A 58,138-nucleotide genomic window follows, 5' to 3' on the forward strand; every position below is an offset into this window, starting at 1 on the left:
GGTGAAGTAACTGTGAAATGATCATCTATCATTAACAGAGGAGACTTCAAATAATTCCTCATTCAAATAGCTTTTTTCTGAACAAAATATTTATTATATTGCTTCTTTCAACTTTTAAACATAAGTATCTTAGTGCACAGTACAAAAAAAGCAAATGATAGTAAAAGGGGAGGTGGAGGAATCACAAAGCCTCAGCAAGTCTGAAAACACTTTCTGCAGTTTGGCACTTGATAAAAAGTCTGCCCAATTCAATAACTTTATTAACACCTACAAAACTGGTGATAAATGCCATAGTCCTTTCTAAGTATATCATTTTTCTCCTTGCACACTTCTGCCCAATGCCTTAAAAAAGGGAATACAAAGCCTTGTGTTTCACCAAAAATGCAATGTCTACAGGAACAAATGTTCATACATTGGCAAAAATGATAAAGAGTTTGATTGTCACCCTACTTTCCTTTCCTGTTGTTATCTTTTCACATTTTGAACTTTGGAGCTTACAGCAGGCAGGAGCCATCTGACAGTAACAAACGCTGACACATGGTTTTGGGGCCATGAGACGAACCACCTTGGATGTCACATGGCAGCTTGCCACAAACCGTACAGACAGGCCATATCCTGTAAATGATGGGTTTTCATAAAAAGGGGGTTTGTTCCTACTACAGCAGGAACACATTCAACACAAGAGCTGCAGCAGAAGACAGAGGAAGAGGGCCGAAAATGGCATTCCTGAACTTACGCTAGGATTCAGACTACATATAAGCAGCCACTTTTAGTTCAAACATAATTCTGCTCCTGATAATCATGCTGCCATTCACAGGCTAAGACAGTAAAGGAAAAAGAAAGTCAGTGGCATAATATACATGGATTAACGTATTCACTAGGCATATAACCACTTATATAGTGAAGGGAGCAGTAAATCAGTATCATATAGTGCTCAGCTTCAACTCTAACTTAATAACAATACCATGTTCAATAATACCCTTTAGTTGGATCATCAGATCCGCGCATCTACCTCTGTAATGGCTGAAATGAGCCAAGCATAACTTGGAGGTAGTGTCGTAATCCTCATAGATCCTCTTATTCTATTCTTTTTTTCATTAATTATCAGTAAGCTTAATAGCTAAATACTTAGCTTTTTTTGAGTATTACTCTTTTATTCTTCAATATGCATGATGGAGACTCCATCATGCATATTGAAGAATAAAAGAGTAATACTCAAAAAAAGCTAAGTATTTAGCTATTAAGCTTACTGATAATTAATGAAAAAAAGAATAGAATAAGAGGATCTATGAGGATTACGACACTACCTCCAAGTTATGCTTGGCTCATTTCAGCCATTACAGAGGTAGATGCGCGGATCTGATGATCCAACTAAAGGGTATTATTGAACATGGTATTGTTATTAAGTTAGAGTTGAAACTGAGCACTATATGATAATAATATATATGATGGCATCCAAAGAAATAATAGCAGCTAACTGACAATGCAACAAATCAGTAAGCCAAGAAGTGGATGAAATCAGATGCATACTGGATACTCCATTAAATACATTATCTCAAGCTTCAACCTCATGCATTCAAATGTGTATCAGAAACATGTGACCCCATATTGTGTACAACAGCTTTATTCCTGGTTTATTTTTATTCTGTAACTATATCCTTTTAGTTTACATTTTGATTACTAAACTTATAATCAGAAGATTGCATGAGCAGTTTCAGAAATCTTTTAAGGAGATACAAAAGTGTGTAGATCCACACCAGCAGCTGCAGAGGGAACAAACCCCCTTTTTCTACAGTATGTCACGTGGCTGACGATAGCTAGTCTTCATTCTCCAGGTCATCATTATTAACGTCTATTCCTTGGAACAACCTAAGAGACAACAAATAAAGCACAGCTCCTGATCTGTGGCTTCATCATAAATATCTGAGTTACGTAAAAAAAACAAACCAAACACACGGTGGGAAAATCCTCCACACAGATTACCAGCACTTGAAAAGTCTCATGGTGTTTTACGCACAGCTTTTTGTAAAATAAGTGCAACACGCACCCTGAAGGCTTTCACCTCCAGAGGGCGCAGTAATTTTAAAAAGCTGAATGTTAGCCCACATGCTGCAGGGAGCAATGTTTTAAAACTCCTGTTCTTCAATGTAAATGCACACCTCAAAGCACCATTCCCCACCCCTGATCACCCCTCCCTAAGGGCATCCGATCCCCTACCAGACTCATCCTCGCCCCCAGGATGAAGAACCCCAACCTGAACAACCACTGCCCAATAAACCTATCCTTGGCCTTACCGGGGGTCCCTGGTGTCTAGTGAAACTGGTACCATTTTGAATCTGAGAACGGGACAAGCAAGAGTAACTGGGGATCACTCCTGCTCACACTACACACCAGAGATCCTTGATAAGGCTAGGGATGGGAGGAGTCAAGATGGGGGGGGGGGGGGTCCTTCATCCAAGGACTGGGGATGGTCAGGTTGGGGGGGGGGGGGCTCAGATCTGAAGTCGTGGGCAGGTGGAAGTAGGGGAAAACAGTGTTGGGAGAGGGGGGAGAGTTATCTGTGGGGGACCAGACCTTACCTCAACATTTACATCTGCCCCTTCAAGCAGGCACCTATGCATGCCTTGGGGGGTGGGGAGGAAGAGCAGATGTTATGTTATGATGTTAGGCTTTTATAACCTGCTTTTTCCCCAAAACACAGTTCAGTGCGGGACAACAGAATTATCAAACCCATTTACTACAAATAAAATAACAGACATAATTTAGTGAATCAGTTTTACAAATATTAAGAAAACAAATACATCCTAAACAGCTAAGACTTGAACTGTCTCCGAAACTGTAGATAAGGACAATCATATTTCATGAGGTAGAGTTCCAAATTTTAACAGAATGAAAAATAAAAGAATTCCCATGCTAAGTTTTGCATCTCAAACCTTTCACAGGAGGAAAACTAAACAATAAACCATCCACATTGTGGCAATAACAGTTAAAACTTAACAGTCGCAGAAAAGAAGGTAAGCGCTCAGAAGTTTGGCCAGCCAAGGTCTGAAACCCTAAACAACTCATTTTAAACAAAATATGAGCTTTCACGGGTAACCAATGAAGACGTGTCAATAGATGTAAATGCCAATGTGTAATTTCTACTTTTTCCCTATCCACATGGATTCCCCTTGCAAGATGGGGACATCAACATAAGTACGTAAGTATTGCCATACTGGGACAGACTGAAGGTCCATCAAGCCCAGAATCCTGTTTCCAACAGTGGCCAATCCAGGTCACAAGAACCTGGCAAGATCCTAAAACAGTACATTTCATGCTACTTATCCTAGAAATAAGCAGTGGATTTTCCCCAAGTCAATTTAATAATGGCCTATGGACTTTTCTTTTAGGAAGTTATCCAAACCTTTTTTTAAACCCCGCTAAGTTAACTGCTTTTACCACATTCTCTGGCAACAAATTCCAGAGTTTAATTACAAGTTGAGTGAAGAAATATTTTCTCCGATTTGTTTTAAATGTACTACTTTGTAGCTTCACTGTGTGCCCCCTAGTCCTGCCCTTCTCCCTGCCCCTACCATGCCTTCTCTGTTAAAGAAAATGTGGCGAGTGGCTCCCCTTGTAAAGTAGCATTTCCGTACGTATGCCAATCTATGTGCCTAAATGCTGTTAGCAACATGCAGGGATGCTTCTAATACAAGAGTCCTTATGTGTTGGGTTGGGATGGTTTCCTCTTGAGAGGGGTTAAGTCGTCTTCCGGTTCTGATTCTGTGAGTTTGCTATTTGTTTTATTGTTAGTATTTAAATTTGCATCATCATATTTGTTATATTGTTTCCCACTCTGGATGAAGTCTGTATATAACATTTCACAAATACATAAATCTATGCAAAAGACTGAGTATGCTTACTGGTTAAAGCACACGGAAGAAGGGTCATTGAAGTGCCAGTATGGGTTTCCTCTTGACAAAGAGCTCAAACAAATCCAGCAGAAGTACTGCCTGCAGCCAGTGCAGGTCATCTTGTTACAGCCATCTACTTTCTGTAAAAGGCAAATACGTATCCATGAGGGAAAGTCCAGCAGGAGGAACAAAACCAGCAGAGTGATGCAGGCCCTGGAGCAGTGCTACCCCATACATAATGCTTGTGGCTTTCACAGGACACCATGATTCCAATGCTCTTCATTGCTAAAACTCACAGACCTTTGAGCTGTCTGTAGCTGCTCTAGAAAGCCCACTCTCTCTGCTCACACTTACCTGGATGGGAGTACCACAGTGAGGGCAGAGTTTGGAGTTCTTTGCAAGCCAATCTTTGCTTTCCATCTCCTCCAGTGCTTTCTGAATCACTCTTTTGCCGTAACGTTTCTCCAAAAAATGTTTGTTGATCTCATCTGCTTCTAGGTACTCATCCCGCAAAGCGACAAGCCTCTCTGAAAAGGAATTCAGGATTAGCTTAGTATGCTGTTCTGACCACTGCCAGTACACATTCGAAGTCTCCTATTATCTGCAAGGTATTCAGCTATGAGAGGGAGATCATTTCCTCAGGGCCTCTTTTACAAAGCCACAGTACCGATTCCCGGTGTGACAAATGAGAGGAACCACATTCAGTTCCTATGGGCTTCCTCTCATTTGTAGCGCGGCTTTGTAAAAGAAAGCCCTTAATGATTTTACAATCAGTGTACTTAAAAGGAAATTTTAGAGTACCCAAGAACATAAAGTATTTGATGATCAATCACTTGGATTGAAACAAAAACAAGGATATCGATCTTTACACCTACTATCAGACACAGATCCTTTGAACTGTAAGGTTTTACTCTTATAGTCACTTCTGCAATGCCTTCCTCCCCTTTTTCCTTTCCCTTTACAGATTTATAACAACATAATATGCAGGCAACCTAAGGCCTAGCTGACTCTACCACTTAAATCCAGACCTGATAAAGGAAGCACAACTCTTAAAAGCTAGTCATAAATGTACTGCATTAGTCCAATAAAAAAAAATGTATTGCCTACAGCATGAAGACCCTGTTCTAACAAGGGCCACTAAGATTTACATTTCCTCCCACACCACTTATGAAAGAATCTGAAGATTCCCAACACCAATTTCATGAATGCACAAACTGGTACAAAGGAGGATATCATCACCATATAATTAAAACTGGAATGTCAGGAGCCACAGGAGGCTTTATTTCAGTATGATACCTAGAATACAATCTTTTTATTGCTCCTTGCTTTCATTTCAATACATTTACAAGACAATGTAACTTGCCTGCAGTTATTTTGCATGGTGACAGTCCATGATAGGTCATTTTACAAATTGAGCAAAAGGCATAGTGACACTTAGAGCACATTCCCATAGTGCAGCCTGGTTCCTGCATGACTGGTGTCTCGCAGTTGGGTCGGGGACAATACACCACATCTGCCATCAAGTCTAAGCTGTACTGCAGGAGGAGGCGGTCATAGCGGGAAAACAGCTGTTCACCAACAAGCTCCTTCACCTGCAGGAAGACAAGGCAGAACACTCAGTGTCTGCTGCAACAGCACCATGATCCTAACCATGCAAAGAAATGTCATCCTACCGCAGGACCTTTTAAAGACTGCTCTGCTAATAAATGTGGTTAATGAAAACAGATCAACAAGAGTAAAAAAAAAAATACTAACAGCTTGTTTTCATCATTACTTGCAGGTAAACTTCATCTACAATGGATATTCTGGAGCTGACGGTAAAGGTGGTTAGCTTAGCAGAGCTTAAAAAAGGTTTGGACGGCTTCCTAAAGGAAAAGTCCATAGACCGTTATTGAATGGACTTCGGGAAAATCCACTATTTCTGGGATAAGCAGTATACAATGTTTTGTACTTTTTTGGGATCTTGCCAGGTATATTGTGACCTGGATTGGCCACTGTTGGAAACAGGATGCTGGGCTTGATGGACCTTTGGTCTTTCCCAGTATGGCAGTACTTATGACGAGATGCAAGGAGGCTGCAGCTGCGTTTGTGCTTTGAAAACTAAAGTGAATTTTATTGCGAAGAATTACAACTGTTCTTATGTGGCATGGAGTTGAGGAATGGCCTAGTGGTTAGAGCACCAGTCTTGACATCCCAAGGTGCCCAGTTCCAATCCCACTGCTGCTCCTTGTGATCTTGGGCAAGTCACTTAATCCTTCATTGTCTCAGGTACAAAATTACATTGTGAGCCCTCCAGGGACAGGGAAATATCCAGTGTACCTGCATGTCACTCACTTTAAGTAAGTTACATGCAGGTCACCTGTAAGTACACATAGGAAATCTAATATGTTAGTATTTAACTTTCAAAAAGGAGACTATAATAAAATGAGAATGATGAAAATGTAATTTAATTACCTCGCTAGTTCCTCCCATCTCTAGATCATTTATAAATATGTTAAAAAGCAGCGGTCCCATGTACTTATGAGAGGAATGAGCAGTTGTGCTTTATACACCTGTATTTAGTCTTACGAAATATTGCTTCTAGGGATCATTTTGGTTGCAAAGCACAAGCACTAAGATTTGACTATTTTTACCATACCTGGGCAGGTGTAGCCACAGATGTGCACTCTGGTTCTGGACAGTTAAGGCAATGAACCTGGCCATCCTTGATCTGGATTTCAAAGTAGTCTTTCAGGCAGGCACTGCAGTACACATGCTGGCACTCCTTGAAGTGCATGCATTCACTGCCCAGCTTCTCCGAGAAGCAGATATTGCACATGTACAGCTTACTGTTGAAGCATTTCTTCTGCTGAGCCTGGTCAAAATCCAGGATGTCCCTGATCAGGCTTGATAAAGAGTTCACATCCTGTATAGCTCTTTTATCCAGGGCTTCCCCCTCAGCAGTATCAGATTCCCCACATGAGTCCAGGTCTTCTTTCCTTGGAATCAGAGATTTACAGTTTTGCTTGCCTTGGCCATTTATTTTTAGCTCCAAAGGGGATATAATGTGCAGATATTCTAGTGTTTCTTCTTTAAGAAATTGTATCCAGGCAAACAAAACTACACACCCTCGATTTTCATCCCACAAGTTGTCCAGCTGCTTGCAAATGGCAGTAAGCTGAAACAGAAAAGTAACAGTTTACAGCATAACAATGGAAGAATAACTCAACAGTCTGGAGTATTCAGATCTAGGAAACTCAGTAGGCAAAAGTTTCATCTTACCTGCTAATTTTATTAACTCAGGTTCAACCAGATCAGTCCAAAATGTACGAGTTGTGCCTGTTAGCCAGAAGATGGAGATAGAGACCAAAGAGCTGCGAGTGAACCAGATCTGCATTGCAAGGACACCATGGCCAGTCTACTGCAATTAGGATTACTGACTTGGGATGAGATGCTACCTTCAGTAAGAGGCAACTCAGAAGCAGCCATGGGGTTAAAACGTACAGCAAGTTCGCTTGCAGCCATGCTTGACAAAATGCATCAAGAGCCGCCAATCTTTATCCTTTCCCTTGACTATAAAAGAGAGGAAGTTTGGCAGTGAGACTGAGAGCCTTCAAGTCCATCACTGAACTCCTCACCAGCAGCTGATCATGGCAAACGCATATGCTTATAGCTCCAGTATCCCAGGTTCCAATGTGTTTCTGTTTGAACAATCTCCACTCCAACTATGTAAGCCGTTGACCAGGTTTGAAGATGTTTCTCAGCCCAAAGAAGCAGCATGGTAGTCTCTCTGGCTAAACCTTGACTCTTTGCGACACCTTGACAATTGGTATACACTATCGGTGAGACATTGCTGGAGAAGATTCAAACTGCATTCCTCTTGATAAAGGCCGAAACCCCCCCCCCCCCCCCAGAGCTCTCCTGATGGCTCGAGTCTCCATCCAGTTGCTGATGATGATCCTTCCAACGGAGAAGACTTGCATCTGAAGTGATTATCATCCAATTTGATGGTTGCAGTAACATTAATTTTGACAAATTCCAAGAGTCCAACCACCATCAACTCTCAACAGTAATGGGAGCCAAATATCAAATACTCTAAACCTGCAGTGGCCAACGACTCAGCGGACACAACTGCAAGGGTCGCATGTGAGCCGAGCCCAGGGCAACAAAACCCAGGGTTGAGCCATAAACCCCAGAACCTGCCTACAGTCTCACACCCAGGGAACTCGCTGCTTCATAAGAGCATGCATCTGAGCCTGAATACAGCCCCTGAATACTCTATGTATTGGGATGGTTGCAGCTTGCTCTTAGAAAGTTAGGACAAAGGGGTTGAGAGATTTTTTTTTTTTTAATGAGAGAATGAATGATTCGTCCATCTGGATGAGTTAGGTCTTTTTCTTTGTTTTATATGGAGTTCTTTTCTATTAACGCTTTATTTTGTATTTTATTGTAAACTACTGTAAGCCATCAAGACCGGGCGGTATACCAAATTTTATTAAACTACTCATTCCAGGTAATCCATATATTGTACCACTCAGGTGGTTGTCTGATGACTCTCTTGCTCTGTCTTCGTTCTGATGAGCCAGTTGTCAAGATATAGGTGGACCAATAGTCCTTCTTTGTGCATTGACTGCCACTATCACCATCACCATGACCTTCGAAAATGTGCAGACAGCTAAAGCCAGACCAAAAGGTAGAGCCTGAAACTGATAGTGAGGACCTAAGATGGTAAATCTTAGAAACTTCCATAGCGGAGCCCAATGAAAGTGGAGACAGAGAATACTGGTGAGCTGTGGCTGCAAGGTGCCTTTTACAGTGCAGGGCTCACAGCTCATTGGCCTCTGTCTCCATCTGCTGGCTGACATGCATAACCCATACGTACTGGACTGGTCAAAAAGGAAGCCATGATTAATAAAAATTCTTTCCAGACTAGAGGTGTCTGCAGGGACGGGGACAATGAAAAACCTGCGGAACTCAGCGGGGATGGGGATAAAAAGTCATTACAGGGACAGGAGGGGATGGATCAAAAGTGAATGGGGACAGGAGGGGATGGAAACCAGATTATGTCCCCGTGCACACCTTAACTTGGAAACTTGACACCAATATCTGATCTTTAAAAAAGTAAAAGCTGAAAGAGGCACTCACCTTGATGAAAACTGATGTGTGTTCAGTAATTTTGGCAATGAGGGAGACGACTAATAAACTGGTTAGAATATTCATTGATTTGTTTCAAGCGTTTTGGCAGAGTATAATCTCCACCAAGCAAGTCTCATCTATGTGACTGACAACGCAGTTTATATGAAAGCTATATTATACCTTCTAGTAACAAACTGTGAGAACAAAGCCTCAGTACACAATACTGTTCCACTTTATAATAATCTCCCTCTTCTCAGGATCATCAAAATGCTTAAATACAGCATGTATTGAGGCTTTGTTCTCACAGTTTGTCACTAGAAGGCAGAATACGTACTTCGTGCTTAGAAGCACAGCCTCTGGTGGCATACCATTAACTAACATGCCGTATTTAAGCATTATGATGATCCTAAGAGGGAGATGATTATAGAGTGGAACAGTTGATATGAAAACAGCATTTCGAGATGAGATCTGGATAGGTTGTGCAAGTCATAATCTCAATCTAATACTCTCATGGACTCCAGCCCTCAAAAATTGAAATTGATCCTCAGCAATATTGCTTACAAAATTATTAAAAAGAAGGGTGGAACAGTGCCATAACCAGACTGTGAACACTGACAGCAGATCAAGCTGTAGTTGAGGTGCACCCAATTGCCAAACCACCAATAAAATGTCCAAAACGAGAAGACTCAGAGGGAGATATTTTGAGACTTATTCAAAAGCCAGGAAATGGTTTCTGTGATCGAAGTGGATACATACGTATCGAGCTTTGACAAGGAATTCTGCTGGTCTCTCACTACCTACTGGCAACAGAACTCTCATATGTGGCTGAAACTGTCACATGTTACCTGCCCCCTGCTTGGAACTCCTGTCACCAGCACATCATCAGAACATACTTTTCAGTTTCAGGACAAACAATCGAGGAACATAAAAACTCTGGGTCTGCAGATGGGTTATTATTTTTACATATTTTGAAATGATTGATTTCTCACAGTCTGTGTTAATATGTTTTCTTGCACATTTAACAAAGTTCTGCCATTTAACATAAAACAATAGGCATTACTTTGTATTCTATAACAACGCATGTAACTTAATTGGTTAACTAGCTAATCAGTGCTGTCAATTGAATATTAACAATTATTAGCACTAACTGGCATTAACATTTACGTTTCTCGGTGCACAGAAGAGCTTTTTTTTCCCCAGCACTAAAGAACAGAAAGAGAAAGAGAGACTAAGGGCTCACCTCCTTCCACCTGCTGGAGACTGAGAATACTGAATCTAGGGTCACATGGCCAGGTTTCTTATTGGCTCTCTAGAGTCAGAAGTTCTCAGTCTCCACCTGCTGGAAGGAGTGCATAACCCATCAGTCCAATCCTGGGCTGGTCCGGAGGAACGCTAAAGAACAATTATTAGCACTAATGGGCGTTAACATTTACGCACACAACTCGCTAATCTTATTCTGTAACATGGTGTGCGTAAATTCTAAGTCGCATAGTTGAAAAGGGGGCATGGCCATGGGCAGGGCGTTTCTAAAATCTATGTGCATTGTTACAAAATACACCCACTCTGCGCCTAATTTAGGTGTTGGCATTTACAATAAATAAAACGTGGTATAAATGGACGTGACTAAATTTGGTTGCGAGGAGAGGCGCTTGGCATATACCGCATGAAAATTTCTATTTCTATACAATTTAGGCATGTTCCTAGGTGTATTTATTTCCCATACGGAATTTTCAGGCGCCATATATAGAATCTAACCCATATGGTATGAATGTTTTTATAAGCACCACTTCTTTATGTGCCACATTGGCTTTTAAAGTTGCCCTATACCAGTGATGGCGAACCTTTCAGAGACCGAGCGCCCAAACAGCAACCCAAAATCGAATTATTTATTGCAAAGCGCCGGTACTCATTATGGGCGGGGTCACCACATATGACTCCACCCCTGATAGCCACACCCCTTACATCAGCCATGGCGCATATAAACAGACATCATTGAAAATATTATACTAGTATAGGAGAAAAAAATAACATGATTTTCTTCCATTATAAATCATTTCTGTAAGCTGTTACAGTGCAAAATAAGACAACAGATGTAAATTCTCAAATTCGACATATTCCAAACACTAAAATGAAAATAAAATGATTTTTCCTACCTTTGTTGTCTGGTGATTTTGTTTTTCTATCCATATTGATTCTAGTCGCTGATTCTGATGTTCTCTATCTGTTCTCTTAACTCCGTTTCCAGGGCTTCCTTTCCATTTATTTCTTTACTTTCCTCCTTTCTTCTTCATTTCTTGCCCTCCATCCATGTCCAGGAACCATGCTCTCCCCTCCAGCCACAAATGTCCAGCAACCCTCCTCTCCCCTCTAGCCACAAATGTCCAGCCACCCTCCTCTCCCCCCTGCCCTCCCTCCCAGCACCCGGCAGCACCCAGCACCAGGCCTCCCTCTCACCCAGCACCCAACATCAGGCCTCCCTCCCACCCAGCACCAGGCTTCCCTCCCACCCAGCACCCACCATCAGGCTTCCCTCCCACCCAGCACCAGGCCTCCTTCCCTCCCTCCCAGCACCCACCATCAGGCCTCCCTCCCTCCCAGCACCCACCATCAGGCTTCCCTCCCACCCAGCACCCAACACCAGGCCTCCCTCCCTCCCACTCAGCACCCACCATCAGGCTTCCCTCCCACCCAGCACCCACCATCTGGCCTCCCTCCCACCCAGCACCCAACACCAGGCCTCCCTCCCACCCAGCACCCAAGACCAAGCCTCTCTCCCACCCAGCACCCACCACCAGGCTTCCCTCCCACCCAGCACCAGGCCTCCCTCCCTCCCAGCACCCAACACCAAGCCTCCCTCCCTCCCAGCACCCACCATCAGGCTTCCCTCCCACCCAGCACCCAACACCAGGCCTCCCTCCCAGCACCCACCATCAGGCTTCCCTCCCACCCAGCACCCAACACCAGGCCTCCCTCCCCTCCCTCCCTCCCTCCCTCCAGCACCCACCATCAGGCCTCCTCCCACCTAGCACCCACCATCAGGCTTCCCTCTCACCCAGCACCCAACACAAGGCCTCCCTCCCACCCAGCACCCACCATCAGGCTTCCCTCCCACCCAGCTCCCAACATCAGGCCCCCCTCCCACCCAGCAGCACCCAGCACCAGGCCTGCCTCCCTCCCAGCACCAGGCCTGCCTCCCGCCCTCCCTCCAACCAAACAAACAAACAACCATCAACCCGCCTGCCCACCCGTCCTCCCAGCACCAGGAACCCCCCAGTCTCCTCTTAAATTTTAAAAGCGTACCTCCTCGGAGTTCATTCAGGCGGCGTGTGTCGGCAGCGAAGCGCGTGTTCTTCACTCGGCGCACCTTCCTTTCTGTATTTCAAGCTCTGAGCTTGAGATACAGAAAGGAAGATGCGCCGAGCGAAGAACACGCGCTTCGCTGCCGACGCACGCCGCCTGAATGAACTCCGAGGAGGTACACTTTTAAAATTTAAGAGGAGAAGGTGGGGTTCCTGGTGCTGGGAGGGAGGGAGGATGGGCGGGTTGATGGTTGCTTGTTTGGTTGGAGGGAGGGCGGGCGGGAGGCAGGCCTGGTGCTGGGAGGGAGGGAGAGTGGGTGGACCAGCGATGGCGCGCGTGCCAAGGGAGAGGGCTCTGTGTGCCCTCTCTGGCACGCGTGCCATAGGTTCGCCATCACTGCCCTATACATTGTGTTCTGTTGCTTTTTTCTAAGAATCTGCTAAAGGTTAATTGCATGTGGCAAATCTGATAAATATATAAATAATCAAATTAACAGATGTCATAAGTATCATTCAAGAATTACATACACTCCCAGACCACCCTAAACACCTTCTATTTCATATTAAGGAGGTAACATGACTTTCATTCACAATGGTTGCATTGTTTTATGACAACAGCAGTCAAATAAAGTCCCATTTCTCTTTATCTTAGCTGTACAAAGTGTTGAAGCCAAACCTGAATAGCAGAGAGCCACTTGCAGCTAAGAGTAAACATGGGAGGAGATGCCGATGGGTAATCTGGTGGAAGCTCAAAGTTCAGAATAATTGGAGGCAGAAAGCAAACCGAGTCTTCAAAACCATTGTTCTTAAGATTTGCAGCAGCACCGCCTGTGCCAGAAACACAAAGAAAAAAGGGAATTTAAGCAAACCAAGAACATTGAATGAAATTCTACCATTTTTTGGTTTGGCTTTCTGACTGCTGAGCATAATGAAAGAACTGAAAATGTAAAAAGTATATTGTACCATTTTATCCCTTTCCTTTCTTATAAAGTCTGTGATATAAATATTGACTTACCAGTCACAAATATTCTGAAATCTGAAGGCAGCTCCAAGCATACCCTGATCTCTCCACCTTGGGTAGTTTCTGCTCTCTTGAACTCATCTTCAGGATAAATACTAGCCAGGGCTAGCAGTTCATCCTCCTGCGCTTCTTTGTCTTCTGTGGACATTTAGGTCTCTGTTGAGAAAAATACTACCACTAAATACTTTTGAATTGGATAAAGTATTTCAAACTCAGGTATGTAAAAAGGACAACCGAGAAGGCGGGCTCAATCACTAGCCTTTACCTGTGGTGACTTTCAATTTCCCCTCTTCCAGACTACTGATCTGTATACAATCCTTCATTTCTACCTTAACTTAAGTTTCACCTCATTTTCCAGTCTAGCTCCTGCATTTCTGAATTCTTTTCTGCTTTATCTACGTCAAAAATATATATTTTTTTCCAAATTTAAAAAAGTCCTCGAAGGGGTGGGACTTTGAGCAGGGAAATTTCTCCTTTCAACTATTCTCCTTTTGGTTTTTTTACAACCTTTGCATTTTATCTTATTGGTTGATGTGCCTTGGTTCAAAGGGCATAAAAACATAAGAGTAGCCATACTGGGTCAGACCAATGGTCCATCTAGCCCAGTATCCTGTTTCCAACAGTGGCCAAGTCAGGTCACAAGTACCTGGCAGAAACCCAAATTGTGGAAACATTCCATACTACAAATCCCAAGGCAAACAGTTTCTTCCCCATGTCTGTCTCAATAGCAGACTATGGACTTTTCCCCCAGGAACTTGTCCAAACCTTTTTAAAACTCAGATACATTAACCACTGTTACTACATCCTCCGGCAAAGAGTTCCAGAGCTTAACTATTTGTTGAGTGAAAAAATATTTCCTCCTGTTTTAAAAGTATTTCCATGTAACTTCCTTGAGTGTCCCCTAGTCTTTGTACTTTTGGAATGAGTCAAAAAATCGATTTACTTCTTCTCATTCTACACCACTCAGGATTTTGTAGACCTCAATCATACCTCCCCACAGTCAACCATTTGAATGTGTAGAAAGTCAATAAGTACAAATATACTTTACTTGATTATCTTTTAGTTGCTTACCCCTTGATTCTATATAGCACACCTAAAGATCTGCACTGATTTAACAATACGCACAATTTAACAAGCTTAAGAAACTAATGAGCGCTGATAACAGCACTTAACAAGCAATAATGAGCACTAATTGGCACTGATTAGAACTTAGGTGCACAACTCGCTAAACGTTTTCTATAATGATGTGCGCCGAACTTCTAAAGCGCACAGGCAAAAAAGGGCGTGGTTATGGACATTTCATGGACATTCCAAAATTTCCATGCCTAGTTATAGAATATGGCCCAGTGCACCTAAATCTATGCGCTAGGATTTACGCTACAATTTCCTTGGTGTAAATGGATGCACGTAGATTTAGATGCTGAAATATCAACTAAGCGTATTTTATAACAGGCACCGATTATAGCATGCACTTAGTTGGCACTGATTTCCGCGCGTATTTTTTAGGCGCTATATATAGAATATCCCCCATAGGGACCCCTTTTACTAAAGCTTAGCACGCGCTAAATGCTAAGAAGCCATTTTACACCTATAGGCATAAGCTTTAGTAAAAAAGCCCCTTAATTTACTTTGACCCGATAAGAGAAATATAACTTCTGAATGCTAGTCAAGGAATATTTTAAGTTAGTGCAATAAAATATTGCTTTACATACTTATTTATGGACTTTTTTAAATGCATTTTTATGCAGTGGAGGAGTAGCCTAGTGGTTAATGCAGTGGACTCTGATCCTGGGGAACTGGGTTCAATTCCCACTGCAGTTCCTTATGACTCTGGGCAAGACACTCCACTCTCTATTGCCCCAGGTACAAATAAATACCTGTATATACCATATAAACCACTTTGAATGTAGCTGCAAAAACCACAGAAAGACGGTGTATCAAGTCTCATTTCCCTTTCCCTAAAGTGAACATGTGAAGGGGCTGTGTAGGAGCTACAGATCTACCTTAAACAAAATTGCACACCCACCGTCCCCCCCACTCCCACACTCTCACCTTTGATTTTCAATTGTGTCACCTTTCAGGTAACAATAAGAGAGCGTGGAATCAGTCACGTGACAGGTATCAACTACTCATACCTTTGGAGTAGGGCATGACGACTGGTGAAATTACAGAAGTCCTTCCTTCCTGAGATGAGCTGTATCAACAAGAAACAGAAAAGAAAGAGAATGCTGAAATTTACTGTACAAACAGCCATATGGGTGCAACAGTGTACCTTAGGCTAAATTAAAGCTATGGAAGGAATGCGTTTCTCCATTGGTTATACTGCTGTCCCAGTATAAAAGAATAATTTTATAACTGCAATAAGGCTATCTGATAAATGCCCCATAGAGGGAAAAGGATACACTTCAGATGTAGGAAGAAACTCAGCCTTCAAACTCATTTATTTCTTATCAACTGCCTTCCCAAAACATGTGGATCACCAGTCATACTGCTACCAAGCTTATTGCTCAAGTACATGTTCCTTAAGTACAAAGAACCACAGAAAGACTTTTAAAACTGCACTAATGACAGAATTCAGTCATATACTATAACACTTGCTGCAAGCCTCTCATACAAAGTAATATCAGCAGGTAGCTTTAATACCCGAGTTCATCACAGAATGAATCTATATTTTCCTTTTTTTTTTAGGCATTTACAATAATTTCCCAAGAATAACTCTTGTAACAGAAAAGAATGCATCATGAATTATTTTCAGTAAGGAAAAATAAATATTGAAAATAAAATACTCATGCACTACCTCCAGTTCACCATTAGTAGGGAGAGACAAGACACTAATCCAGGAAATCAAGTAGTATTTAAAGGTAACAAAGACAGCAACAGGGCAAATTACTTTAAAAGCTACAGAGTAGATATATCCGGAGTTACAGAACATGGGGGGAGGAGTTGCTACCATCCTACTATCCAAAAAAGTTTCTAAATGTTGAGGATGAAAAAACATGTATTTAACAGCATTCAATTTTATTACACACTTACAAGGAAATTTCAGCTGAAAAAAATGAAACATCAGGATAAACTCTTACTTTAAAATTCAAAAACAGCTCATGAGAATGTTGAAAATACTACTACTACTACTATTTAGCACTTATATAGCGCTACAAATGATCGCAATATCCAATCTCTATCCAGTTCTAATACAAATTCACTATTAATGTAGAAGATTTAAGCCCCAAGGAATCATCATCAATCATCTGTGTTAAATTCAAATCCAGTTTATCAAATGAAACATTTGCTCCTTCTGGAATTCATTCCAGAGAATGTGGTAAAGGCGGTTAGCTTAGTGGGGTTTTAAAAAGGTTTGGATGGCTTCCTAAAGGAAAAGTCCATAGACCATTATTAAATTGGACTTGGGGAAAATCCACTATTTCAGGGATAAGCAGCGTAAAATGTTTTGTAGTTTTTTGGTATCTTGCCAGGTATTTGTGACCTGGATTGGCCACTGTTGGAAACAGGATGCTGGGCTTGATGGACCTTTGGTCTGGCCCAGTATGGCAATACTTACGTACTTCTACAGGTTGCACAGATTCCTTCCTAACAAATGGTGGGATATAATATATTTTAGCAACAGGTGGATAAGATTGCTCCTGAATCTTTAATATTTCTGAAAGGTATGGCTTAAAAGTAATTAATGGATCAATTGAAGGAAGTTTGGGAAATTTAATAAAACACGTTTCATAATATTTTTCTTGATAGGTAACTGTTGTCTTTCCATAAGCGTTTTAATATTCTTGGTGTTTTCTTCTACACTCTTCCCTATAATTAACTTTATTTTCCAAAACTGCTACTTGATAAAGTCAATAATTTCTAGGTAAAGGATTTTTCTAGACCCATAAGTGCATCCCAGATAGTATCCAGGGTCACATTTGCAGGTTTAACTTGAAGAAGTTTCTTCCACCGAGGACTTATTGGATGTACAGTCTCTTTCAAATCTGCAGCTCCCTGTGAAACGCTCACCAAATTATGTGACATACCAGTGAGAGCAGTCACCTCCAACAGTTAGGAAAGTCAACATAGCCCCACTCCTGACACTGCGGAGGCCTCTGTGGGAGCAGCTAAATCAGACAAGAATTAGCCCGCAACCGAGGGCATGGCAGACGGAATGCTGAGCTCCAGACTAAGGGTGGTGTTAGCACCAAGTGGTGAGGACGGCTCACCTTCCCCTGTCCTCAAGTGCAGCACAGTGTCCAGTCCAGCATCCATCTGCAGCCCTTTAATGGCAATATGAGGGCCCAAAACAGGAACCACTGGCATTGCGGGGAAAATGTGTTGCTTCTCCCTCCTCTGAGGCAATATTATGAGGTAAATTTGCCACTAGGAAAAAAAGTAAACCCAGAACCCCTGTAAGTGTCTCACCAATGCTCCCTTAGAACAGACATCTTGTCTCGACCTTTATTTTCCATTTTTCCAAAAATTAGGATTTTCTTAAATTAAAAGGAAGGCATTTTGACTTTAGCTATCACCTTTTCAGCTGTACCTAAAAGTGAGTTGCTTTCAGGTACAATAGACATTTTCCTGTCTCTGGAGAGTGAACAAGAGCCATTGGAGAGTTAAGTGACTTGCCAAAGGTCATAAGGAGCTGCAGTCAAACTGAAACCAAGTTTCCCTGTGTCTTAGTGAAGGAGTGGAACGCCGGTACTACCTGAATACTACTGAGCAACAGGACAACCTCATGTTTTGTGCCTACTGATGGACTTTTACTTATGCACTCTACCTCTGCTTTTGGCTGTTTGGCCACACCTTATTACTGCACTGGACATTTGTGCCTTATCCAGTTTTACTGTTTACTAACAAGACAAGTTTGCTGTTTACTAATGTACAGACAGAATGCGGGGCTATTAGATATATATATATAGCTTGTAACAGTAGTTTGCAAGGCCTATACAAGACCAGCTTGCACGTAGCAACGCCATCTGAATAGGCGACCTTGGAGGGTGCTGACACCCCCCCTGCATTCCTGAGCCGCACCTTATCTCCTGTGCTAGAAAGGAGCATTGTGTGTGTACAGAACAAGCTGCTAAGTTTCGTTTTTCTTGCCAGTATCATTTCAGTGTTATGACGTGTGTACGTACTGGGACTACAATTTTGTACTGTAAGAACTACAAATGTTTACTGCGCATGACAGGTATGACGTGTAAGGGGCCAAATGCGCAGGCCCAGTAGGGAAGTATAACTGTAAGCGTCAGATGATTTATGACACACAGTGTCCCGAGGCTACTCGGTGCTGTTCACTTGCTAGCAATAAAGTTGCCTTGTTTGGAACCAAAATTTGCCTTTCGTCTCCTGATTTCCCACCTGTTTCATTGGCGACCCAGATGGGACAGAAGTAGAAAGGGGAATCGGATTATATTCTTCCCCTCCCCCACTGCAGTCGGATCGGGTCATCGATTCCCACCCGAGGAGGTGGTGAGTGGCCACCGCTGATTTCAGCGTCCATCTCCCGGAGGAGGGCCGATCCACTCCGCCTGACTGTAGAGGGGGTTGTGTGGCTCCGACAAGGCACCTTTTTCCATTTCAGGGAGAAGCGCACGACGGCGCGGCCTGCGACCCCGGCGGACAGGCGAGTATACTCTACGTAGTGACCGGCCCAGTAAGGACCGAAGAAGAGGCGTGATCACCCTCTTTTAGCCAGTGACTAATACGGACTATTGGTATCCGACTAGGTCCCGAAACTCACTAGGCTCCGGCGACGAAACCGAGCGGCGAACGAACGGGGGGGTTTCTTGTGGCGTGTGAAAGTGTGTGAGTGGGCTTGCAGTTCCAGGCCGGGCGACCGCGTCCTGGTCAGGCCGAGTGTTGACCCTTCTGTGTCTGGTGGAACGAGACCCCTTACTCCTCCACCTCCCCTTTCCCCCTTTGTCCGTCACCTGTCCTTTGGCACTCAGGTTAGGATGGGCGGGGGTGGGTCTTCACCGTTAGATTTAATGACGGAACACTTTAGCGAAGTGTTCGACCTAGATAAATGTAGCAGGGCCGGGATGATACAGAGATGTCAATTTATGTGGCCAGGGCTAGGAATTGCTGGATGGCCCCCGGAAGGGTCATTCGAGTATGAAAAGGTGGCGGCGGTCATGAATATTGTTATAATTGAGGGAAACCCAGGCTGTCCTGAGGACATTCCATACATAGAAGCGTGGTTGGATGTAGTCCGGGATCCGCCAGCTTGGGCCCAACGGAAGGTAGAAAAGGCCGCCCTTATGTTGGTAAAGCAGAGAAAAGGCCGGAAAACCAAGCTTAGAACCCTGCCGACCCATGCCTTCGCTCTTCAAAGCTCGGCAACCGCTGCCGTCCCGAAGGCCGCAGGGACCGCCCCCATACGGCCTACCGCCCCTAGCACTGAAGCCACTGAGACCACGCCCCCTGCTACCAGAGTTAAGGCAGGAACTACGCCCAGTACTACCAACACACTTTCTAGAAAAAAACCCCCAAAGAAGACCGCAGGGAAAGTTCAGGGTTTGGCCGAGAAGAAGCCTCCAAAAGCCCCGATACTTGCTACGGCGGAAGCATACGAAGACGACATCGCGCCGCCGCCCTATGCTCCTATGTACCCTGACCTTACGGGCCTAGCAGAAGGCCCCGCTGACGCCGAGACTTCCGGGTCAGAGTCGGATGCCGGGGAGACGTCCCACCCAGCCTCACCTGAGTCACCTGGCCTCGCAACCACACGGAAGAGTACACGGGTTGTGAAGAACATTACTCGGTTCCCCCAATCGAGTCCGCAACAAGCCCTTCCGTCCAGCCGGAAAGGGGGAACCTCCCACTTATTCCCAGTCCGACAGTCCACCACCTATACCCCTAACCCGGCAGAGGGGGGGGGCCAGCCCATCGAATCAACAGTCTATAGTCACGTTCCCTTCTCAAGTGCCGATTTGTATAACTGGAAATTCCATGGGCCGTCCTACGACCAGAAACCCGAGCAGCTGATAGAGCTGGTGGAAGGCATTATATACAGCTACAATCCAACTTGGGCCGACCTTAGGCAGTTGAGCGCCCACATCCTGACCTCTGAAGAACGCCGCCTTTTACAACAAAATATGGAGCAAGCCGTCCGGGATGCGAATCCGGCCCATGCCAATTTACAGAACCTACTAGAAACGGAGGCGCCCATCGCTGCCCCCACGTGGGATTACCGAACCGCCGAAGGCCAAACCTTTATCCGCCGATACCAACAGGCGTACCTGGCCGCCTTAAAGAAGGGGAAGCAGAAGGTTACCAACATGGGGAAAATCCACAATGTGGTCCAACAAAAGGACGAGAGTCCAGGGGACTTCCTTGAACGACTTATGGAAGCATTCAGAAGGCACAGCCCGATAAATCCCGAAGACCCTAAGAACCTCCCAACCGTGGTTATGAGTTTTGTTAGCCAGTCAGCACCGGATATACGAAGAAAGCTACAGAGAACGGAGGGGTTCGAAGGGATGAGCCTAAGCCAACTGAAAGCTATAGCTGATCGCGTATTCGGATATCGCGACCAGGAGGAGAAGGTGGAGGCCCGGAAGGAATCGACCAGACGGATGCGGGAGAAGGCAGATGTGTTGGCTACGGTGCTGGAAGAACGAATGAGGTCTAGACCAAAGGGGAGGGGCAGGAGAACAAGAGGAACGCGGTCCCCCATAGGGCGTAACCAGTGTGCAAATTGCCGACAAGAAGGACACTGGTGGGCTGATTGTCCAGAGGAGATACGGGACAACCCGAGAGAAGAGGAATCATGGGACCGGCAGAGAGAGGAGGAGACCGGCGACCGTACGGGGGCCCCTAGGCGAGGCCGTGGGAGGGGCCGAAGAGAGAGAGGACGGGATGACCGGAGGGAATGGCAGATGGCTGTGGACGCTACCCGAGACGGCTCAGCATGAAGAAACCGGGAGGGCAGAGTCCCCACTGACCCTCTGGTGGAAATTCGAGTGGGGACAGAATCTATGAAGGCCTTACTAGACACAGGGGCCCAGCGATCTGTTATCACCACTGCCATAGCCCCAGCCACGAAAGAAACTATACCAATTGTGGGAGCCTCCGGGAAATCCCTTGCGGCCCCCCTCCTCAAAGAGCGCCAAGTCCAGATCGGAGGGACGATGGTGTCCCATCAGTTCATACACATCCCTGGATGCCCGGTCCCCTTGATTGGTCGAGACCTACTCTGTAAGCTCCAGGCCACCTTGAAGTTCAAGACTACGGGTGAAGTGGAAGCTCGCTTTGAAGATCGGCCAGTAACACTTATCTGTCCAGTAAGAGAAGAATGGAGACTACATGTTCCCCCAACTGCGGGATCCGGCGACTGCCGTTACGACCAGAACACCCCTTTCGCCCAGCAGAGGCGGGCCATAATGGATGAAGTGCCTGATGTATGGGCAGAATTGAACCCCGGCGGACTGGCCGTAAACGCTATCCCCATCTGGATTGAGCTCAAACCGAATGCTCAAGTTGTTAACCAAGGACAATACCACATCCCCTATGCAGCCCGGCATAGTATGCACATACATCTACAGAAACTCCTTCAACAGGGAGTCCTTAAACCAATCAGATCCGCATGGAACACCCCATTGTTGCCCGTTAAGAAGCCAGGAACATCCGAGTACAGACCCGTCCAGGACCTGAGGAAAGTCAACAACCAGGTAGCCGACATCGTTGCCCTCGTACCGAACCCATACTCCATCCTGGCCCAAGTGCCATCTCAGACCAAGTGGTACAGTGTCATTGATTTGAAGGACGCCTTCTTCTCCATCCCTCTTGCTGTTGACAGCCAAAAGTTGTTTGCCTTCACGTGGGAAGACTTGCAGACGGGAACCAAGCAGCAATATACATGGACCCGGCTTCCCCAGGGGTTCAAGAACTCCCCCACCCTCTTTGGTGACCAGCTTGCCCAGGACCTGAAAACGTACCAAGACGAGTACGGGCCGGTCGTCCAATACGTGGATGACCTGTTGGTGGCCCGTGAGACGTACACGGACTGTGCAGAAGCCACCCTTTACCTCTTGAAAACCCTGGAAGCCCAGGGGTACCGGGCCAGTCGCAAGAAGGCGCAGATATGCGAGATCGAAGTCGAGTATCTGGGGTTTCGCCTCCGAGAAGGAACCCGAAGGCTCGGTATCCCCCGAACCCAAGCCATCCGCAACCAACCCACTCCTGCAAATAAGAAGGAACTACGGGCACTCCTCGGAGCCGCTGGATATTGCCGCATTTGGATTATCAATTTTGCCATCCTGACCCACAGTTTGTACGCCAAACTGAAAGGACCTGAACTCGAGGGCCAAAATCTCGAGTGGGAGAAACACGAACTGAAAGCCCTTCAGGACCTTAAGGATGCCCTTGCGGCCCCACCAGCGCTCGGACTGCCAGATGTGACTAAGCCGTTCCACTTGTTCATCGACGAAAAGAAGGGATTGGCACTTGGAGTCCTCACCCAACTGGTCGGCACCTGGCAACGCCCTGTAGCATACCTCTCCAAGAGCATGGACAACGTGGCACGAGGATGGCCGGGCTGTCTCCGAAGCATTGCAGCGGCCTGTCTCCTGATACACGAGGCCAATAAACTCACATTCGGCCAAACACTTTTTGTGACCACACCCCACACCATCCGCGGCCTACTCGAGAGCCACGGACCCAGATGGATGACCAACTCCCGATTGGTCAAATACCAAGCCCTCCTGTGCGAGAATCCGGAGGTGCGGATCCTGGACACGACCAACCTCAATCCTGCCACCCTCCTTCCGGCCCCTGAACCACCACTCCACGACTGCGAAGAGGTAATGGCCACTGTGCACTCGAGCAGACCTGACCTGAAGGATCAACCCTGGCAAGGGGGCATCACCCTTTTTACCGATGGAAGCAGCCAGGTGATAGAGGGAATTCGAAGAGCTGGCTATGCGGTGGTATCTGAGGACCATGTGATCGAGGCTATGGCTCTGACACCCGGAACATCAGCCCAGAAAGCGGAGCTAATCGCCCTCACCAGAGCCCTCCTGTGGGCTGAAGGAAAAGTTGTTAACATTTACACCGACTCCAAATACGCTTTCCTCACCCTCCAGGTGCACGGAGCCTTGTACAAGGAGAGGGGATTTTTGACAGCAGAAGGGAAAGGACTTGCAAATGCCGCTGAGATCTGCCAATTACTCGAATCGGTATGGAAGCCGAAGAAGGTGGCTGTGATGCATTGCAGGGCCCACACGGGAAGAACGGACCCTATCGCCCGGGGAAATCAGCGGGCAGACGACGCTGCAAAAAGGGCAAGTCAGCTCCCCTACTCCTCTCACCCTCCTGACCCCGTACTCGTCGTCCAGCTCCCTACGGAGACCCCTATTTACACCCCCCAAGAAACGGAATGGGCCCAACAAGAGGGTCTACAGTCACGCAATGGCTGGTGGATACTACAGGATGGGCGCATATGGATACCCGAAGCCTTGGCCTGGACGGTGGCCAAGGAGGCTCACGACCGCACCCACCTGGGAAGGGACGCCCTGGGGCGCTTACTTGAGAAGACCTACTACATCAACAAACTATCCCTGTGGACCAAAAACGCTTCCAGCCGATGCGCGACTTGTGCCCGGAACAACCCTCGAACGGGGCCCGGCCCTATGCCAGGACATGTTCTCCGAGGCACCAGCCCTTTCCACGTGTGCCAGATTGACTTCACACACATGCCCCCGGCGCGCGGCTACAAAGCTATCCTCGTCGCCGTGTGTACCTACACCGGATGGATTGAAGCCCAGCCTACTAGAACGGAAATGGCTAAAGAAGTTACCTCCCTACTGCTTCATCAAATCCTACCCAGATACGGCCTCCCCAAGCAAATAAATTCTGACAACGGCCCCGCCTTCGCCAGTGAAGTAACACAACAGCTCAGTACCAGACTGGGCCTCGATTGGAAGTTGCATTGTGCCTGGAGACCCCAAAGCAGTGGAGTAGTAGAGAGGGCTAACCGATCCCTGAAGAACCAGCTTGCCAAGCTATGCCAAGAAGCAAAAGCCAAGTGGCCCGACCTGCTCCCCCTGGCCTTGCTGCATCTTAGGTGTACCCCCAAGGCTACAGGCCTTACTCCTTACGAGATGATGTACGCTAGGCCACCACCACTGCCCTCCTTTCCCGACTCCTTGCAGATACAGGGTGAGAGTTCCTTAGTAAAACAGATGAGAGCCTTACACCAGGTAGTGCAAGACATCCAGCAGTACACTGAAAGAGTAGCTCCCTTGGTCCTCACCAATCCGACGCACAGGTTCAGGGTGGGAGACGAGGTATGGGTAAAAGAGTGGGATGAATCTGACTGCCTAAAGCCAAAATGGAAGGGGCCCTCCCTTGTTCTCCTAACGACCTCCACCGCTGTTAAAATTGCAGGAAGCCCAGTGTGGATACATTGGACCCGATTGAAGCCTGCTGCTCCCACTAGCGGCTCCCTGAAGCGTTGGACTGCGCACCAACATCCTGACGCTCCATTACGGCTGACTCTAAGAAAGACGTGAACCACCAGACTCATGCCTGCCCAGCAACAGGAACTCAGTTTCTGGACCCACTGCGTTTTTGGCTCTCTCTTTATCGCAGCCATAATCGTGGGCCTTATCATCTTCTTGCTGCAAAGGCTCGGATACCTTCCACCGCATATATGATGCTGAGCCTACTACTCCTCCTCTGCTCAGTCCCGAGCTATTACCCCTTGAGCCAGAACTGTACTGAATGTTTGCGCCTCGTGCGCCACCGTATAGAGGGAGGATATCACCTAGTCACTACCCTCATTCACCAGACGCAGCCCCCGGAAGGCGGGTGCCAGTTTCTCCCGACTTGTGCCCTCATCACTCCGAATGGCCTCCAACAGTTCCACAGATGCCTCCAAGGAAATCTCACTATCTGTCACAGCCCCACCAAACCAAGATACTACAATGTCACCCTCAGCGTAGGACTCCCTGCGTATGTGGCCGGACCTCCGGGAGTCGAGGGAGATGGCATTCTGTATTACATTAATTCCACTCGTATCCTTGTCGGTGGCATCCAAACTGTAGCAACCCTCACCTTCGACGTCTGTGCCGCCATGGACAAGCACCCTTGGTCTCGCAAGTGTGGTAGCCAGAGTTGGCGAGAGGCATACGTTAAGGACCACAAGTATGTCTGCCCCTTCAGTCCAGACATGAGATGCTGCTCCCCGTGGGTGTGGCTCCCATGCGCCGGCGATACTCGAGCCTCGGGCTGGGACCGAGTATGTGCTTATACGGGAGGAGGATATGCCGGATGCGCCGGCCTGGGCGAATTTCGTCGAGGTTCTGGTAACTATGTGTCCCTAGACTGGCCCATCCGAGGTTACGACATGCCCTGGAGAGGAACGTGGGGCCTCGGCATTGACGGCGGAGGAATGGATCCGTTGACATATATTACCATATATCAGAGTCTCGAAACGAAGCCTCCTACGCACTACCAGACTACTGTTGTCGGCTACCAAGACGTATTTGATGAAATTGCTCGTGCCGAGCAGACCGAGACTAAATTCCCCATTTCCCCAGAAGCCCGAAATATGTTCCTTAATTTGGCTGAAAACATCGCCCTCTCCCTCGGAATTGCCAACTGTTTCGTCTGTGGAGGCACCGACATGGGTGAACAATGGCCCTGGGAAGCGAGAGAGATCCGACAACACACATGGGATGCACTCAACACCACTAACATTACCTTTCCCCAACGGCCGAAGCCGTACGAATGGGCCCTGAGAACAAACATCATAGGTACCCTCTGCGCTAGTCGAGCGCCATCGAAGCGTTACTCTGTACCAGTGGGAGACTCTGCTTGTACGGGGGTTCTTCACTACAATGGCAGCCGGACGACCTGGTGGCAAACGGACAACCTGCCCGCCCCGGAGCCTATCTGGACAGAACCCACCTTGAACATGACATGGACCTACGGAGGGAACGCTTCCCTCAAGTGGGTAGCCCCGGCGGGCTACTACTATATCTGCGGACGCAGGGCCTATGAACAGCTCCCGACCCGCTGGTACGGTACCTGCCTCTTGGGCACGGTCCGACCTAGTTTTTTCCTTCTGCCCATACAAGTTGGCGAAACTTTGGGTATCCCCCTTTACGTGGAAAAGGGGCCTGATAATCCTACTCGACGACGACGGTCTTCCCCACCCGTCAAGCCCAAGGTCCAAATTGGAGACTGGAAAGACAATGAGTGGCCGCCTGAACGCATCATTCATTACTATGGACCGGCCACGTGGGCTGAAGATGGTACATGGGGATACCGCACCCCTATCTACATGCTAAATCGCATTATTCGCCTACAGGCCGTACTCGAAATCCTCACTAACGATTCTGCCCTGGCCCTCAATATCCTAGCTCGACAGAACACTAAGCTCATTACCGCCGTCTACCAAAATCGCTTGGCTCTTGACTACCTCTTAGCCCAGGAGGGCGGGGTGTGTGGCAAGTTTAACCTCAGTAATTGCTGCTTACAGATTGATGACCAGAGCCATGTCATCAGGGAGATAACTGACCGGATGGTCAAGCTAGCCCACGTCCCCGTCCAGACCTGGAACAGTGCCTGGGATTGGACTTCCTCCCTCACCAGCTGGCTCCCAACCTCCGGGAGCCTGCACGGCCTCCTCGTCATGGGTGGCCTGTTCTTGCTGTCTTGCCTAATAATACCTTTGTCTCTCCCCTTAGTTTTCAGGTGTCTCCGCTCCACCATGGAAAGCATCGCTGACCGCCGTGCTGCTGCTCAACTTATGGCTCTCCAGATGTACTCCCCCATCCCCCAGTCTGATGAAGCTGACGATGAAGCACCTTGTGGCTGATGTGCACTTTGAACCCCCTGAGTCACTCAATGGGCCATCACCCTTGTGCCAGCAAAAGACCGGCTACAAAGGGGGGGGGATTCCACTAGGGGCCCTCCGTCTCAACCCCGGCGAAGCGACCAACGGCTGCGCAAGGGCTTAGGGCTCGCTTGTTGCCTCCCTCTCTAACTATCCTTGTCCTTTCTTTCCGTTTCAGGGTTCGTGGAGGTGATACTCTCCACCAGAATGGATGTTCAAGTATCAAAAGGGGGGAATGAAGGAGTGGAACGCCGGTACTACCTGAATACTACTGAGCAACAGGACAACCTCATGTTTGTGCCTACTGATGGACTTTTACTTATGCACTCTACCTCTGCTTTTGGCTGTTTGGCCACACCTTATTACTGCACTGGACATTTGTGCCTTATCCAGTTTTACTGTTTACTAACAAGACAAGTTTGCTGTTTACTAATGTACAGACAGAATGCGGGGCTATTAGATATATATATATAGCTTGTAACAGTAGTTTGCAAGGCCTATACAAGACCAGCTTGCACGTAGCAACGCCATCTGAATAGGCGACCTTGGAGGGTGCTGACACCCCCCCTGCATTCCTGAGCCGCACCTTATCTCCTGTGCTAGAAAGGAGCATTGTGTGTGTACAGAACAAGCTGCTAAGTTTCGTTTTTCTTGCCAGTATCATTTCAGTGTTATGACGTGTGTACGTACTGGGACTACAATTTTGTACTGTAAGAACTACAAATGTTTACTGCGCATGACAGGTATGACGTGTAAGGGGCCAAATGCGCAGGCCCAGTAGGGAAGTATAACTGTAAGCGTCAGATGATTTATGACACACAGTGTCCCGAGGCTACTCGGTGCTGTTCACTTGCTAGCAATAAAGTTGCCTTGTTTGGAACCAAAATTTGCCTTTCGTCTCCTGATTTCCCACCTGTTTCATTAGCTCATTGGGGTATACTTTGCAGCAAGCTTGAATATCTTATTAGTGCGGGGGGGGGGGGTACTTTTTTTTTTTTTGTCTTTTGATCTGGCAGTTTCATTCTGCTCTTTTGTGTCTCCAGCTCAACTGGAATAAAAGCTGGTATCCTGTGCTACACTCACAACCCCCCCCCCCCCCACCCTCCCTTTATATCTCCTCTCCCTGCCTTGCAAATTACTAGTCTTACTTTGGGGTACATATTCTAAGGCATTTTCTGGAACTCCGCACTCATAAGCCTTAAATCTGTCTAATGGATGTTACCTCCCCCAATTCTCAGTGGCCGAGAATTCTGTCTCTGTAACAGCCCCAGCAACTGCCATTTGGAAGATCCCCTGTGTGATCTTCCAAATGGCAGTTGCTGGGGCTGTTACAGAGACAGAATTCTCGGCCACTGAGAATTGGGGGAGGTAACATCCAGTTACAATGTTAAATAGTAGTAGTAGTAATCCTAATGGAAAGGGCACAGCAGGCCAGTCATTAAACAGTGTCACACCCACGCAGTGATAGGCCAGGTGTTACACACATACAGTGTCACGGACAGATGACACACGTCCCATGCACAGGCCAAGCATACACACATACATGTGGCACAGACCAGACTTTACACACCACCAAACTTCAACTCCCCCTCTCCCTGCCTTCACCCTTGCCTTTACGACGGTGCGGTGTAGTCCCGGAAGAACCTTCCTTCTCGGCGCCCCGCCTCCTCTGACGCAACTTCCCGGTTAAGGAGGTTTAGCGCAAGGAGATTGGATGATCCAAGACCGGGAAGGTTGCGGCTGCGCTGAGTCTGAGGCAATTTCCGGCAAGGCGGGATGTAGAGGAAGAGAGGAGCAGGGGACGGGGCAGCGGAGAAGGAAAGTTGTGGGACTGTTAGTGGGCGACCTCGGGTATGAGCTTGACCGGGCAGAGGTGCCGTATCGCAGGGCTTGTTCATTGCAATCTCAGTGCTTATCTAGTTGCAGAAGTTGCTGCTTTCTAGTGTAGTTGTAAAGTTTTGTATAAATCTGAGGGAAGTTTTGCTGCTTCTTTATTGAACTAACTCAATATATGAGAAAACAGCGCTAGAATCCTGAAGTGAAGCATCCATTTTCTCCTTATGATAGGAGAATTTGAAGTGCTCTGTATCCTTATCCCAATTTCATGCGACCCTGTTATTTTACCTGTCACAATGCATCAATTTCTTGATATTTACGTTTATTTTTTTTAAACTAAAGTTGGACAGACTGGTGTATGTGAACTCTATTGGTCTTTAGGTATTAACTGTTGGTGTCACGTGTTTTTAAAGTGGACAGGACATAATGAAGCTAATAATTCTGGAAAATTATGACCAGGCCAGTGAATGGGCTGCCAAGTACATTAGGAATCGGATCATTCAGTTTAATCCAGGCCCAAATAAGTACTTCACTTTGGGACTTCCCACAGGTGGGTAAGAAAAGCAAATCAAACCACATTGGGCTAGATTTACTGAAGTGTGCAAATGCATTTTGAAATAGATCTTATTGCATAAAAAAGGGTACCTGCAGTAAATAATGAGGGACATTTTTGATATAATGTCTAAATCCGATTTGCGATGTTTTGTGAAGAAAGGGGCTTATCAGGGACTCAAGAAATGACTGCTACTCGGAGAGATAGAGGCTAGGTGACTGGCTAGGTATGTCCCAAGGACTGGCTTGAGAACCCCTGATTTATACCAATAAACTAGTACTGAGTCTGGGGGCTTAAAGTCTTTGTCACAGTATTTGACTGGGCCCCACCAGAGGATATAAGTGTTGCAGTGCAAGAACATATGTTTAATGGCCTTAGAGTGTGTGTGTGTGTGTGTATATATATATATATATATATATATGTCAGTCCATTGGTACCCCCTCTTCTCTGGTGCAGCCTGACAAGGTAGCTTCCTGGGACACATTCTAGACTCTTGATATACCGCCCTAACCTGTTTGTTCAAATAAGGTGGTAAAGCAAATTTTTATAAACATAAACATTGATTCAAAGGGATCATTTCCTTCAGAAATGTAGACTCAGGTTTACACTCATGTCGTTGAGCCCCTGGGAAGACACCCAGTCACTTCATTCTCCTCAAAAACACATGCAATAGCAAGCAATTTTACAGTAATATATATTTTATTTTCTCACAGTCTCTTTACAGACATGAAGGCAAGTTACCACCTAGAAGTCCCTGTGCCTGGGACACTTTTCTCAAAAATACAAGAATACAATTGCCCGTCAAAAAAACGGTATCTTGGGATAAAGGCACAAGAAATGTATTCAGAATATTCTCATTCCCTCCCTAGCTGCATGGAATGCACCAAGATTTGGTCCTGCTCAGTTTAGGCTCAAAATAAACTTCATGCAGTTTAACAGGACTCGGTCCAGTAGGATACATTTTCTTAGGTTTTCCTAACTCCTTGGGAACACTACTGGCTGAAATCCTAAAGATGCACCGTAGCTGGGTTCCCCAAGACTGCTTCTAAGCAAAGCTGTTTTAAACCCCAGGATGAATACAGTTCCAGAGCCCGTGGGGTCTGCTCATCTCTCAGATTTCCCATCTCTGGTTAGGATTAGGTAGCCCTGGTACCTCAGCCTTTTTTTCCCAAGGCTAGCTAGTCCTGGAGAGAAAGGAAGCTCCCTTCAGCTTCTCAGCTGCAAACACCAACCCCTCACTTTAAGCACCAAAACAGGGCCTTATATATTATCCAAAAGCTACAGATGGGAACCGTCTTGTACATAGCGAGGTGCAAAAGTCCAGTTCTATTATATCGCTTCCATTACTCTGAATACCTAGAAGCAGTGGCTCCAGATTTTCTCTCATCCTTTAAAAAAAAAAAAGGAAATTAGTGGCCTTGTTATACCAAGATTTGCCCAGTCTTTTGAAAGTGTTTTTGCCAGAATTTGCCACTGACCTCTTCATGGATGGTCATTACTAAGTATTAATTTATTAGTGAGTAAAGGTTTGTTTTGAAACTTTCAGGAAGTACTCCCCTAGGATGCTATCGAAAGCTGATTGAGTACCACAAGAATGGAGACCTTTCGTTCAAGTATGTAAAAACCTTCAATATGGATGAGTATGTAGGTGAGTCTTCTATGCAGTTAGACTGAGTTAAAATAGTAGTTTTTATTACAGCAAGTGATATTTCTTATCTCAGTAGTCTGTCTTTTTCAATATTAATTCTAATTGGTATCATAGCACACTCTCTGTGTGTCCAACTTGCACCTGTTAATTCCTCCTGCTCTAAGCTCTGCGATGTTGTTCCCTGTCGGCATCGCAGGATCTGAAACTCTTGATCATTTTGCCTCTCATTTTGTTTTCAAATGAAATGTCAGAAATTGATTAAGATACAGAAGTGCCTCCTGCCCTGTAACACTCATTCTATAATTTTGCACACATATGTTTTGTGCTTTACAGGCAAAAGAAGACCCATCAGTTTCATGTGTAATTTAATCACCTAATTAGGTACAAATTCACCCTATCGACCAATAATCTGTGATTAGTAGAATTAATTGGCTCTAATTTGTAGTTATGCTCGCAACCTCACCTTATATGCTATTCTGCATAACAGTGAGAGGGTTATGGGCATTGATTTAAAGAAAGTTAAAATGTTAAAATATTGACCTATGACGATTTGTGTGCAATTGGCTCAGCAGTAAAAACACTGATCCGCTCAAGCGGCACCACTTAGGTTAAAAAAAAACCCCTAAACCCCAATTTATATAAATAGTATAAGAGCTAGGTATATCACTGAAGATTTGGTATTTTAATATAGGCAAGTAGCTTTGTATATAAGTTATACACAGGTTTTGGCATCTTTATTTGAATGGCATGCACTGAAACGTCAATCAATACTCAGGGTACATTTTTGTAATGCAAGAAATGACGGTGCGATAGGGGTGGGAAATACCGCCGGGCTGTTGCAGTAGCCCGGTGGTACTTCCTGTATAGCAAGCGGTAAGCCCGTGTTGGGCTTACTGCCGCTTCGTAAAAGGAGCCCTGAATATCTACCCCCTTGTTTCTTGCATGGGAACATATGAAAAGGATTGTAAGTTTCAGGTAGACTGGCCAATTTAATTCTTCCTGCAAAACTCATGTTTGATCTATTCGTACTATACACCGCCTTGAGTGAATTCCTTCAAAAAGGTGGTAAATAAATCCTAATAATAATAATACATAATAATAAGGTGAGGTTGCACCATGGAGCAGTGCCTCTGTATCACTCCATGGTGCGACCTCATCTTGAGTATTGCATTCAGTTCTGGTCATCATATCTCAAAAAAGATATAGCAGAATTAGAAAAGGTTCAAAGAAGAGCGACCAAAATGATAAAGGGGATGGAAGTCTTCCAGTATAAAGAAAGGCTAAAGAGGTTAGGGCTCCTCAGCTTGGAAAAGAGACGGCTGGGGGGGGGGGGGGGGGGGGGATATGATTTGAGGTCTATAAAATCCTGAGTGGTGTAGAACAGGTAGAAGTGAATTGATTTTTCATTCTTTCGAAAAGTACAAAGACCAGGGTACACACGATGAAATTACATGGAAATACTTTTAAAACAAATAGAAGGAAATATTTTTTCACTCAAAGAATAGTTAAGCTCTGGAACTCATTGCTGGCGGATGTGGTTAGTGTGTCTGGGTTTAAAAAAGGTTTGGACAAGTTCCTAGAGGAAAAGTCCATAGTCTGTTATTGAGATGGACGTGGGATAAGCCACTACTTGTCCTGGGATTGGTAGCATGGCATGTTGTTACTAATTTGGTTTGTGCCAGTCACTTGTGACCTGGATTGCACACTGTTGGAAGCAGAATACTGAACTAGATGGACCATTTGTCTGACCCAGTATGGCTATTCTCTGGTGTGGTTTGGACATGCTGTCTTTCTGGCCCACAAAGCAATTTACACCTGTTCAGACATAAACATTTTTTAGAGCCCAGCACTGTATAGCACACTTGTGTTTTTAAAGATTAATTTTCATTTTGCTTATACAAAAGATAAGAGGTGTTTTGTGTGCCACAGGACTGCCCCGGGATCACCCAGAGAGCTATCATTCCTTCATGTGGAGCAATTTTTTCAAGCACATGGACATCGCTGCAGAGAATGCACACATACTGGATGGAAATGCAGAAGATCTGCAGGTGGAATGTGACAATTTTGAAGCTAAAATTAAAGCTGCTGGTGGAATAGAACTTTTTGTTGGAGGTAATCATAAATATTCATTTTATTAATTTAAAATTGTTTTTAAGGTGTCTACCTAGGAAATTGGAAAGTTGCCTAATCCAGATGCAAATGTCAAACCACACAGGATACATATGGCACTTAGTAAGACTAATAAATGGTCTTAAAAGTGTTTCTTGTTATCAGAGGATAGGAGACAACTTAAAGGATTTGGTAGTGGTTTTAAATATTCTGTAGATATGGAAAGTTGGAATTGTAGAGGTTATTTCTGGATTTCCACTGCAGAAAACAAAAGCTTGTAGGTAGGGCCTTGTGCTTAGTAGAATATAATTTTGGGGGGAGAAGGGGTTGTTGTAAATAATTTTTTCAACTTAATTTTATTGGTGCACTCAAGTGTACAACATTAACAAGCTTATTTTCGAAAGAGAAAGGCGCCCATCTTTTGACACAAATCAGGAGATGGGCGTCCTCCCAGGGTCGCCCAAATCGTCATAATCGAAAGCTGATTTTTGGCGCCCTCAACTGCTTTCCGTTGCGGGGACGACCAAAGTTCACAGGGGCGTGTCGGAAGCATAGCGACGGCGGGACTGGGGTGTGTTAACACATGGGCGTCCTCGGACAAGAATGGAAAAAAGAAGGGTGTCCCTGACGAGCACTTGGCCGACTTTACTTGGTCCATTTTTTCTTGCGACCAAGCCTCAAAAAGGTGCCCGAACTGACCAGATGACCACCAGAGGGAATCGGGGATGACCTCCCCTTACTCCCCCAGTGGTCACTAACCCCCTCCCACCCTAAAAAAAAACTTTAAAAATATTTTTTGTCAGCCTCAAATGTCATACTCAGCTCCTGGACAGCAGTATGCAGGTCCCTGGAGCAGTTTTAGTGGGTGCAGTGCACTTCAAGCAATCGGACACAGGCCCATCCCCCCTCTACCTGTTACACTTGTGGTGGTAAATGTGATCCCTTCAAAACTCACCAGAAACCCACTGTACCCACATGTAGGTGCCCCCCTTCACCCCTTAGAGCCATAGTAGTGTTGTACAGTTGTGGGTAATGGGTTTTTTTTTTTTTTGGGGGGGGGGGGGGTTGGGGGGCTCAGCACCCAAGGTAAGGGAGCTATGCACCTGGGAGCAATTTCTGAAGTCTACTGCAGTGCCCCCTAGGGTGCCCGGTTGGTGTCCTGGCATGTGAGGGGGACCAGTGCAGTACGAATGCTGGCTCCTCCCACTACCAAAGGGCTTGGATTTGGTCATTTCTGAGATGGGCGTCCTCGGTTTCCATTATCGCTGAAAACCGGGGACAAGCATCTCTAAGGATGACTATCTCTAAGGTCGACCTAAATGTTGATATTTGGGCGTCCCCGAACATATTATCAAAACAAAAGATGGCCGCCCATCTTGTTTCGATAATACAGGTTTCCCCACCCCTTCATCGGGACGTCCTGCGAGGACGTCCTCAGGAAAACTTGGGCGCCCCCTTTTGATTATGCCCCTCTACACTTCTCAATTTTATAAATTAGCATTCCCTCATCTCCCACCCCTTCAATTAATCAGCTAATTCCCAATAGCATACAGAGAACCCCTTAAAAACCCTTTGCTTGTCCACATTCTTAAAAAAAATGTCATTGGGGGTCTTTTTTAACAGTTTGATAACTTGGTGCAAGTTATTTTAACCGAATAATTTTAAAAGCAGTTGAACCAAAATTACTCTGAATGATGGAAGATTTACTTATTACAGATATGATTTTCCATTCCAGTGGGGGAAGATCCAGTATCACAGTGTGTTTTTAAGAGCTCATTTTGCCCAGCACCTTGCTCTATATTTGTCTGTTGCAGAGATCTGCAAAATGGTGTTTTCCATAGCATTATGGTTCGAGCTTCTTCCATTCTATCATTTTATGAGGGTGAAGATTGTCTGTCTGTCTTTGGAGGTTATAATAACCTCTTACTAGACCATCATAAGAAATTATTCAGGGCTATTTGTTCTCCTGGACTTCAGATCACCTGCCCCTTTTTTAGGTGGCAATAATGAACCTCACTCCTAAGCCAGGGTATGCGAAGTATGACCTCAGTCTGTCAAATTTACTGCTAATGCTTGCTGAAGAGGGCTTCCTTCTGGAGTTCGTAAGATGTAATGTGGATAGGCAGTTTTATCCAGGTGCACATGGAAGTTCTTTTTGATCAAGCCTGCGGCACCCAAAACATTGAGAAATATTTCTGTATGTTTCTGCCACATTTTCTTGGTCCCAGACTGCATCTTTTGTTACTTGAGGATCTTCTATATCTCTCCACACAATTCACTGAGTAATCGCTTGGGACCGACATCTCTATAATCAATGCTATTCTGGTGTTTTTTATTTATTTAGAGCATTTATATCCCATACTAGTAAAAAAGCCCCGTTTCTGATGCAAATGAAATGGGGGCTAGCAATGTTTTCTTCTGTGTGCATGTGGGAGTGTGTGTGTCCCTGCCCTCTGGCCTCTCTCCCCTCCCCCCTCTGAGTCCTTCACTGTTACAGAGCCAGCGATTTGATTTCGTGCTCTGCTGTTTTCCTTCACTGACTGTGTTACAGAGAGGGCGGGGCAGACACTCATAGGGAAACCGGATATCTCGCCCCCTTCACACTTCCGGCTGGAGGCTTCATAGAACGTTGGTGTTGCTTTTTATATAGAGAGATTTTCCCACCCATGGGCAGGCTCAATGTGGCTTACATCAGTTTAAAAAGGCATACAGCAGTGTAAAAAGGCTTCCATATCATCATGCTGATCAATCCATAGACTGGTGGGTTGTGTCCATCTACCAGCAGGTGGAGATAGAGAGCAATCCTTTTGCCTCCCTATATGTGGTCATGTGCTGCCGCCGGAAACTCCTCAGTATGTTCTGTATCTCAGCAGGTGGTGGTCACACACAGCAGCAGCTCTGGCTAGGCCTCCAAGCCTAATTTTTAGGTTTTGTTGAGTGCCTGGGGTTGAGGGCTCTTCTTGAGCAAGTGCAAACCTGGTGGCGCCAGGTCCCTCCTTTTCTCCCCCTTCCCGCTGGCTCCGTTAAAAAAAAAAAAAAAATTTTGGACGTCCTTAAGGGCGTTTATTTCGACGTTTATTTAAACGTTTATTGCAGCTACTCACTGGGACACCAGGTCGATACAGCTCGGAGCGAGAAGCAGGTAATTTTTACCTTTTTATAGCGGGCAGGGGGTTCCCTGATTGATCTCCTCGTGGCCTATGGCGTCGGAGGGCGAGGGCGCGAAGAATCGCTCCCCGGACCGCGTGTGCGCTTCTAGCGGGGATGCGGGGGTTTTAAAGTCTGCTTCGCCCTTGTTGGGTGTCAGTTTGGAGGCCGGTCAGTGTCCCGGGTCTTCCTCCGGCGCGGCGGTTTTTCCCGCCATAAACGCCCATCCCCCGCTGCTCGCCTCCGCCATCTTGGCCGGCCACTCTGCTTGGACGGCTTCTTCTTGGGCCGCCCTTGAGCTGGGAGACGTTCATGCCATGGCCGCCCTTGATTTGGGCGACTGCAAAAAAGCGGCTAAAGTTAAGCGCCGTTCTTCCCGCGTGGCTCCTTCGCGGAGTGTCGCACCGGACGCCATCTTGGATGTGCAGCATGTTGCTCCCCCGCTCTTGCGAGCGCCGGTTGAGGGTGCGTCTAGGGCTGTGGCCCAGGCTGCTGAAATACACAGTCTGGGGGTTTTCTCCCCCGAGTTTATTTTGCTGCTCCATCAGGCTTTCCTTATGCAAAACGCTGCCCCTTCTCCCTTGTCCGATAACGGGGTTGAGGCCCCCGGAAGTAAACGCCCTCGGGCGGATTCCCAGGCCTTAGAGGACGCTGTTTCTTCTGATGTAGATGAGGGCAGCGTATCTGAGTTCTCCCAACGGTCCTTTGGGGATTCCTTGGAGGAGACGGATTCCCGCTCGGATGGAGCGGATGACCCCTCTGCAGCGCGGATCTTTCGCTCAGAGGATTTGCCCAACCTGTTACTGCAGGCCATGAGCATTTTGAAGATTTCCTCGCCAGAGGACGTCTCTCCCTCAGCCCCTGTTGGCTCTGCCATTATGCTGGGGACGAAGCGCCCGCCTAGAACCTTCCACGTGCATGATGCCATGCACACCTTAATTTCGGCTCAATGGGATGTCCCGGAAGCGAGCCTCAAAGTGGCTAGGGCTATGTCCCGCCTCTATCCTTTGCCTGAAAGTGAACGTGAGGCCTTTCTTTGGCCTACCGTGGATTCTTTAATCACTGCGGTGACTAAGAAGACGACGTTGCCGGTGGAAGGTGGCACGGCCCTAAAGGACTCCCAAGACAGAAGATTGGAAGCGTCTTTAAGGTCGTCCTTCGAGGCGGCTGCCTTAAGTTTGCAGGCCTCAGTTTGCGGCTCCTATGTGGCCAGGGCGTGCCTGACGATGGTGCAGCGGGCTTCCCCCTCAGATCCTTCCTTGAGGGCTGACTGGCCGGCCCTGGAATCGGGCTTGGCTTATTTGGCAGACCTACTGTATGATGTCTTGAGAGCCTTGGCTAAAGGCATGGCTCAGACAGTCTCTGCGCGGCACTGGCTTTGGCTGAAACATTGATCTGCGGACCACACCTCTAAGTCCCGCCTGGCTAAGTTGCCTTTTAAAGGCAAGCTGCTCTTTGGGGTCGAGCTGGACAAAATCGTGACCGATCTCGGCACGTCTAAGGGCAAGAGGTTACCAGAGGTCAGGGCTCGGGCCAGTGCTCGCCCCGGTATCTCCAGAGGACGGTTTCAAGAAGCCCGTCGGTACCGCCCGGGCAAGTCGGGCTCCTCTGCCCCCCTCTTCCTTCAAAAGGAACTTCTCCCCCAAGCAGCATTCCTTTCGCAGAGACCGCCGTCCCGGAGGTGCTCCCTCCGGTCCTTCCCCAGGGTCTCGTACCCAATGACGGGGCCTTGGTCCACGCCCCAGTGCAGATTGGAGGACGGCTGTCCTCGTTTCTGGGCGAGTGGACCAAAGTAACTTCAGACGCTTGGGTGCTGGAAGTCATCAGAGACGGCTACAAGTTAGAGTTCTGCCGACCCTTAAGAGACGGGTTTGTACTCTCTCCCTGCAAGTCTCCGGTCAAAGCTGTGGCAGTGCAGCAGACCTTGGACAACCTGATCCGCCTGGGTGCGGTCGTTCCGGTGCCAGAAAATCAGACTGGCAAGGGACGTTACTCCATTTACTTTGTGGTACCAAAGAAAGGAGGTTCTGTCCGGCCTATCCTCGACCTCAAAGGGGTCAATCGGGCCTTGAAAGTGCGGCACTTTCGCATGGAGACTCTCCGCTCTGTTATAGCGGCAGTGAAGGCAGGAGAGTTCTTGGCTTCCTTGGACATCAAGGAAGCGTACCTGCATATTCCCATCTGGCCTCCTCATCAACGCTTTCTGCGTTTTGCAGTTCTGGGCCGACACTTCCAGTTCAGAGCCCTCCCTTTCGGGTTGGCTACTGCTCCGCGGACCTTCTCCAAAGTAATGGTGGTCATCGCGGCCTTCCTGCGAAAGGAAGGAGTACAAGTCCATCCTTATCTGGACGACTGGTTGATCCGAGCCCCCTCTTATGCAGAGTGCGGCAAAGCTGTGGACCGGGTGGTTGCTCTTTTGAGCTCCCTGGGGTGGATCATCAACTGGGAGAAGAGCCAGCTGCGCCCGAATCAGTCCCTGGAGTATCTGGGAGTTCGATTCGACACCCAAGTGGGCAGAGTGTTCCTGCCAGACAATCGGATTGTCAAGCTTCAGGCTCAGGTGGACCAGTTCCTAGTAGCCTCTCCTCTTCGGGCTTGGGACTATGTGCAGCTGTTGGGCTCTATGACGGCCACGATGGAAGTAGTGCCCTGGGCCAGGGCTCATATGAGACCACTACACACACTCTCTGCTGCAGCGCTGGACTCCGATGTCGGAGGATTATGCTGTGCGCCTTCCCTTGGACCCAGCAGTGCGCAAGGCGCTGAGCTGGTGGATGCAGACAGACAAGTTGTCTGCAGGAATGCCTCTGGTGACCCCGGAGTGGATTGTCGTCATGACGGACGCCTCTTTGTTGGGCTGGGGAGCCCACTGCTTGGGAAGGATAGCGCAGGGGCTCTGGTCTCCTGCAGAGGCAAAGTGGTCTATCAACCTCCTGGAACTCAGAGCCATTTGGTTGGCGCTTTTGGAGTTCATCCCGGTACTGGCGTTGAAGCCAGTACGGGTCCTGTCGGACAATGCCACGGCTGTGGCCTATGTCAACCGCCAGGGAGGTACCAAGAGCGCCCCTCTAGCCAAGGAGGCCATGAATCTATGCCAGTGAGCGGAAGCGAACCTGGAACAGCTGTCAGCGGCCCACATTGCCGGAGTCATGAATGTCAAGGCGGACTTTCTCAGTCGCCATACGTTGGAGCCCGGAGAGTGGCAGCTATCTGCTCAGGCGTACTTGGACATCACGAAGCGCTGGGGCCAGCCGAGCCTAGATCTGATGGCGTCATCGGCCAATTGCCAAGTGCCGCGCTTTTTCAGCAGAGGACGGGACCCTCGATCCCTGGGAGTAGATGCTCTTCTCCAACAGTGGCCGACACAAGAGCTTCTCTATGTGTTCCCGCCTTGGCCCATGTTGGGCAGGGTGCTAGACTGGGTGGCAAAGCATCCGGGCCGGATAATCCTGGTGGGTCCGGACTGGCCCAGACGTCCCTGGTATGCGGACTTGATCAGGCTCTCAGTCGACGATCCTCTGCGGCTGCCAGTGGAGCAGGGCCTGTTACATCAGGGTCCCGTGGTGATGAAGGATCCCTCCCCCTTTGGTCTTACGGCCTGGCTATTGAGCGGCAGCGTCTGAGAAAGAAGGGCTTCTCAGACAAGGTCATCGCCACTATGCTGAGAGCGAGGAAGCGCTCTACTTCTACTGCTTACGCCAGGGTTTGGCGTATCTTTGCAGCGTGGTGTGAAGCAGGCTACTACTACTACTACTACTACTATTTAGCATTTCTATAGCGCTACAAGGCATACGCAGCGCTGCACAAACATAGAAGAAAGACAGTCCCTGCTCAAAGAGCTTACAATCTAATAGACAAAAAATAAATAAAGTAAGCAAATCAAATCAGGCTCACTTTCTCCCTTCACTGCTCCAATTTCTTCAGTGTTGGCGTTCCTGCAAGAAGGTCTGGAGAAAGGCCTGTCGCTCAGTTCCCTTAAAGTCCAGGTAGCGGCTCTGGCTTGCTTCAGGGGCCGCCTGAAGGGTGTTTCCCTGGCTTCGCAGCCAGATGTGGTGCGCTTTCTCAAGGGAGTTAATCACCTGCGCCCTCCTCTGCACTCAGTGGTGCCTGCGTGGAATCTCAACCTGGTGCTAAGAGCATTGCAGAAGCCGCCTTTTGAACCCTTGTCGAGGGCATCTCTGAAAGACCTGACGTTGAAAGCAGTCTTTTTGGTGGCTATCACTTCAGCCAGAAGAGTTTCCGAGCTCCAGGCGCTCTCATGTAGAGAGCCTTTTCTGCAGTTCACTGAGGCAGGAGTGACTATTCGCACAGTGCCTTCCTTCCTGCCCAAGATTGTTTCTCGCTTCCATGTGAATCAGCAGCTCTGTCTCCCTTCCTTTCGTAGGGAGGACTACCCAGAGGAATACTCTGCTCTCAAATATCTGGATGTGAGACGTGTCATCATCAGATACTTGGAAGTGACCAATGATTTCCGGAAATCGGATCATCTGTTTGTCCTGTTTGCAGGTCCTCGTAAGGGTCTGCAGGCTGCTAAGCCTACAGTGGCAAGATGGGTCAAGGAAGCCATTGCAGCGGCTTATGTGGCCGCGGGGAAGGTGCCGCCTATCCAGCTAAAGGCTCACTCCACTAGAGCTCAGGCGGCCTCGATGGCAGAGGCTGGGTCCGTCTCCTTGGAAGAGATTTGCAAGGCGGCAACTTGGGCTTCGGCCCATACCTTCTCCAGGCATTACCGCTTGACTGTGGCTGCTCGGGCGGAGGCCCGGTTTGGAGCTTCAGTGTTGCGGTCAGGGATTTCAATGTCCCGCCCTGGGTGAGTACTGCTTCGGTACATCCCACCAGTCTATGGATTGATCAGCATGATGATATGGAAGGTAAAATTATGTATCATACCTGATAATTTTCTTTCCATTAATCATAGCTGATCAATCCATAGCCCCTCCCAGATATCTGTACTGTTTATATTCTGGTTGCATTTCAGGTTCAAGTTTAGTCTTCAGTTCCTGTTCAGGAGGACTTCGTGTTCAAGTTTTTCAATTAATTCTTCAAGAGTTGAGACGAGTTTGTGTTACAGTGAGCTGCTGCATTCCTCTCCCCTCCGTTTTACGGGGCTGGATTGAGACTTAAATTCTGCCGGCGCTCCCTAGGGCAGTTTTGTACCCCTCCCGCTTCGGCGGTGTTAGGGTCAGTCAGCTCCTCCCGCGGTTGCGGTTGCAGGATAAGCCAGATCCCCCCGCATTGGCGGGTGTGGTGTCCCTCCCCCGCTCCGCGGGGATGAGCTGGACGGATTCCCCTCCCCCACTTGTGTGGGGATGAGCTGGGTTAATTCCCCTCCCCCGTTTCGGCGGTGGTGAGCTGGGCAGAGTGTCCCTTCGTGGGTGTAATTCTCTAAGTGCTGAGTCCTGCGGATGGAGCTTGGATATCGACATACTGAGGAGTTTCCGGCAGCACATGACCACATATAGGGAGGCAAAAGGATTGCTCTCTATCTCCACCTGCTGGTAGATGGACACAACCCACCAGTCTATGGATTGATCAGCTATGATTAATGGAAAGAAAATTATCAGGTATGATACATAATTTTACCTTACATCAATCTAGTAACAAACAAGATATATTTAGGTTGAAGTAGTTGGTGAGTAATGACAGAGGGGAAGAAAAGAGAAAGGTGTAAAAGAGTACAATATATCCGTATAACAGTTCAGGAGTCACTAATGCAATGCGGGACTTTAGCGTAAGCTTTTCTAAATAAGGTGGTCTTCAGTGATATTCTGAAAGTCAGTTGATCGTAAGTAGCTTTTACTGATTTTGGTAAACCATTCCACAATCGAGCACTGATATAGGGAAAGGTAGATGCGTAACTGATTTTATACTTGAGGCCGGTACATATGGGGTAGTGGAGATTTAAATACGAACGAAAAGATTTGTAAGAATTCCTGGGTGCTAAGTTGATAAGATTATCCATATAAGCTGGAGCTTCGCCGTAGAGGATTTTATGCACCAGGGTGCAAATTTTAAATGTTTTACGATCCTTGACAGGTAGCCAGTGCAGTTTTTCAGGTAATGGTCTGAAACTGTCGAACTTCGATTTACCATAGATCAGTCTTGCAGCTGTATTCTGGACAGTTTGTAATTTTTTGAGAAGCATTTCTGTGCACCCTGGCATAGATTCCATTGCAGTAATCAAGATGACTTAAAACTAGCGAGTGCACTAAATTGCGAAATACTTCTCTAGGAAAATAAGGTTTTATACGTTTTTTTTTTCCAAAGAGAGAAGAATGCCTTTTTGATGGTAGTGTTTGTTTGTTCCACCAGTGTTAGATTTCTATCAAGTAAGACTCCTAGAATTTTCAGAGTCTCAGAGATTGGTAGGAGAAGCTCAGGAGTAAAGGTGGAGGGTTTGAACTTGTTATAGAGTGAGGTGAGTAGAAGGCAATGAGTTTTCTCTGTGTTGAGTTTGAATTTAAAGGAGTTAGCCCAAGCACGCACGGTGTGCAATCCAAGTCTGATTTTGTCAGCTATTTCAGTTAAGTCGTTTCTAAAAGGAGTATAGATTGTGATGTCATCCGCGTAGATGAATGGATTGAGACCAAGTTTGGAAAGAGCTACAGCTAGAGGAATTAGCATTAAGTTGAATAGTAATAGGGAAAGAGGCGAGCCCTGCGGCACACCACAGTCGGCTATCCAGGAAGGTGACAAACTTGCGTTGGAGTTAACTTGGTAGGCTCTGGAGGTTAAAAAGCCTTTTATCCATTTTAGTACATTTCCGCTGGTTCCAAAGTAATCAAGGAGCTGTAGCAGGATTTTATGGTTCACCATGTCAAAGGCACTTGACATGTCGAATTGTAAAAGTATAATGCTTTTTCCTACTGCTATTTCCAGTTTGACAGGAGTGTGACAAGCACAGTTTCTGTGCTATGGAGTGCGCGGAATCCTGACTGTGATTCATGCAAAATGTGAAACTTGTCCAGATACCCATTGAGTTGTTTGTTCACCATGCTCTCCATTAATTTTACAAAGAGTGGAATTGATGCAATTGGCCGATAGTTGGTAAGATCATTGCTTCTTTTCTTGGCATCTCTAGGAATAGGGGTGAGTAGTACATTTCCATAGTTTTCAGGGAAGATTCCATTACTAAGCATGAAGTTTAAATGCAGCATCAGATCAGTAATGATGCAGGTAGGTGCACATTTGAGTAAATAGTTTGGGCAAATATCCAGTTTGCAATATTTTCTGGAAAATCTGCGCAGCTCCTGCTTAACAGAATCAACTGTCAGAGGTGTAAAGAGTGAAAACGTTCGTTCTCCGAGGACAAGCAGGCTGCTCACGACTGGGTGACGTCCGCGGCAGCCCCCACCAACCGGAAAAAAGCTTCGCGGGACGGTCGGCACGCAGGGCACGCCCACCGCGCATGCGCGGCCGTCTTCCCGCCCGTGCGCGACCGCTCCCGCCAGTTCCTTTTTTTTCCGTGCCTGGAGAGAGTCGTGCTTTGCCGCTCTCTCTACTTCAGCCGCCGGATTCTTGCGATCGCGTATACGCGGATCGCGCTTCGTTAATTTAATTTAATTTCCTTTTATTATCTTTTCTTTTTACAAAAAAAAAAAAAAAAAAAGACTGCGCGTGTGGAGCACGCGCTCCCCTTTTCCCTCGCTTCCAGCGGGGACGCTACATTGCGGCCTAGTGGTCGCTCGGTCGTTTATTTTTTCGTGGTGTGATTTTAGCCACCATTGACGACTTTGACTTCGCCGACGCGATTTTTCCGTCGATGTCCTCGAAGGTCCCGAGTGGGCAGCGACCCCAGGAGAACAGGTCCCGTCGGCCCGCCGGTTCCGCCGGTGAGAGTGGGGTTGAGAGGCCGCGTGGGCAGTCGGCCCCGGTCACTCCCTCAGCTCGTGAGCCACGGGACCGAACCCTGTCTGACCCGGTGCCTCGAGACCGAGGGGGATCGACCTCCTCCTCTTCCATGCCCTCCGGCGCCGGTGACGTGCATCGAAAGAAGGACAAAAAGCGTCGTCACCGGACGCCCTCGGTGCATCCTGAAGAGGAGTCGACGCCGAAGCGTCATCGTCGAGAGGAGAGGTCCCCGTCGGTGGTGGAGGTACCGACGCGTCGGGGTTCCGGCACCTCGGTGCCGTCTCCTGGCTCCCAGCAGCTTCCGGCACCGACACCCTTACCGGCCCCACCGCCTTTCCCGGCAGCGGGCCTGGACGAGTGCCTCAGAGCCATCCTTCCGGGGATCCTGGAAGGGCTGATGCGCCAGGCTGTGCCGATGACTGTGGCGCCGGCGAGCTCTAGCCCGGCGCCGGAGCTGTCGACACCGCCGCCGCTTGCGGTGCCGGTCTCGACTGCTACGCAGGTGGAGTCCCCGTCGACGTCGATGGAGGGAGCTCCGTCCCCGCCGGCGCGGGAGTCCACCGCTCGACGACACCGAGACCTCGGTGCCTCGACGTCGAGCCGGGCCCGGTACAGGACTCAGCTACATGAGCTAATGTCCGATACCGAGGATGAGGACTCGTGGGGGGAAGAGGAGGACCCTAGATATTTCTCCTCAGAGGAGTCTACGGGCCTTCCCTCGGACCCCACGCCTTCACCGGAGAGGAAGCTCTCACCTCCTGAGAGCCTCTCCTTTGCCTCCTTTGTGCGGGATATGTCGATCACCATTCCCTTCCCCGTGGTCTCTGTGGAAGAGCCGAGGGCCGAGATGCTCGAGGTCCTCGACTATCCATCACCACCTAGAGAGTCCTCCACGGTGCCGCTGCACAATGTCCTGAAGGAGACGCTGCTCCGGAACTGGGTGAGACCGTTAACTAACCCCACCATTCCCAAGAAAGCAGAGTCCCAGTACAGGATCCACTCCGACCCAGAGCTCATGCGGCCCCAATTGCCCCATGACTCAGCGGTCGTGGATTCTGCTCTCAAGAGGGCACGGAGTTCGAGGGATACCGCCTCGGCGCCCCCGGGGCGGGAGTCTCGCACTCTGGACTCGTTTGGGAGGAAGGCCTACCAATCCTCCATGCTCGTGACCCGCATCCAGTCATACCTGCTCTATATGAGCATCCACATGCGGACCAATGTGCAACAGCTGGCGGACCTGGTCGAGAAGCTCCCGCCGGAGCAGTCCAGGCCTTATCAGGAGGTGGTCAGGCAGCTGAAGGCATGCAGAAAGTTCCTGTTCAGGGGTATTTTTGACACCTGTGACGTGGCATCTCGTGCTGCGGCCCAAGGTATAGTGATGCGCAGGCTCTCATGGCTGCGCGCCTCTGACCTGGACAACCGCACCCAGCAGAGACTGGCCGACGTCCCTTGCCGGGGGGATAACATTTTCGGTGAGAAGGTCGAGCAGATGGTGGACCAACTGCATCAGCGGGAAACCGCTCTCGACAAGCTCTCCCACCGGGCGCCTTCAGCATCCGCCCCCACTGGTGGGCGTTTTTTCCCGGGCACGGCAGGCTGCACCCTATTCTTTTGCAAAGCGTAGGTACAACCAGCCGGCCCGAAGGCCTCGTCAGGCACAGGGACAGCCCCAGCGCGCTCGTTCCCGTCAACAGCGTGCGCCTAAGCAGCCCCCTGCGCCTCCACAGCAAAAGCCGGGGACGGGCTTTTGACTGGATCCACGGGAACATAGCCGCCCTACAAGTGTCCGTACCGGACGATCTGCCGGTCGGAGGGAGGTTAAAATTTTTTCACCAAAGGTGGCCTCTCATAACCTCCGACCAGTGGGTTCTCCAAATAGTGCGGTGCGGATACGCCCTGAATTTGGCCTCCCTGCCTCCAAATTGTCCTCCGGGAGCTCAGTCTTTCAGCTCCCATCACAAGCAGGTACTTGCAGAGGAACTCTCCGCCCTTCTCAGCGCCAATGCGGTCGAGCCCGTACCACCCGGGCAGGAAGGGCAGGGATTTCTATTCCAGGTACTTCCTTGTGGAAAGAAAACAGGGGGGATGCGTCCCATCCTAGACCTGAGAGGCCTGAACAAATTCCTGGTCAAAGAAAAGTTCAGGATGCTTTCCTTGGGCACCCTTCTGCCAATGATTTCAGAAAAACGATTGGCTATGTTCCCTGGATTTAAAGGACGCATATACTCACATACCGATACTGCCAGCTCACAGACAGTATCTCAGATTCCGCCTGGGCGCACGCCACTTTCAGTATTGTGTGCTGCCATTTGGGCTCGCCTCTGCCCCACGAGTGTTTACCAAGTGCCTCGTGGTGGTAGCGGCCTACCTACGCAAGCTGGGAGTGCACGTGTTCCCATATCTCGACGATTGGCTGGTCAAGAACACCTCGGAGGCAGGAGCCCTCCGGTCCATGCAGTGCACTATTCAACTTCTGGAGCTGCTGGGGTTTGTGATAAATTACCCAAAGTCCCATCTCCAACCGTCCCAGTCTCTGGAATTCATAGGAGCGCTGCTGAATACCCAGACGGCTCGGGCCTTTCTTCCCGAAGCGAGGGCCGCCAATCTCCTGGCCCTGGCTTCGCAGACCAGAGCGTCCCAGCAGATCACAGCTCGGCAGACGTTGAGACTTCTGGGTCATATGGCCTCCACAGTTCATGTGACTCCCATGGCTCGTCTTCACATGAGATCTGCTCAATGGACCCTAGCTTCCCAGTGGTTCCAAGCCACCGGGAATCTAGAAGATGTCATCCGCCTCTCCACCAGCTGCCGCACTTCACTGCTCTGGTGGACCATTCGGACCAATTTGACACTGGGACGTCCATTTCAAATTCCACAGCCCACGAAAGTGCTGACGACGGATGCCTCTCGCCTGGGGTGGGGAGCTCATGTCGATGGGCTGCACACCCAGGGTATGTGGTCCCTCCAGGAAAAGGATCTGCAGATCAACCTCCTGGAGCTCCGAGCGATCTGGAACGCACTGAAGGCTTTCAGAGATCGGCTGTCCTACCAAATTATCCAAATTCGGACAGACAATCAGGTTGCAATGTTTTACGTCAACAAGCAGGGGGGCACCGGATCTCGCCCCCTGTGTCAGGAAGCCGTCGGGATGTGGCGCTGGGCATGCCAGCACAGCATGCTTCTCCAAGCCACATACCTGGCAGGCGTAAACAACAGTCTGGCCGACAGACTGAGCAGAGTCATGCAACCGCACGAGTGGTCGCTCCATTCCAGAGTGGTACGCAAGATCTTCCGAGAGTGGGGCACCCCCTCGGTGGATCTTTTCGCCTCTCAGACCAACCACAAGCTGCCTCTGTTCTGTTCCAGACTTCAGACGCACGGCAGGCTAGCGTCAGATGCCTTTCTCCTTCATTGGGGGACCGGCCTCCTGTATGCTTATCCTCCCATACCTTTGGTGGGGAAGACCTTACTGAAGCTCAAGCAAGACCGCGGCACCATGATTCTGATAGCGCCCTTTTGGCCCCGTCAGATCTGGTTCCCTCTTCTTCTGGAGTTGTCCTCCGAAGAACCGTGGAGATTGGAGTGTTTTCCGACTCTCATTTCGCAGAACGACGGAGCGTTGCTGCACCCCAACCTTCAATCCCTGGCTCTCACGGCCTGGATGTTGAGGGCGTAGACTTCGCTGCGTTGGGTCTGTCTGAGGGTGTCTCCCGGGTCTTGCTTGCCTCTAGGAAGGATTCCACTAAGAAGAGTTACTTTTTCAAGTGGAGGAGGTTTGTCATTTGGTGTGAGAGCAAGGCCCTAGAACCTCGTTCTTGCCCTGCACAGAACCTGCTTGAATACCTTCTACACTTATCAGAGTCTGGCCTCAAGACCAACTCAGTAAGGAATCACCTCAGTGCGATTAGTGCTTACCATTATCGTGTGGAAGGTAAAGCCATCTCTGGAGAGCCTTTGGTCGTTCGATTCATGAGAGGCTTGCTTTTGTCAAAGCCCCCTATCAAGCCTCCTACAGTGTCATGGGATCTCAACGTCGTCCTCACCCAGCTGATGAAACCTCCTTTTGAGCCACTGAATACCTGCCATCTGAAGTACTTGACCTGGAAGGTCATTTTCTTGGTGGCAGTTACTTCAGCTCGTAGGGTCAGTGAGCTTCAAGCCCTAGTAGCTCATGCTCCATATACCAAATTTCATCACAACAGAGTAGTGCTCCGCACCCACCCAAAGTTCCTGCCGAAGGTGGTGTCGGAGTTCCATCTTAACCAGTCAATTGTCTTGCCAACATTCTTCCCCAGGCCGCATACCCGCCCTGCTGAACGTCAGTTGCACACATTGGACTGCAAGAGAGCATTGGCCTTCTACTTGGAGCGGACACAGCCCCACAGACAGTCCGCCCAATTGTTTGTTTCTTTCGACCCTAACAGGCTAGGGGTCGCTGTCGGGAAACGCACCATCTCCAATTGGCTAGCAGATTGCATTTCCTTCACTTACGCCCAGGCTGGGCTGACTCTTGAGGGTCATGTCACGGCTCATAGTGTTAGAGCCATGGCAGCGTCAGTGGCCCACTTGATGTCAGCCACTATTGAAGAGATTTGCAAGGCTGCGACGTGGTCATCTGTCCACACATTCACATCACATTACTGCCTCCAGCAGGATACCCGACGCGACAGTCGGTTCGGGCAGTCGGTGCTGCAGAATCTGTTTGGGGTGTAAATCCAACTCCACCCTCCAGGACCCGAATTTATTCTGGTCAGGCTGCACTCTCAGTTAGTTGTTCTTCGTAGGTCAATTTCTGTTGTAAACTCGCCGTTGCGAGGTTCAATTGACCTGGGTTCTTGTTTTGAGTGAGCCTGAGAGCTAGGGATACCCCAGTCGTGAGAACAAGCAGCCTGCTTGTCCTCGGAGAAAGGGTATGATACATACCTGTAGCAGTTGTTCTCCGAGGACAGCAGGCTGATTGTTCTCACCTACCCTCCCTCCTCCCCTTTGGAGTTGTGTGTTTCATCTTTTGCTAGTTATTCAACTGGCGGGAGCGGTCGCGCACGGGCGGGAAGACGGCCGCGCATGCGCGGTGGGCGTGCCCTGCGTGCCGACCGTCCCGCGAAGCTTTTTTCCGGTTGGTGGGGGCTGCCGCGGACGTCACCCAGTCGTGAGAACAATCAGCCTGCTGTCCTCGGAGAACAACTGCTACAGGTATGTATCATACCCTATCAGCTGGATGCTCTCCCAGACCAGGGTCTAGCCACTAATAAAATCACTTATCCCTAAATTGTTCTGCGGTAAGGAATTCTGTAACTTTATGATTTTTTCTCTTTCACCACTATATCTGGTTTTCTTGCATCCAGCTTTTTATCAGTCGGTATGTGGATGTCCCAGGTGATCATAATCTCTTTGTTTTCCACAGTTCTCTGAGGGTCATGATCCCAATGCTTTTCCGATACACAGTTGTAATGTATACAGAGTTTCCAATGAATGAGACGTGCCACCTTAGGTACGGTGAAGGGACCTATATGATGTTGAAAGCTCAAGTACATTAATCGCCATTTGGATAATTTATGTTATCCCAGTAAGAGACACCATATGTTACAAAGAATCTGGTTTCCTTCCAGACTAGTATATTTGTTAGAACTTTGGAAGTTGCATTGATACAGTAAGAAATGTTATATTTCAGTATCGTAGCCTATATCCTCTTCCTCCTCTGTCTGTGTGTTTCCTGGTCTGTTAGTTATCTTCTCATTTCTTGTGCCACATCACTCTGTGCTGACTTGCCTTCAATTCCCTTCCCTGCAGGCATTGGTCCCGATGGTCACATTGCCTTCAATGAACCAGGATCCAGCCTGGTGTCCAGAACCAGGGTGAAAACATTGGCCATGGACACTATCCTGGCCAACGCCAGATTTTTCGATGGCATTCTCTCCAAAGTTCCTACAATGGCATTGACTGTTGGCGTGGGTACCGTCATGGATGCTAGGGAGGTAGGGGAAAGATTTAGCAGGGTCTTGCCCTACACCATGCACCCTTTGATTTGTAAAACCAATTGCATGAATTACTGTTGTTTACATACTGGTTTGATTGTTTTTCTGAAGGCAATCCTTTGGTGAAAGTGAGAAGAAAAAAAAGGAGATTTTATTTTATTATGAGTTTTGATATTTCACAGCTCCCTGTGCCAAGGCACTTTACAAGAAACTTTGAACCTTGGTCACCTGTCTGCCAGGTCATTCCTCTAACCATGGGGACACGCCCTCTGTGATGATGATTTGATCTTGACTCTCATCTCTGAATGAAGTGTGGGTGTGGTCTGTGGATCAGCTGGGTGGAATTATCCTGTTAATAAGCCATGTCACAGTTCTTAGACGGAAAGTAATCATTTACTTTCACATGAGGCTGGAACTGTATTGTGCAGAAAATGAAATGTCTGTCCTGTGAAAAGCAGATTAGGGTCAGATTTCAACCAACACATTACCAAGAAAGTTCAAGTACAGGCTATCATTTTTTTTCCTTTAGAAAAATCTGTCCCTAACATCACAATGTCAAATGCTGTTTTAAGTTCAAATGTTGGCCAACATTTCAAATTTGATGATATTTACAGTTTTTACATTATTTTCTGTCATGTGTGAGGGACTGTGAGGACATGTAGGGTCCCTTTTTCTAAGCTGTGTTAAGCAGCTTATGTGGTATTTTCAGCTGGTAAAACAAACAAAAAAGTGGGCACACGCTTTGTGGATTCTCTATAGCTGGTATACAGCAGTGCAGGCCCACGCTGCTGTCTACTGTGCTAAAAAGGCAGTCTTTGCTTTAAAAATCCTGCATTAGCTGCCTAACACAGGAGTGAGTGAGATCTGGGCATGACATGGGTGGCTGTGACAGCACATGGGACCACCCATGCACTACCTGTCACAAGTGCCATTAGTGCTTGAGACTTGCAAACAAATTAACACAGAAACACTTTACTGCTTCCTGTGTAGCAGGTGGTAAGTACTCCCGCATTAACTCCATGTTAGCCAGTTAGTTGGTGCTAATGCGAATGCGCTAGTTGGTTAACACTTCCATACCCATTTCCTGCCTGGGACACCCCCCTCCCCCTGGGAAAAAACAATAGTGCACAATTAGTGTGTGTTGACGGGCAAATTACTGCAAAATGCTGTAGTGCGTTTTTTGCAGTAAACCTTTTTTTCTCCAAGTTAAAAGCACGTTAGTGCTTAATATGGTTTAGTAAAAGGGTCCCAAGTAGCTTTTTCTCGGTACTTCCAACTGAAATACTGGTTGTCAGCCCCAAGTGGGAGGGAAGAGTGGCCTAATGGTTAGTGCAGGGGTTGTGGACCTGGGGAACCAGGTTTGATTCCCGCTGCTGCCTGACGATCAGCAATGGTTTCAGATCCTGGGGAACTGGGTTCAGTTCCCTCTGCAGCTCCGTTTGACCCTGGGCAAGTCACTTAGCCCTCCGTTGCCCCAGGTACAATATATAACTTTGATTATGAGCCCAGGGACAGGGCAAAGTACCTGTAATAGATATTGTAAACCGCATAGTCATCTCAGGGATTACTTGCAGTATATCAAGTGCTAGAAATAAAATAAGTCCGGTCTGCTTGGGACACCCGTTCTAAATATCTGATCCTTATTTAAAGAAGGCATATGTCTTTCATTGGTCGATTCTAAGTCATTACTCAGTGCATCCGTTGTAAAAAATGTAAAACTAAAGTCCAAAACCAAACTTAAATGTTACAGAACACTTAGCATTTTTACACATCCAATGCCCGATGGAGGCTTTTGTTTCACTCTGCTTGTTGCTTCAGGGGCATGAACTCTTTCCAATGAATGTTCCTCTTCAGTTAGCATATCAGACATGATTACAAACTATATATGGGTCCAATATTCAGCTGGCGATGATCAGTGTTTGCTGACTGCTGCCGGCGTTAAACCTGGTAATTCAGTGCCAGGCCACATTGGGCTCTGGCATTGAATTTCTGTGTATAGGGATCCAGCTAAAATGTAGCCAGTTAAATGTGATATTTGGCACTTAACCAGCTCTGAAGAACTGCATAAAAATGTTTTATGTGATCCTATTTATGCGGTTATCTTAACTGATTAAGTGCTGACTCCACTCCAGGAATGTCCCCAAAATAGCTGGTTTCGGTTTGAGTGCTAACTGGGCATTTTCAGCGGCACTATCCAGTTCTTTTTTGTTTGTTTGTTTAATTGAAGTTATAACTCTTTATATTACAAACAGAATACAAGAATACCATAAGAAAAAAATAAAACACCTAATTCAAATACACCAGAAAACAGGTATCCAGCCCACATTCTGAAAAGCAGTGGCACTATCCAGTTAAGTGCTGGTGAAAATCCCTGGTTAGCCCTAGACAGGCGATTTTAAGTGGCTAGGAGAGGCTCCTGGCTGTTTAAATCATTTTGAATATCGGATCCTATATCTGTTTCCTTAAATACATTTAGCTTTTACTGTAGTTTTGACATCGTTCTCTTGCTGTGTAGGTCATGATTCTCATCACAGGAGCCCACAAGGCATTTGCCTTGTACAAAGCAATCGAGGAAGGTGTGAACCACATGTGGACAGTTTCTGCTTTCCAGCAGCATCCAAGCACAGTCTTTGTTTGTGATGAGGATGCCACACTGGAGCTGAGAGTTAAAACAGTTAAATATTTTAAAGGTACGCAGTGGAGTGCCCTTGTATGAACCATCCTAATAAAATTCACTGCTGCTCCCTTAGTGCAGTGAGGTGGTTTGTATAATGCTCTTGTCTGTTGCAAAATGTTCATCTATGAATAAATCACCTCAGTAGCTTAAAGTCTCTAATCAGTTGAAGAGGAAGGTTAATGTTTCAAGCACAGGAGGCCATGTCTCTAGCCACTGTAAAATGTAGTGGAATTTGTTTCAGTAAGGTGTGTCTGGCAGGAAAACTGGCCGAGTACAGCTAATACTACACACTGAGGGCCCGACGCACAAAGCTTACTGTGCTTGCAACGTTTTCTTTAGACTGGTTGGAGCCAGTCTAAAGCAAACATTTGTTAGCGTCTAATGCACAAAAGGTTTCTGTATTGCTTTAACCGTTTGCTGTAGCTGCTAGCAATAATCCAGTGCAAACGAATTACAGTGAGCTCATTAGAATTAAAATGAGCATTCTGTGCGATACACAGACGTTTCTGTGCAATGCACAGAAAGGAGGGCTAAAATTTTCCGGCAGGTCTGGAGCTGTCGTGTGAGGGTGACTTCTGGGAGGAGCACTCTGCTTGCATTTTTCAATTGCAAAAACCTGCCCAAAAGCAGAGAATAGCTTAGAGGGGTAGAGAAACAAGCAGACAGCCAATCGGCTGGAGGAAGCCCCTATGATGTCAGCTGGAGGAACTTTCAGCAAGGAGGAGATTCCCAAGCAAAATCATTGGAGGCAGCCTGAGGGAAGGCAAGTTAAGCTGCAGGAGGAAGGTGGAGCCAGCATCGGAGCACTGCAGGGGAAACGAGACAAGGGGGAAAGTGGAGCCAGCAAGTACTGCAGGGGAAAGGAGAGAATACAACAGTGGGATTCCTGGGCTTGCACAGAACATGAACACTTACCAAGAGATTGTTCTGCGCATATGCTAGGCGTTTTCCCTACCGAGCTGCTTGCTGAATTTACGTGAATCTCATTTGCATGTGATTTTCTTTGAGCATCGCTCGCTATTTCAAAATTGATAACTTGTACTGTGGATCTAAACGCACACGGTTTTAAGTGGGAACTTTTGAGTATTGGCCCCTGAGTCATTAACACGTGGGTGCTGCATTTGCACTCTGGTTATTGACAAGGATGTCTTGCAATTCCAGACATTAATCAAAAACTATTCCTTATAGGCGAAAGAACACTCCTTGTAAGGAACAGCTCTCTGTGCTGTACTCCGCTCCGCTCCAATGAACCCGCTTGTTCTATTCAAAGTACTTCTTACAAGAACCTTCTGATTACTGCAGCAGCAACTTCAATGTTTTGTTTTGATTTATATTTTTCAGGAGATCAGCCCTTCTCTAAGCTCATTCATTAGGGTGATGCCTACTGTTTTTGCTGTTAGGTTCTGACCGGGACAGGTCCGTTTTGTTATTATTACTGGCCAGAATCATGTTAGACCCAATCCAGAAATCCAAGGCTATTCTCTGTGTACATTAGCTCCCTGACTGGGGAATTTATATTCACAAGCCACTGTGCATATATACTGTTAAAATTAAGTAATGAAGTCTTGTCTGATTTGCTCCCTCCCGTTGTCCCTGGTTTGCTGAAATTCTTGTTGTTCTAGGGTCGGAGTGGGCTGGAACCTACTGCATTTCATCAGTCCCATTGATGGATTCTTGATAATACAGCCTCTCTATGCTACAACCAAAATAGTTTAGATTGTGGTTACTGCACGTCATTAGGGGTCCCCTCCATTAGCCAGTCCCTCTTAAAAAAAAAAAAAAAAAAATCCTTCTTTCCTTCCATCCCAGTGTCGCTGGGGTTTGAGCCCATCGCTTCTACATCTGCACCTTGCTGCTTTTGTTCCTTCTCCCCCCCCCCCCCCCCCCCCCACCTTTCATTCCTTGCTTCATAGGAGACCTGAGCTTACACAGTAGAGCCTGCTGCCACCAAGCTCTACTTATTTTTCCTCTTTTTATTTTTTTTTCATATGTTTAGGTTTGATGCATGTTCACAACAAACTTGTGGATCCTCTCTACAGCATGAAGGAGAAAGGGAATGAAATGAATCCCGCTCTAAAGAAGCCGTACAGCGACTGAGCTGTTCAAAGTAGCCCGATTCACGACGATGTCCAGATGAAGAGATGTCTTCATTTGAATTTTGTAAAATTGAAGGCTGGATTATGTTCCTGGACCCTCAGAAATAACTTTGTCTTCCCTCGGTTGATTCTTTTTAACAATGTAATCTCAGGCTGGAAACTGTAGAATCACGATATATTGTACAGAGATGCCTTCAACAATTGGAATTGCAGATAGTAATGGGGGAAAATAAGCAGATTTTTTATGTATTTGCCCATTGACCAAATCTCTGCACAGATAAACACCCTTTACTCTTAAATTGAATTTCTATGTGACTCTTGCGCACTTGATCCTTTTTCTAACATATATGTATATATACACGTATGTATATAATTTCATGGGTTGAAGTCATTTCACTCCTTTTAGAAAATCGCATTTTTCTATCTGGTCCTTCTCTTCTAGCTGATAATTTGAATCAGTTTCTTTATAATGACACTTGACATTGGAAACCTTCTGAAAGGGATTTTACCACGGTGCTGCAATATGGCAGTGTTAATCTTAAATCAAGAGAGGACAGACCAGTCTGTGAGGAAAGGTTTCTTATTCCTCGTTGTCAGCTGGGAGGGAGGGCTTCAGTCTGTGGCCAGGAGATAGTAACCACTGTAGATCTATGTGGTTTTGTATCAGTTGACCTAAATAGATAAGATCTGAGTTCTGTGAAAGTACATGATATTTATAAATCAGAACATGACTGGCCACGAAACCAGTTGGGTTCTGTAAGTGTAAAATGTACTGAGAGTTTGCTGTGATCATTCCTGTAGCTTTTTGTAAGGGTTGTCACCCACACTCCAAGAAAATGTGAACACCTTTAGTGTAGGCCAGAAGATGGAGCATTTAGAGGGGTAATTTTGTAAGGGGGTGATTATAGGTACCCCCTTTAAATAAAAGCAATAGGTGCCTATATATTTTTATGAAATAGTAGTGTAATCAGCAGAAATCATTCCTACCTTGCAGGACCACAAATTTACACCTGCTCATATGCCAGTGAAAGTGTCTGTGCCTAGGTTATTCATGTATGGGCATAAATTTGTGTATTTGATATGTACTTGCAACCTCCACCCACACTCCACTCCTGTACACACCTACAAGCAATGTATGCACTGTCATATCAACAGATGTTATAGTCTGGCTATCGGAATTTATAACGGACCATATGCATACACCTGTGGCCCCATACATGTGAAAGCTGGTTCAGCACAGGAGCGTGTTGCAGATGATCTGCCTGTCTCACTACCTAATTCAGTATTACGATTATATTGACTTTGCATTTTCACCATCTCAAGTACTGTACTTGTCTGTCTGTCTGTCTGTCAGCCACTTTGGGCCATGTAATGTGTGTCCTCATCTCTGTAATCATGGTTTCCACTTGCTGGATCTCATGGAAGGTTTTCTTCTCCATTTTGAACAGTCATATTTTTCAATAAAATAACAACATGGAGTAAAAGACCCGTATTTGCATGCTCACTTTCTTGATTCTTTTTTTTCCTTCAGTTGCTTTAGTGGGTTTCAAAAAGTAAAGAAAGTCAATCAATGGTAGGTCTGACAATAGTTTGGTGCTCATCTGCTATAAGCATTATCTGTCCCCTCTCACCAATTCTGATAAGCTCAGTCAGGCCTCAGTACAAACGGAAACGCTTCCTGAGTGGCTCACACAGATATTATGACAAGGCTTTGTATCACGATAACTAACAGAAGTACTTCTGATCCTGCCCCCCTTCTCACTTCAAAGACAATTTCCCTGTCTTCAATTCTAGATGCTGTGATTGAGCCCATATCCGAATACACACACCCCCCTCTCCGTCTCTTTGGTACCACTGTCTGTTGGACCCAGGACCAAGAAGAAAGGTTAGAAATAAATTGGCATTGGATGAAATTTAAGTAGCCTTCAGAATGAGGACAGGAAGTGGTGAGACAGGGTAGCCTCGAACTATGGATAGGTAAGGGCAGCAGTGACCCCAGTAACTGCAGAGTAATTACTTGACCCCCCCCCCCTTTGCTTAGGATAACAAAGCTTCTAAGGTAGTACACTTAGGAAATTCTGACTTCTAATTGTGAACAACTAAAGACAATTCTACAAAACTGTTATTTCATCCTAGCTTTTGGGACCTTTAGAATTTAGTTCACACTTTCTTTTAATATATAGCTCAGGTACACTAGGTATTTCCATGTCCCCAGAGGACTTAAGTGAAATCCTGAAAGCAGCTACTTATTAACAGACTTCTATCGTTGCTTTTCTTTGGTACAATGAACAAAATCCACGGAGCAATTTGATTTGATGAATATTGAAATCTTTCATAAAAATATTTTTTTTCACTTGCTGAATGCAACTTGCGCATGTAATCCTTTCTTGCAGCTGCAAAGCTGCCTCTTCTGTCTGGTTTGTGTGTGTGCCACTGTCTTGCTTGTACACATGATGCTTCTTTGCTGTGATGCAACCTGCTTGACAAAGTACCTCCAGTTACTGCAGATGAGACTACACAGGAAAGAGACAGTAGGTGTTTGAGCTAAGAAGTGGAATTTTGAGCAAGTTGTGCAATGATAGTTAAGATAGCCTGACCTTTTTTTTTTATTCTCCTTTCAATATTCATGTTGCCTAGATTTAGTAGAAAACATTTAGAAAAACAAGGTTTGGGAATTCATTTTGCATGTGGCTGCCAGTGCTGCACATTACATTTCCAAATCTGCACTTTTGCCTTTTCTCCCAGGATAAGGAATGCACAGTGTGCTAGGCTAAACATGATTGTTCGGTGTGATGATTCAGTTTCTGCAGATCTTGGTTGTCCTGCTTCTGCTGTGCTCCTCCTTGACAAACATGGATATTCACAGCTGTATCAAATGACAGACTTAATGTGTGTGCAAATATATACAAGTACCTCCGACTGGGTTAAGTGGTAACTGAGGGGTTGTGCAGTGCATGTGCACCCTGCTGTGGGATGTTGGTGGATGCAGGGGCTGCCAGCAGCAAAGATCTGTGGCTCTGAATAACAGCCAGATTGGGACTAGAAGGTTTGTTGGCTTCAGAACACACAGCCACACAGGGCCCA

The 58,138-nt window shown here is 47.1% G+C and overlaps 2 protein-coding genes across 9 annotated transcripts; one reads left to right on the forward strand and one right to left on the reverse strand.

The window, feature by feature from the left end:
* Positions 1 to 274: 274 nt before the first annotated feature.
* On the reverse strand, positions 275 to 28,820 carry RNF14 (ring finger protein 14). Of its 6 annotated transcripts, none has more exons than XM_030212407.1 (9): positions 28,733 to 28,820; positions 15,464 to 15,522; positions 13,323 to 13,484; positions 12,984 to 13,135; positions 6,532 to 7,050; positions 5,257 to 5,485; positions 4,248 to 4,420; positions 3,903 to 4,033; positions 275 to 1,869 (listed from the first exon to the last, which is right to left on the reverse strand). In XM_030212407.1, the coding sequence occupies exons 3-9, from the start codon at positions 13,474 to 13,476 to the stop codon at positions 1,818 to 1,820; spliced, it is 1,410 nt and encodes a 469-aa protein (XP_030068267.1). In that variant the 5' UTR covers positions 13,477 to 13,484; positions 15,464 to 15,522; positions 28,733 to 28,820; the 3' UTR covers positions 275 to 1,817. The 6 variants fall into 6 exon arrangements, with proteins under 6 accessions (XP_030068267.1, XP_030068264.1, XP_030068269.1 ...); XM_030212404.1 differs by having other exon boundaries at positions 15,381 to 15,522; XM_030212409.1 differs by having other exon boundaries at positions 28,768 to 28,809.
* Positions 28,821 to 28,906: 86 nt separating this feature from the next.
* Positions 28,907 to 56,540, forward strand: GNPDA1 (glucosamine-6-phosphate deaminase 1). Of its 3 annotated transcripts, none has more exons than XM_030211986.1 (7): positions 28,907 to 29,013; positions 29,412 to 29,548; positions 31,098 to 31,199; positions 33,129 to 33,311; positions 50,097 to 50,281; positions 52,797 to 52,971; positions 54,955 to 56,540. In XM_030211986.1, exons 2-7 carry the CDS (start codon positions 29,425 to 29,427, stop codon positions 55,053 to 55,055), a joined length of 870 nt encoding a protein of 289 aa, XP_030067846.1. In that variant the 5' UTR covers positions 28,907 to 29,013; positions 29,412 to 29,424; the 3' UTR covers positions 55,056 to 56,540. The 3 variants fall into 3 exon arrangements, with proteins under 3 accessions (XP_030067846.1, XP_030067845.1, XP_030067844.1); XM_030211985.1 differs by having other exon boundaries at positions 28,947 to 29,013; positions 29,380 to 29,548; XM_030211984.1 differs by having other exon boundaries at positions 28,970 to 29,035.
* The last annotated feature ends 1,598 nt before the right edge of the window (positions 56,541 to 58,138 follow it).

The sequence above is a fragment of the Microcaecilia unicolor genome, chromosome 8 (assembly GCF_901765095.1).
Source record: "Microcaecilia unicolor chromosome 8, aMicUni1.1, whole genome shotgun sequence".
Taxonomy (NCBI): Eukaryota; Metazoa; Chordata; class Amphibia; order Gymnophiona; family Siphonopidae; genus Microcaecilia; species Microcaecilia unicolor.

Coding starts and splice junctions, on each gene's coding strand:
- RNF14 (XM_030212407.1), bottom strand. CDS start 13,476: ATGTCCACAGAAGACAAAGAAGCGCAGGAGGATGAACTGCTAGCCCTG. Junction 5,486..6,531: donor CTGTGGCTACACCTGCCCAG/GTATGGTAAAAA, acceptor GTCTTCCTGCAG/GTGAAGGAGCTTGTTGGTGA. Junction 4,421..5,256: donor ACCATGCAAAATAACTGCAG/GCAAGTTACATT, acceptor ATTCCTTTTCAG/AGAGGCTTGTCGCTTTGCGG.
- GNPDA1 (XM_030211984.1), top strand. CDS start 29,016: ATGAGCTTGACCGGGCAGAG. Junction 29,549..31,097: donor CACTTTGGGACTTCCCACAG/GTGGGTAAGAAA, acceptor TGAAACTTTCAG/GAAGTACTCCCCTAGGATGC. Junction 52,972..54,954: donor AACAGTTAAATATTTTAAAG/GTACGCAGTGGA, acceptor TCATATGTTTAG/GTTTGATGCATGTTCACAAC.